The sequence below is a fragment of the Lactuca sativa genome, chromosome 4, assembly GCF_002870075.4.
Source record: "Lactuca sativa cultivar Salinas chromosome 4, Lsat_Salinas_v11, whole genome shotgun sequence".
NCBI classification, from domain to species: Eukaryota; Viridiplantae; Streptophyta; class Magnoliopsida; order Asterales; family Asteraceae; genus Lactuca; species Lactuca sativa.
Genome location: NC_056626.2, coordinates 400,870,032 through 400,942,120, shown reverse-complemented (window position 1 = coordinate 400,942,120; position 72,089 = coordinate 400,870,032). Strand labels below are relative to the sequence as shown.

At 38.1% G+C, this 72,089-nt stretch overlaps 2 protein-coding genes, 1 long non-coding RNA gene and 1 pseudogene across 3 annotated transcripts; all 4 read left to right on the top strand.

Annotated features, from left to right (window-relative positions):
• The first annotated feature begins 23,459 nt into the window (after window positions 1–23,459).
• Window positions 23,460–25,707, top strand: LOC111891808 (senescence-associated carboxylesterase 101). The gene is made up of 3 exons (XM_023887863.3): window positions 23,460–23,691; window positions 23,817–24,132; window positions 24,307–25,707. Coding segments are annotated over exons 1-3 (1,626 nt in total). The 5' UTR covers window positions 23,460–23,689; the 3' UTR covers window positions 25,615–25,707.
• Window positions 25,708–40,576: 14,869 nt separating this feature from the next.
• LOC111891911 (uncharacterized) lies at window positions 40,577–41,794 on the top strand (annotated as a pseudogene).
• Window positions 41,795–47,461: 5,667 nt separating this feature from the next.
• Window positions 47,462–49,283, top strand: LOC111891801 (uncharacterized). Its single transcript, XR_002850326.3, has 3 exons — window positions 47,462–47,849; window positions 48,484–48,577; window positions 48,710–49,283. It is a non-coding gene; the product is annotated as an uncharacterized LOC111891801 (long non-coding RNA).
• A 963-nt stretch (window positions 49,284–50,246) lies between these two features.
• Window positions 50,247–52,245, top strand: LOC111891793 (senescence-associated carboxylesterase 101). Its single transcript, XM_023887852.3, has 3 exons — window positions 50,247–50,391; window positions 50,474–50,786; window positions 50,867–52,245. The coding sequence occupies exons 1-3, from the start codon at window positions 50,378–50,380 to the stop codon at window positions 52,139–52,141; spliced, it is 1,602 nt and encodes a 533-aa protein (XP_023743620.1). The 5' UTR covers window positions 50,247–50,377; the 3' UTR covers window positions 52,142–52,245.
• The last annotated feature ends 19,844 nt before the right edge of the window (window positions 52,246–72,089 follow it).

Sequence of the window (72,089 nt, the reverse complement as noted above, 5' to 3'; positions counted from 1 at the left end):
TAGTGCTCACTAGTCAGCGATAGGTTGTTGTAATACTGCGGGGAGCCATAGTACTCACTAGTCAGCGAGAGGGTGTTGTGATACTGCGGGGAGCCGTAGTACTCACTAGTCAACGAGAGGGTGTTGTGATGCTGCGGGGAGCTGTAGTACTCACTAGTCAGCGAGAGGGTGTTATGATACTGCGGGGAGCCGTAGTACTCACTAGTCAGCGAGTGGGTGTTATGATACTGCGGGGAGCCGTAGTACTCACTAGTCAGCGAGAGGATGTTGTGATACTACGAGGGGGGCTGTAGTACTCACTAGTTAGTAGGAGGGTGTCATGGAGCGGCAGGGAGCCGCATTATTTGTTGATCAGAGCATGACGAAATAGAGTTCTTAGGCTTGAGTAGCCTTATTGGGTTGCGTAATCGGGAGCCTGGGGGCCAGATCAGGGAGGAGACGGAGGTCTCTATAATTGTCGGGAATCGCTATACTCTAATTTGAGTTGTGGGTGTCGCAATCCGATAGAATGGGATAACTGAGGTACACATGGGTTGCGGGAAATGAGTTCCAGGTTGAGTGCTTCTTCGGGACGAGTGGCTCCAACTCTAGGTTGGACCAAACTCTCGAGTTTGAGTTTGGATCTGGGGGTGCATTGAATATACGAGATGAGATCTTGGATTCAGAGGTGGGTTCCATGTTGAGGAGTATTGTTTGTCATCTGATGTCTTAGACCTGTATGGGTCAGTACTCGGGTACGGGAAGTACTGTAAGATGCATGAAACAATGAGTAAGAGAGAACCGAGGTCGTGGATTAGTTGATCTCCAGTTGGTAAGGTAGCATTCTCTTAGGGTTAAGCGAACTTCGTTACTTGTGTGTCACATTGGGCCAATGTGGTTATAGTAAAACGGAAACCATGAAGACGGTTGGGATAATGCAACTGATGAACCTGGAGAAGCAACTGTTGGGTCGAGGTCAGACCTGGTACTCAGTGTTTAAAAGGGATACGAGGAATGCAGCTGAGGCTTATGATTTTAGATGTCTGAGGACTTCTGAGCGAGCATGATTTTCTTGTGTCAGAGAACAGGATGTTGAAAGATTATTGTTCGGATGGATGCTTTATAGTAGTTCAGTGGATGAGCCCTGGTGGGAAGTAAATGCTTCCGTTCCCTGGGACGTGATTGAGATTATTTTGGTACAAGTGATCGGTAGCCGATTTTCGAATTTTGTCTTGTGAGAATCAGAGGAGCAGTGAATTATCAAGGTTGATGTTCGAGGGGCGAATATCATAGTGATAGCGTGAGTGGGCGGTCTGGTGGCAGGCCAGGCCACTAGAGTTTCCCGATTCTGGGAAGGTCAGAAAGGGGGGGGGATTTAGAGTCAGAGGGCTAGTTTTGTTCCAATTTGGAGATCTTGGTCGAATCCAGGTATTCATGGAGAAAGATATTGCTTTGGTGTGAGGACCTCTCAGTGGTTCCTTTCAAGTGTTCGGTTTTTTTATCTATGTGGTTTGCGGAGTGATTTCGAGGGCGAAATCTATTTCAAGTGGGGGAGAATTGTAACATCCCGAAATTCAGTTGTATCTCTTGAACCCTTCTCCTCTTTCCAAGTTGTCAAGTTTAGCCCTTAAAAGAAGATTATGACAAATGAGTACGTTGGACGTACTGAGGAGTACGCTGCGTGTACTCATGCGCTTAAGTTAGACGCGAACCTAGTTGGGTACGCTGGGCGTACCAAGGTTACGTTAGGCGTAACCGGCCCAGATGCAAAACCCTAATTGTGGCTTGAGACCTTTATAAGGAATGTGTTGGCGTTATCCTCAGCCACCATTTGAGAGAGTGAAACCCTAAGAGAGAGATACCATTCATTCTTAACCTGTGTATGTGCTTTTGATCTTGGAATTTCCTTTGTGTGCTTGTGAAGAAGAAGAAAGAATCATTGTGGAAGCTAGTCTTGGTGTGCAAACTTTGGGTCTGAGCTTTGCAAGGGTGGGAGCATCACTTGGAGGTAAAAAGCTCAGAACTTTCCTCCTCATTTTGGTTTTGTGTTTCATGGTCCAATTTCTTAGGGTTTTGTCCCAAGATGGAGACTTTTTGAGTAAATGGTCTCTATAAGCCTTGATCTGCCCCATTTCCACTTTGGATGTGTTGTAGATGAATGAAAATCCAAACTTGGTCGTCATTAAGGAGTCATGCATGAATTATGGTCTTAATGAGAAAAGGGGATAAGAGGTTGGAAGAAGTTATTACCTTTTTAGCCATGCAAAGACCTAAAGATTCTGACTTTATGGGTTAGGAGGCAGTAGAGTGCCTAGATCTGTGATATGAGCTGTTGTCATAATCGTTTCAGACAAAAACTTTTGAGAATGGGAAACTGGGACTTACGCTGTGCCTAATCCCAATACGCGCCGCGTAAGGGGTCGAGTCCCCCGATTCTGGTTAGCGTATCGCTTGGAGCTACCTGCGGAGTTGGACCAGATTCATGATACATTCCACGTGTCGCAATTGAGGAAGTGTATAGCCGATAAGTCGGCAGGGGTACCACTGGAGAATATCCAGGTGGATGCGAGTCTGAATTATGTCAAGAGGGTGTTGTGATACTGCGGGGAGCCATAGTACTCACTAGTCAGCGAGAGGGTGTTGTGATAATGCGAGGAGCCGTAGTGCTCACTAGTCAGCGATAGGTTGTTGTAATACTGCGGGGAGCCATAGTACTCACTAGTCAGCGAGAGGGTGTTGTGATACTGCGGGGAGCCGTAGTACTCACTAGTCAACGAGAGGGTGTTGTGATGCTGCGGGGAGCTGTAGTACTCACTAGTCAGCGAGAGGGTGTTATGATACTGCGGGGAGCCGTAGTACTCACTAGTCAGCGAGTGGGTGTTATGATACTGCGGGGAGCCGTAGTACTCACTAGTCAGCGAGAGGATGTTGTGATACTACGAGGGGTGGCTGTAGTACTCACTAGTTAGTAGGAGGGTGTCATGGAGCGGCAGGGAGCCGCATTATTTGTTGATCAGAGCATGACGAAATAGAGTTCTTAGGCTTGAGTAGCCTTATTGGGTTGCGTAATCGGGAGCCTGGGGGCCAGATCAGGGAGGAGACGGAGGTCTCTATAATTGTCGGGAATCGCTATACTCTAATTTGAGTTGTGGGTGTCGCAATCCGATAGAATGGGATAACTGAGGTACACATGGGTTGCGGGAAATGAGTTCCAGGTTGAGTGCTTCTTCGGGACGAGTGGCTCCAACTCTAGGTTGGACCAAACTCTCGAGTTTGAGTTTGGATCTGGGGGTGCATTGAATATACGAGATGAGATCTTGGATTCAAAGGTGGGTTCCATGTTGAGGAGTATTGTTTGTCATCTGATGTCTTAGACCTGTATGGGTCAGTACTCGGGTACGGGAAGTACTGTAAGATGCATGAAACAATGAGTAAGAGAGAACCGAGGTCGTGGATTAGTCGATCTCCAGTTGGTAAGGTAGCATTCTCTTAGGGTTAAGCGAACTTCGTTACTTGTGTGTCACATTGGGCCAATGTGGTTATAGTAAAACGGAAACCATGAAGACGGTTGGGATAATGCAACTGATGAACCTGGAGAAGCAACTGTTGGGTCGAGGTCAGACCTGGTACTCAGTGTTTAAAAGGGATACGAGGAATGCAGCTGAGGCTTATGATTTTAGATGTCTGAGGACTTCTGAGCGAGCATGATTTTCTTGTGTCAGAGAACAGGATGTTGAAAGATTATTGTTCGGATGGATGCTTTATAGTAGTTCAGTGGATGAGCCCTGGTGGGAAGTGAATGCTTCCGTTCCCTGGGACGTGATTGAGATTATTTTGGTACAAGTGATCGGTAGCCGATTTTCGAATTTTGTCTTGTGAGAATCAGAGGAGCAGTGAATTATCAAGGTTGATGTTCGAGGGGCGAATATCATAGTGATAGCGTGAGTGGGCGGTCTGGTGGCAGGCCAGGCCACTAGAGTTTCCCGATTCTGGGAAGGTCAGAAAGGGGGGGGGGGGGGATTTAGAGTCAGAGGGCTAGTTTTGTTCCAATTTGGAGATCTTGGTCGAATCCAGGTATTCATGGAGAAAGATATTGCTTTGGTGTGAGGACCTCTCAGTGGTTCCTTTCAAGTGTTCGGTTTTTTTATCTATGTGGTTTGCGGAGTGATTTCGAGGGCGAAATCTATTTCAAGTGGGGGAGAATTGTAACATCCCGAAATTCAGGTGTATCTCTTGAACCCTTCTCCTCTTTCCAAGTTGTCAAGTTTAGCCCTTAAAAGAAGATTATGACAAATGAGTACGTTGGACGTACTGAGGAGTACGCTGCGTGTACTCATGCGCTTAAGTTAGACGCGGACCTAGTTGGGTACGCTGGGCGTACCAAGGTTACGTTAGGCGTAACCGGCCCAGATGCAAAACCCTAATTGTGGCTTGAGACCTTTATAAGGAATGTGTTGGCCTTATCCTCAGCCACCATTTGAGAGAGTGAAACCCTAAGAGAGAGATACCATTCATTCTTAACCTGTGTATGTGCTTTTGATCTTGGAATTTCCTTTGTGTGCTTGTGAAGAAGAAGAAAGAATCATTGTGGAAGCTAGTCTTGGTGTGCAAACTTTGGGTCTGAGCTTTGCAAGGGTGGGAGCATCACTTGGAGGTAAAAAGCTCAGAACTTTCCTCCTCATTTTGGTTTTGTGTTTCATGGTCCAATTTCTTAGGGTTTTGTCCCAAGATGGAGACTTTTTGAGTAAATGGTCTCCATAAGCCTTGATCTGCCCCATTTCAGCTTTGGATGTGTTGTAGATGAATAAAAATCCAAACTTGGTCGTCATTAAGGAGTCATGCATGAATTATGGTCTTAATGAGAAAAGGAGTTAAGAGGTTGGAAGAAGTTATTACCTTTTTAGCCATGCAAAGACCTAAAGATTCTGACTTTATGGGTTAGGAGGCAGTAGAGTGCCTAGATCTGTGATATGAGCTGTTGTCTTAATCGTTTCAGACAAAAACTTTTAAGAATGGGAAACTGGGACTTACGTTGTGCGTAATCCCAATACGCGCCGCGTAAGGGGTCGAGTCCCCCGATTCTGGTTAGCGTATCGCTTGGAGCTACCTGCGGATTTGGACCAGATTCATGATACATTCCACGTGTCGCAATTGAGGAAGTGTATAGCCGATAAGTCGGCAGTGGTACCACTGGAGGATATCCAGGTGGATGCGAGTCTGAATTATGTCAAGAGGGTGTTGTGATACTGCGGGGAGCCGTAGTACTCACTAGTCAGCGAGAGGGTGTTTAGATAATGCGAGGAGCCGTAGTACTCACTAATCAGCGATAGGGTGTTGTGATACTGCGGGGAGCCATAGTACTCACTAGTCAGCGAGAGGGTGTTGTGATACTGCGGGGAGCCGTAGTACTCACTAGTCAGCGAGAGGGTGTTGTGATGCTGCGGGGAGCCGTAGTACTCACTAGTCAGCGAGAGGGTGTTATGATACTGCGGGGAGCCGTAGTACTCACTAGTCAGCGAGAGGGTGATGTGATACTACGAGGGGGGGGGCTGTAGTACTCACTAGTTAATAGGAGGGTGTCATGGAGCGGCAGGGAGCCGCATTCTTTGTTGATCAGAGCATGACGAAATAGAGTTCTTAGGCTTGAGTAGCCTTATTGGGTTACGTAATCGGGAGCCTGGGGGCCAGATCAGGGAGGAGACGGAGGTCTCTATAATTGTCGGGAATCGCTATACTCTAATTTGAGTTGTGGGTGTCGCAATCCGAAAGAATGGGATAACTGAGGTACACATGGGTTGCGGGAAATGAGTTCTAGGTTGAGTGCTTCTACGGGACGAGTGGCTCCAACTCTTGGTTGGACCAAACTCTCGAGTTTGAGTTTGGATCTGGGGGTGCATTGTATATACGAGATGAGATCTTGGATTTAGAGGTGGGTTCCATGTTGAGGAGTATTGTTTGTCATCTGATGTCTTAGACCTGTATGGGTCAGTACTCGGGTACGGGAAGTACTGTAAGATGCATGAAACAATGAGTAAGATAGAACAGAGGTCGTGTATTAGTCGATCTCCAGTTGGTAAGGTAGCATTCTCTTAGGGTTAAGCGAACTTCGTTACTTGTGTGTCACATTGGGCCAATGTGGTTATAGTAAAACGGAAACCATGAAGACGGTTGGGATAATGCAACTGATGAACCTGGAGAAGCAACTGTTGGGTCGAGGTCAGACCTGGTACTCAGTGTTTAAAAGGGATACGAGGAATGCAGCTGAGGCTTATGATTTTAGATGTCTGAGGACTTCTGAGCGAGCATGATTTTCTTGTGTCAGAGAACAGGATGTTGAAAGATTATTGTTCGGATGGATGCTTTATAGTAGTTCAGTGGATGAGCCCTGGTGGGAAGTGAATGCTTCCGTTCCCTGGGACGTGATTGAGATTATTTTGGTACAAGTGATCGGTAGCCGATTTTCGAATTTTGTCTTGTGAGAATCAGAGGAGCAGTGAATTATCAAGGTTGATGTTCGAGGGGCGAATATCATAGTGAGAGCGTGAGTGGGCGGTCTGGTGGCAGGCCAGGCCACTAGAGTTTCCCGATTCTGGGAAGGTCAGAAAGGGGGGGGGGGGGGATTTAGAGTCAGAGGGCTAGTTTTGTTCCAATTTGGAGATCTTGGTCGAATCCAGGTATTCATGGAGAAAGATATTGCTTTGGTGTGAGGACCTCTCAGTGGTTCCTTTCAAGTGTTCGGTTTTTTTATCTATGTGGTTTGCGGAGTGATTTCGAGGGCGAAATCTATTTCAAGTGGGGGAGAATTGTAACATCCCGAAATTCAGGTGTATCTCTTGAACCCTTCTCCTCTTTCCAAGTTGTCAAGTTTAGCCCTTAAAAGAAGATTATGACAAATGAGTACGTTGGACGTACTGAGGAGTACGCTGCGTGTACTCATGCGCTTAAGTTAGACGCGGACCTAGTTGGGTATGCTGGGCGTACCAAGGTTACGTTAGGCGTAACCGGCCCAGATGCAAAACCCTAATTGTGGCTTGAGACCTTTATAAGGAATGTGTTGGCCTTATCCTCAGCCACCATTTGAGAGAGTGAAACCCTAAGAGAGAGATACCATTCATTCTTAACCTGTGTATGTGCTTTTGATCTTGGAATTTCCTTTGTGTGCTTGTGAAGAAGAAGAAAGAATCATTGTGGAAGCTAGTCTTGGTGTGCAAACTTTGGGTCTGAGCTTTGCAAGGGTGGGAGCATCACTTGGAGGTAAAAAGCTCAGAACTTTCCTCCTCATTTTGGTTTTGTGTTTCATGGTCCAATTTCTTAGGGTTTTGTCCCAAGATGGAGACTTTTTGAGTAAATGGTCTCCATAAGCCTTGATCTGCCCCATTTCCACTTTGGATGTGTTGTAGATGAATAAAAATCCAAGCTTGGTCGTCATTAAGGAGTCATGCATGAATTATGGTCTTAATGAGAAAAGGGGATAAGAGGTTGGAAGAAGTTATTACCTTTTTAGCCATGCAAAGACCTAAAGATTCTGACTTTATGGGTTAGGAGGCAGTAGAGTGCCTAGATCTGTGATATGAGCTGTTGTCATAATCGTTTCAGACAAAAACTTTTGAGAATGGGAAACTGGGACTTACGCTGTGCCTAATCCCAATACGCGCCGCGTAAGGGGTCGAGTCCCCCGATTCTGGTTAGCGTATCGCTTGGAGCTACCTGCGGAGTTGGACCAGATTCATGATACATTCCACGTGTCGCAATTGAGGAAGTGTATAGCCAATAAGTCGGCAGTGGTACCACTGGAGAATATCTAGGAGGATGCGAGTCTGAATTATGTCAAGAGGGTGTTGTGATACTGCGGGGAGCCATAGTACTCACTAGTCAGCGAGAGGGTGTTGTGATAATGCGAGGAGCCGTAGTGCTCACTAGTCAGCGATAGGTTGTTGTAATACTGCAGGGAGCCATAGTAATCACTAGTCAGCGAGAGGGTGTTGTGATACTGCAGGGAGCCGTAGTACTCACTAGTCAACGAGAGGGTGTTGTGATGCTGCGGGGAGCTGTAGTACTCACTAGTCAGCGAGAGGGTGTTATGATACTGCGGGGAGCCGTAGTACTCACTAGTCAGCGAGTGGGTGTTATGATACTGCGGGGAGCCGTAGTACTCACTAGTCAGCGAGAGGATGTTGTGATACTACGAGGGGGGGCTGTAGTACTCACTAGTTAGTAGGAGGGTGTCATGGAGCGGCAGGGAGCCGCATTATTTGTTGATCAGAGCATGACGAAATAGAGTTCTTAGGCTTGAGTAGCCTTATTGGGTTGCGTAATCGGGAGCCTGGGGGCCAGATCAGGGAGGAGACGGAGGTCTCTATAATTGTCGGGAATCGCTATACTCTAATTTGAGTTGTGGGTGTCGCAGTCCGATAGAATGGGATAACTGAGGTACACATGGGTTGCGGGAAATGAGTTCCAGGTTGAGTTCTTCTTCGGGACGAGTGGCTCCAACTCTAGGTTGGACCAAACTCTCGAGTTTGAGTTTGGATCTGGGGTGCATTGAATATACGAGATGAGATCTTGGATTCAGAGGTGGGTTCCATGTTGAGGAGTATTGTGTGTCATCTGATGTCTTAGACCTGTATGGGTCAGTACTCGGGTACGGGAAGTACTGTAAGATGCATGAAACAATGAGTAAGAGAGAACCGAGGTCGTGGATTAGTTGATCTCCAGTTGGTAAGGTAGCATTCTCTTAGGGTTAAGCGAACTTCGTTACTTGTGTGTCACATTAGGCCAATGTGGTTATAGTAAAACGGAAACCATGAAGACGGTTGGGATAATGCAACAGATGAACCTGGAGAAGCAACTGTTGGGTCGAGGTCAGACCTGGTACTCAGTGTTTAAAAGGGATACGAGGAATGCAGCTGAGGCTTATGATTTTAGATGTCTGAGGACTTCTGAGCGAGCATGATTTTCTTGTGTCAGAGAACAGGATGTTGAAAGTTTATTGTTCGGATGGATGCTTTATAGTAGTTCAGTGGATGAGCCCTGGTGGGAAGTGAATGCTTCCGTTCCCTGGGACGTGATTGAGATTGTTATGGTACAAGTGATCGGTAGCCGATTTTCGAATTTTGTCTTGTGAGAATCAGAGGAGCAGTGAATTATCAAGGTTGATGTTCGAGGAGCGAATATCATAGTGATAGCGTGAGTGGGCGGTCTGGCGGCAAGCCAGGCCACTAGAGTTTCCCGATTCTGGGAAGGTCAGAAAGGGGGGGGGGGATTTAGAGTCAGAGGGCCAGTTTTGTTCCAATTTGGAGATCTTGGTTGAATCCAGGTATTCATGGAGAAAGATATCGCTTTGGTGTGAGGACCTCTCAGTGGTGCCTTTCAAGTGTTCGGTTTTTTTTTATCTATGTGGTTTGAGGAGTGATTTCGAGGGCGAAATCTATTTCAAGTGGGGGAGAATTGTAACATCCCGAAATTCAGGTGTATCTCGTAAACCCTTCTCCTCTTTCCATGTTGTCAAGTTTAGCCCTTAAAAGAAGATTATGAAAAATGAGTACGTTGGACGTACTGAGGAGTACGCTGCGGGTACTCATGCGCTTAAGTTAGACGCGGACCTAGTTGGGTACGCTGGGCGTACCAAGGTTACGTTGGGCGTAACCGGCCCAGATGCAAAACCCTAATTGTGGCTTGAGCCCTTTATAAGGAATGTGTTGGCCTTATCCTCAGCCACCATTTGAGAGAGTGAAACCCTAAGAGAGAGATACCATTCATTCTTAACCTGTGTATGTGCTTTTGAGCTTGGAATTTCCTTTGTGTGCTTGTGAAGAAGAAGAAAGAATCATTGTGGAAGCTAGTCCTGGTGTGCAAACTTTGGGTCTGATATTTGCAAGGGTGGGAGCATCGCTTGGAGGTAAAATGCTCAGAACTTTCCTCCTCATTTTGGTTTTGTGTTTCATGGTCCAATTTCTTAGGGTTTTGTCCCAAGATGGAGACTTTTTGAGTAAATGGTCTCCATAAGCCTTGATCTGCCCCATTTCAACTTTGGATGTGTTGTAGATGAATAAAAATCCAAACTTGGTCGTCATTAAGGAGTCATGCATGAATTATGGTCTTAATGAGAAAAGGGGATAAGAGGTTGGAAGAAGTTATTACCTTTTTAGCCATGCAAAGACCTAAAAATTCTGACTTTATGGGTTAGGAGGCAGTAGAGTGCCTAGATCTGTGATATGAGCTGTTGTCTTAATCGTTTCAGACAAAAACTTTTGAGAATGGGAAACTGGGACTTACGTTGGGCGTAATCAGTACGCGTCGCGTAAGGGGTCGAGTCCCTCGATTCTGGTTAGCCGGAGTACGCCCCGCGTACACGAGTTAGTACGCCCCGCGTACTGCTTGCTGTAGACTTCCGTTGACTTTTAGGGTTTTGGTCAACCTTTGGACTTTTGGGTCAGGGAAGGGTAAAATGGTCTTTTACCCTTCTGTGGAATTGTGGGAATGGGTTTAATGTAGCGTTTGAGAGCCATTATTTATTTGAGGGTGCTGTTTATGTGTTTAGGTGGGGGCTAGACCAGTGGGTTTGAGTGCGGGATTATTTGAGATACCCAAGGTGAGTCTTCTCACTATAAATTACCTAGAGTGGTATTATGTGTTGACCAGAGGGTCTTATGTGCTATGTGATATATATGTATGTTGTATGATTTTATAAGACCGGACCGGAAGGTCTAACGATACAGACCGGACCGGAGGGTCCAACGATTCAGACCAGGCCAGAGGGCCCAACGAGCTATGACCGGACTAGAGGGTCCAACGAGCTACGGGACTGGAGGGTCCCGCTGAGACACATCGACCGGAGGGTCGTGCTATAGCCTCGAGTGGCGTATGTGTTGTATGCGGTATTTTGGAGAACTTACTAAACATTTACGCTTATAGTTATTGTGTTATGTGTGTCCAGGTACCAGTGAGGATCACGGGAAGGCACCGACTTGATCAGTACACACACATGAGGAGATTTTATACATTATGATCTTGGGCTATAGTTATGAATTAATATGAGAACAACGAGATTTTATAATATTAATGAATGGAGATATGTTTTAAAAAAAATGTGAAAAATTGTTCTGAAATTACGTCGTTACAAGTAGTTGGCATTTGAGACTCTTCGACAGAGGTTATGTGAGGCCCTGGTATCGACCCTCCCAGAGGGATTCGAGGATTTGTGGTATTCTGTGATGCAACCGTCACCAGTTTAGGGGCGGTCCTTATGCCAAGAGGACGGGTGATTGCTCATGCTTTTCAGCAGCTAAAGCTGAATGAGTCACGATATCCCACACATGATATGCAGTTGGGGGTGGTGGTGTTCTCCCTCAAGATTTAGAGACACTGTTTATATGGGTTCTATTATGTGGTCTACACAGATCAGAAAAGTTTGAGATATATGATGCATGAGCCGAACCTGAACATGAGGTAGCACAGGTGGCTAGACGTGGTCAAGGATTATGACTATGAGATCCTTTACCATCTGGGTAAAGCGAATGTAGTGGCGGATTCTTTGAGCCACAAGTCTGTTGGATCTTCGGTTGGGGAGACGTGGATGAGGATATCGATTGATTCTTCGCTTTTGGGTTTAATCAGGGAGGCTCAGGTTGATGGTGTTTTGGAAAGAGAATTGGAAAAAAGAGTGGATCATAAGTAATATTGACAGATTTGTTATGGATAGTCGAGGGTTATTGACGCGGTGGTCGATTCTAGGTTCCATATTCTAGTGGGGTCAGACAGAATTTGTTAGAGGAGGCTCATAAGTCTCGATTTTTCTGTACACCCAGGAGCCATCAAGGTGTATCAGTATTTGAGATTGAGCTACAGGTGGTTTTGTATGAAGAATGAGATAGCCTGGTATGTCGAGAGATGCTTGACCTGCAGGATAGTCAAGGCTGAGCATCAGAGGCCGCATGGCAAGCTGCAGCCTCTATAGGTTCCCAGGTGGAAATGGGAAAATATCATGATAGATTTTATCACCAAGTTGCCGAAGACAGCAAAGGTTTTGATGCTATATGGGTCATCGTGGATCAATTGACCAAGAGTGCCCACTTTTTGGCTATCCGACAGAGTTCTTCGGTCGAAAATTTGGCTGATGTTTATGTCTGGGAGATTGTTTCTCGCCATGGGGTTCTAGTCTCCATTGTTTCTAATCGAGATGGTTGGTTCACTTCCCGTTTCTGGCAGAAGTTCCATGAGGAACTAGACACGAGGTTGCATTTTAGCACTGCTTATCATCCACAGACCAACGACCACAATGAGCAGATGATGCAGACCGTTGAGGATATGTTGCGGGGTTGTGTTATTGATTTTGGTGGGAGTTAGGATTCCTACCTACCTCTTGCGGAGTTCTCTTACATCAACATTTATCAATCCAACATTGGTGCTCCACCTTTTGAGATCTTGTATGGTCGGAGATGACATACCCTGGTTTGTTGGGGGGAGGTTGGTCACAGGGTTATGGGAAGGACAGAAGTAGTCCTTCAGACCATAAAGCTTATTCAGTAGATCAGGCAGATACTGCAGACCACTCAAAGTCGACAGAAGAGCTATGTCGACTGACGTTGATCCGAGTTGGAGTTTCAGGTCAGTGATATGGTATTACTGAAGGTATCACCTTGGAAAGGTGTGATACACTTCAGGAAGAGGGGGAATTTGGGCCCTCGGTATATTGGACATTTTCAAGGGGTTGGCAAGGTTACTTCTAGGTTGGATCTACCTGAGGAGCTCATTCAGATTCATAGCACTTTCCATGTTTCGCAGCTACGAAAGTGCGTATTAGATGAGGATGTAGTGTTTTCCTTGGATGATATTCAGGTCGATGAGCGCATGAACTATGTTGAGAGGACGGTTGCTATTTGGGAAAGAAAGATGAAGGTCTTGTGCAACAAGGAGATACCTTTGGTGAAGGTGCGATGGTAGCATCAGAAAGGGTCCGAGTGGACCTGGGAGCTGGAGGCTGAGATACGGGAGCATTATCCTAAGTTATTCTCCGCAATAGAATTCGAGGACGAAGTCTAGATCAAGTGGGGGAGAACTGTAACATCCCGATGATAAGTTACTTCAAATTAAAACCCTTTTAATTCATTTATATTTCATTTGGTCCCTAAGTCCATAAAAAATTACTATGCAGAAAGGGCCTTAATGGCATTTTGGTAATTTAAAGCTTCGGAGTACACCATGCGTACATGGTGTACGATGAGCGTACTAGGGCGCGCCCTAGTATACTAGGCGTACATCATCATATGTTGGGCGTACTTCGTATATGGGGAGACCCTAATTTTTAGTGTTTGGCTAGTATTTAAGCATCCTTATAACCTCATTTCCCTTCACCTTATCAGCCTCCACCCTCTCATTCGTATTTGAAGCCCTAGTTCTCTTTAAGAATCCATTTCTAGCCTAAAAGTGAGTGTTTGTGTGCATAGAAGAAGAAGGAAGGAAGCTAAGATCATCTTTGGAGAGTGGATCACTTTGGATCTGGGATTTACTCTTCATTTGCTACCCTTCAAAGGTGTAAAGCTTGCATCTTGACCTTTCAATCATGTAGATCCAAAAATGTGTGTTTTAGTGATGCTTTTTGGGTCCCAAATGCCTCATCTAGAGCATGGAATGTTCTTGGCAATTGAGTTGTCCTTTCAGACCCTAGGAAGGGCCGTAAGTCATAAAAATGAAGTCCCAATGGTTTGTTTTGCTCCATGCATCTTGTAGAAGGTCTTAATGGATTAAGACCTTGAGTTAAGCACTTAATGGGCATGTAAAGTCATAAAGTAGGAAACTTTATGACTCTAGAGTGTATTTGATCCTTGGATCTGAAATATGGACATAAGTGCTTAAGCCAATAAGCATTTATTGAGTTTTGAAGGATGCGAGAGTACGCCCTACGTACGACGTCAACCACCCCGTTGGTGGTCAACTGCGAGGGTTGGAGTATGCTCAGCGTAACTCCAAAGTACGCCTCTCATACTCGTAAGTTTGACCTTGAGGGTATTTTGGGATTTTGATGTAAATTGGTCATTGGCGGGTTTAGGTGTCGATTAGAGAGCTGAGATTTGGAGTCGGGACCTCATCAGCTTCTATTCAGTGTCTGAGGTGAGTTTTGCTCATGGTACTTTTGGGTCGAAGGCACTAAGGCCGGCACATTGGATTGTTATCCTGGTTTATCGTATACTGGTATACTGTAGTGATAGATCTGTATCTTGGTAGAGAGGATGAGGCTATGCTTAGTGATTTTTAAGATCCGTCTGATTGTCTGTGGATTGGTTATATGTATGCTTATTTGTTATGTATATGTCGACATGGTTTATATGTGTTGGGTTGAGGTGGACTAGTGTAGACTGAAGGCCAAGAGACCCAGGGCGTCCTAGATAGACTTCAGACCAATGAGGCGTACTAGTTAGGCCGAAAGGCCCGGAGAACATTCTAGATAAGTTGAAGGCTCGGTGAGGCGTACCATTCATGCTGAAGGTTCTGTGAGCGTACCAGATAGACTGTAGGCCAGTGGGGCGTTCCAGTCAAGCTAAAGGTTCTATAAGCATGTTGTCCGTATCTATGCTTATGTTATCTGTTAGTACTTTGAGGGATCTCAATAAGCATTGGGTTACAATTTTGGGTTATGTTTCTGGTACTTCGGATGATTGTGGGAAGGCGAAGACGTGACCATACACATCCTCATGTTTTGACTTATGATTTTGGGAGACTGATGTTAAACATGTTTTGAAAACTATGTTTGCAAACAATTTGTGAAATTAGTTGGTTTTAAAAAGTTTAAATTTATCATGATTTCTATGAGTGTTACAGCGTTGCCACGTAGTGGCAAGTTGTTGGCCACGACATGGTCTCAAATAAAACTTGAACTTTAAACTGCAATAAATCTTCGTCATGACGCGTAGTGAAAATTGGGGCCTCGCAGTCTTCATGTTGAGAAAATCAGTCGCGATGTAAAAGTAAATCCCGTCGCGAGTTAGCTAGGCTCGCATTGCATCTTCGTGAATGCTCTAGCTTCTTCATTGCTAAATGAATTGACCAGTCTAGATGTAGTTAATTTCTCGACTGGTCCCTCATATCAATTTCTTCCCATATTTAGCATTGGTAGCTCAGTAGACTCCTCATTTTTTTTTGCTCCATGTCGAATGTATACCACACACTTATTTGTGTGTCACGCCTTTCGCTTTCTTCTCGTAATAATCCACCAAATTCTTGAATTTTGCCCATCATCAATTTCTTATTTAACATTTCTTGCAACAAAAATAAGAATCATCAAAAACACTTTTATTCAAAATAATACTCTAAATAAAAATAATTAATAAAAACTAAAACGAAAAGAAAATGCGAACTAATTTAAAAAGTCGGGTTGACTTCCGATAAGCACTTCTTTTTGTGATAGTCTTAAGTTGGACTTCCAAGTTAATAAACTTCTAATAAAGTCGATGAAAATCCATTTGTTGCATTTCATACTCTTTTTAGACCAAATTGTAAAATTTGACTCTTCATTTCTAAAATTGGCTAATCGAGTGTTAATCTATAAAACCCTTAAATTTTGACAAAAGTTGGAATCAGTTGGACACTCATAAAAAATGGATCACACATCAGAATATTCTCCAAAGTCACAATCGTCACCCCATGCTTTGAAACATAAACCGAAAAATAGGGGATCGCATCGTCGTAATGATCAAACCATGATGTGGGTCCTGCAATTCAGCTTGTTGTTGTTCTTCGTTCGAGTCTTCTACTAGCAATCTTTTCAACTCCTCCAAATCTTTTTCTGGATCGAATGGATCCTTAAGTGTCTGCAACTCACCCTCAAGAATAACATCAAGAGTATCCATTTAAAAATAAAACTAAAAAATAAAATTTAATCAACAAATAAAAAAATTTGAACTAAACGTAACCGCTCCCAGACAACGGCGCCGAAAATTTTATGTGTTTTTTTATGCACTGGTTTTTTATTTATAAAATACTATAAAATCTTAACTAGTCTTAAACACAAATGAACAGTGTACCTAGTCATAAAGTAATATAACTTAAGGTAAGAAAGAGTGTTGAACATAAGAATAAGAATGGTATAGATCAAATAATTTAAATGTTAATTAATTTAATAATAGTAAGTAAAAAAGGGACTTTTGTTTAAAATAACTAAACTAGTTTTAAATACTCAAATTAAACAAACAAAACTAAAGAACTAAATGAAAACAATAGATAACAAGTATTTCCACTACAATATGAATCCTCCAAATCCTTGCTCCACTCGAATCTATAGTTTCAAAATCGACCCCAAAGGGTTTTAGGACGTCAAAAACGATGTAAAAATTGTAGTTATAGGTTACCAATGGTTGCACTACGGTTAGGGTTGAGAATCTCATGTTTTTATAGATTCATGACTCTACAGCGTGGTAGAGATCTCACCACAGCGTGGAAATCGATTTCCTTATTGCACATACACACACACATATATGGAGACGGACGTTTTTTTCCAGGATTTTTGATCCTCCGCAGCTTGGAAATTCCCTATCCCATGGTGTGGGAATGGAATCAGAATTTGTTGCGAACACAAAAGTTGTCCAAAATTGTCTAGCTTTCGGAATATTTTGAATCTTTTTAATCGGAGTTACAAGTCATTACATATGTCAAAATGCTAACGAGAGGTCAATCTATCCAATGACATTTTTTTCAGCTCTGTTCTCGTCCTTTTGCATCTCAGCTCCTATTTTAAGTGTAACTAAACATTTCAAAGCATACTAGTATCATATATTTTAAAATATAACATTTATTCAAATATATTAGGACAATGAACTAAAATACATAGTTAAATAAAGTAGAATTATATTTAACTTGTTTAGTTTGTGATATGTCATTTGCTTATATATGCATCCTCCTTAATAAATGAAGGTTTTTTTTTTGCCACATGTCAATCTCTCATGAGTTTTGACACTTGTCATTTTTTGATATTTTTGAAATAAATATTATGCACTTGTCAATTTTTGGTTTGTTTCAATTTTTAAAATTAAAGTCATATACTTATATATATATATATATATATATATATATATATATATATATATATATATATATATATATAATATCATATATATGATATTAAATTGCAATAAATACGTTTCTTCCCTTCTTATTTTAAAGTTGTACGTTAAAAATATTTTATGTTTATATTTTAATATTTAATTTTTTTTAAATTAACTTATATAATACACCGGTCTCACACCTAGTAGATTAATATAGATAAGGTAAATCTTTGTGCCTAATGGTAGGATTAGATTTTTGTATAGGGCTAGAGTGAGGTATTGGATATGTAAAATTATTAGATCTGGTTCTTCATTTTAAGGTAACTAATCGATTTTATATTTACAGTTTATCATATTACATGAATAAAGACAATGATGATGACTTGGTACGGACATACTTTTGTGGCATCACAAAAATCCAGCACTTTGAAGGACATCGACCAATCACCACAAACTTTCCCAGCCAATTAAAAATCAATATAGAAAAGATACATTTTAAATAGTTTCATAATTTCTTATTTTTCTATTGAAATATTTTTCTATAAATTGTTTTAATCATTTATGAATATAATGTTATTGTTTATTGCGTTATAGATATTACTGAAGTGTTCTAATCTTTAACGACTGGAAGTTTTTGTTTCCAAATTATTCATTTATAATTACAATTTTATTAATACTCGAATATAGCTTATTCGTTTATAAACATAACTATATATTATTAAAAATTAAAAACAACGTATTTTTTATGATTACAAAAATTCCAATAATTTAATAAATAAGAAAAAAAAGTGATGACATCGATCCTTCACAACCCAGTCAATTTTTTTTTTCATTTTAAATTTTAAAACTTTTAGAAATTTAAAATAAAATAAATAAAACTATAATTGAAAAATCATTTCATTAAAAGAAAAGCAGTACACTATGTTATTGCCTCTTGCAGAATGAGAGCCACTACTAGCCCGAAACCCATCTAAAGCAACTTCGTGCATCTTATAAATGTTTTTCATGTGTAATTTCATATATTTATTTTAATACTGAAAAGTTTCATTTCCAAAGAAATTGCCAATGAGTTTCTTACCTATTAAAGGTAGACAAAGACTAAATAATGAATAAAATTCATCTATTTAGCCAAATAAATGTGATCCAATGTCATAAACTTCTAACATGTAGATGTAACACTTCTAAGTAAATTCCCAAGCATTCATAAAAGTCCATATGTTTCTATTGTAGTTCTGAGATAGTTTCATGTGTTAACCCTAAAGGGTCCATATGTTTCTATTGCAAATTGAAGGGACATTAGTTGCGAAGCTGAATTGACTACCATAAAGATCTTAGAGATGGTAAAGTCAAGTCGTGTGACTCTACTTTAGAACCATTGTGTTACTCTGAGAGATAGTGAATTTTTTTATTAGTTAGTTTAACTTATTAGCTTAATTAAAGTAGCTAGATTCGTTCTCTTCCTGAACCATTGTCTTAAGAACCATTATGTTACTCTGACATCCTACCTAATCAACATCGTTGCCAATAGTAAGATTGAAATAATTCATGTCAACATATAAATCATCTAACATATTTTCTTTCTCAACAAGAAATTCATTGTCATCATAAGCACTTGGTTCAATATTTCTCTCATTAGAATGACCAACTTTGTCCATATTATTATCCCAATTATCCTCCCCAAATTTGTCCCCATCATTATCCCTAATAATTCCTTATTATTCTCCTCATTATTGTCCCCTTTATTTGTCCCCATTAACATCACCATTTTCTCCATTTTCGTCTTCTTTATCTAATTCGATAGGTATGTCATGCTTTCTAGTTTATCATCCAAGTAAGCATGGGGTGTAACACATTGTTCTTACACTTGCACATTTGAAGAACTACCAACCCATATGTTGCTATCTTTCCAACCTGAAAACAACATTCATGAACACAATAGAGGTTCAACAATTTCCTTTATTCAAGATTTAGGTTGAGTTAAGGACATTACATATGTATGCAATTAGATTTTACCGTATTCAAAATAAACTTAAGTTAGTTTATGTTTAGAAACATATGTTCCCAAATGCTCAACATCTTGATCATTAACTAAAGCGAATAACCTAAAATCTAAATTAGAAGAACGTATTTTGGAGTGATCATATAGAGGAATACATTCATAAACATAGACAAGATGACCCATCATGTCATCTACGTCGTCTAATAAGTCCATAATATTTTGTTTCTCTTTGATGTACTTTATTCATGGAAACTTTATAAACTCTCTACCATGGTTTAATATAACAGAGAAAATCGTTGCATGTCTGGATGTGAAAAAGAAAAACTTTGAAATTAGTTTTGATCAATCACATAGTGTATTCAAGATCATTAATAAAACTTATAATTTCCTACCATATTGACGTCCAAAGTTTATTTCATCCATGGGTGTACGAAATTGCCATGTAACAACGCCTAACAGTTGCAATTGAGGGTGTTGGCTTTAGGGTTTCCTCCGATTCTATGTTTTTTTATGTGTGGGGTTCTTGTTTAAAAGAATGATCGTACATTGCCTTTGTAAACCCTTGGGTCCTAAATAATGGCGACGAGACCCACTCAAAATAAAGAAAAAAATATCTATAGAGTTTTTTGTAACACCTCGTTTCGAAGACAAACCCTAAGATCCAAGAATATATTTTAGGTATTATTTTGTTCTGATATATATATATATATATATATATATATATATATATATATATATATATATATATTAAATAAAAGAGTTTAAAAAAAAAAAGAAGAAGGGTGTAATTAGCATAAAGATTTGTCGTGGAAGGCTAAAGGGTACTTTCGGGGTTTGTAGTGTTAAGAATATATGAGCATGGAACTTAGAATAAAACATTTAGACTTATTTTGTAGTTGTCGGACTTAAATTGAAAGGATTTGGAGGCTTAGGGGGCTGAATGGTAAATATTGAAGTTATGTTGAAAAGTTTTGGTGAATTAGGGGCCAAACTTGTAAAAATGTGTTGAAGTTTGTAAAGAACACAGGTTTAGACCTGGAGCTCCTTTCCTTTCCCGCTTCAGGATGCGACTTCGGGAACCCTAACCCTAAAAGTGACATTCTCCAGCCACCACTATCTTGGGAACACTCTCGTCCGCCGCTGCTTGCCGATGATCGCCACCACCACTATTCTGCTACCGGTGACGTTGTGAGCAACCGGGACGACCGCCGGGGGACGACGAATGGACCATGTTTGTTTCTACGTGGTCGTAAGCGACCGGGAATCCTCGGGTAAGGCCATCTACCATCTCTCTCTCTATCTTTCTCTTCTAGGTGGGTTGACGTCACGTACGTCGGTTGTTGACGCCAATGACCCTATGGTCGTTGTTTTTACTTGTTCCAACCTCCTTAACTGCCTAGTCAGTGGTTAGGAGTTGTAGTCTTGTGCCTTGGATAGATGAGTGTTGTTGTTGGAACCGTGAAGTGTTTGTGGGTGCTTGATTGGCCAGAAAACCCGAGGAGAAACCACCATGGCTACCAACCATGGTGGTTGCCGCCATATCATCTTCTTCTGGCGCCACCAGCCACCGTGACGAGGTGGCTTCATGCGTGAATTAGTGTGTGTAGGAATGTAGCTCATGAGCCTAATGTTGTATGGTTTTCTCTTGGCCAGGAAAATGAAGGAAACTCATCACCACCACCATAAGGTGGTCGCCGCCCACCTTCTGTCGCCGTTCCGCCACTACTAGCCACCATCTCCGATGGTTGTGGGCTTTCGGGTGCGTTTTGATTGATGTTTGGATAGCTTTTGGTGTTGTTTGGGCCTAATATCATAATCACCACCACCGTGAGGTGGTGGCTACCGCCGTTAACCACCGCCAACTACCATTGTCGAGGTGGTGGTGGGTGGTACACGACTTGTTAGACTTTAATCAATGTAAAAACTTAACTATTGGATTAATTGGCTTGTAATTTGGTTGGAAACCCTAATTAGGGTTTAGATAACCCTAATTTTGGAAATGTGTATTTTGGATTTGTCAGGACCCGCGTTTGGACCATTGGATTTGGAATTTTGAATTACGCTCGACCAGATTGTATGTATTGGTCTAGTAAAGTGATGGACTTAATGGATTACGTCCTTAATGGATTAAGTCCTTAATTGGTCAAGTAGGAACACTTAACCCTAATCATCATTTTATGTGAAGCCTAACTGGGTTTGGGTTTTTGTTGGGCCATTGCTTGGACTGGGTTACGGTGGGGCTTCGTGGGCCAAATGGGAACAAGTTTGTGGACTAAGGAAATTATTGGGCTTTAGGATAAGGCCCATTGGAAAGGATTGGGCCTAATTTGGAAAATTGGGTCATAATTAGGCCTTGATGATTATGAGATATTGGGCCATTAGAATGCCAAGTGTTTGGACTAGAATAAATGGTTGGGCCTTAAGGTAAGACCATGTAGAGGTTTGGGCCCAATTTGGAAAATTGGGCCATATGTTGGGCCTTGGTTGATTATTTGGCTTTTGGTCCTTCAGAGTGTGTGTTTGGGCCTTGTGTTGGGATCAAGCTAGGTTGGGGGTAAAGCAGTCTTTTATCCCAAGAACGGACTTATGGTTATGTATTGGAACCCAATTATTAATTGGGTATTGTTTTGATGTCGACACTTCGGGAATCTATCATCCAGCAGGTAGAGTTTTACCCGCGGGACTTCGGCAGTGTGAGGTGAGTCTCCTCACCATACCAATGGGTCGAAGGCACCAAGGCCGGCCAATTATGTATTAGGTGATATGCTAGTTGATTTTGTGCTATGTGGTATGTGATATGTTATTTGTCTTTGTGATACTTACATGGAAGACATCGGGGGGTTCCCAGGGCACTTCGGTGTAAGAGCTTGGAGGGTTTCCATGGCATCCAAGGTTAACACCTTGGGGGGTTCCCGAGGCACTTAGGTGTAAGACCTTGGAGGGTTTCCACAACATCCTAGGTAAGGACCTCGACGGCGGGGGGGGGGGGGGGGGGGGGGGGGGGGAGGGGGGTCCCAAGGCATTAGGGTATAAGACCCTGGAGGGTTTCCAGGGCATCCTTAGTCAAGACCTCGAGGGGTTTCCGAGGCATTGGGCTAAGACCATGTGGGGGTTCCCATGGCACCCGAAGTAAGACCCCGGAGGGTTTCCAAGATATCCCTATATGTTTATATGCATGACTTGTGTAGTTGATACGGTTTATGTGATTATATGTGTAAGACCTTGAAGGGTTTCCACAACATCCTTATAGGTTATTATGCATGGTTTTTGTGATTGACATGACTTATGTGATTGATATGGTTTACGCGGTTATGTGGATTATGTGGGGTATGCTCTGGGGAACTTAGTAAGCTTCGTGCTTACAGTTTTGTTTATGGTTTTAGGTATCATCGGTTTGGAAAGGAAGGGTCCGACTTGATCGCAACGTACACACCCGTGTTTCCTTAATATATGATTTTGGGACAAACTCTAATAAATGTTTTTAATTAATCATGTTTTTGGAATGTTTGCAATTAGAAGATATCTATGTTTTGACTATAATAAAAATAAAATTTTTAACTTTGATTTTTGGGTCGTTACATTTTTTTAGCGAATACATTTAATAACTATAGGAGGTAGGGACTAAGCGTGCAATAAGTATACAAACCGATGATGGTCCAAGTTAAAAATAGAGTCAGTGATTAGACGTCTAGGCCGCTAATTATCCCAAACCACAAGGTCCATTCTTATACTTTTCTCTTTTACTAATGATCTAAATAATAAATAATAGCAGACATTTATAAAAAAAATCGAATGAAAGGCAAACTTTAAATTTTTATTTGAAACGGGATCAAAACGTTATAGAAATTCTTAATAAAAAACCATGGTTGCAGTAATTAGAATTAATCGACGATTAATCGTGGATTAATCGCTTGACGTTCTCCAACCGTCAATGATTAGGGTATTAATCACAAATTTAGGATTAATCGGTATTGGTGAGATTAATCATTCAATAAAAATCAAAAAAATACAAAAATTTAAAAAAAGGTCAAAAAAAAATTCAAACAATCAACTTTTTTTTTTTTACTCAAAAATTTCCAAATTTTCAAAATTTCAAATATTATATCAAAATGTTCATATTTTTATATTTTCAAATTTTCAAATTACAAATTTTATTATTTTCTAATTTTGAAGTACTTGTTTTTTTCTTAAGATATATTAATATTTGATTAATTTTAATATTTTATTAATAATATATGGTCCTCGATTAATCACCGTCATGATTGATTATTCTCTTAAAATCAATCGACCGTCGAATTGTCGCCGAACAATTTTTACAACGTTGATAAAAACCAAAATTTTAAAGGAAATCATTTTTTAAGTTGAAAATATCAATAATGAGAAACAAAAATATAAATTACTTTGAAATAAATATAGATCGACGACTTTGCAGAGCGAAAACATTGTCTTTACAAAAAGCTAATAATTAGAAGATGTCGACCAATCACGGCGAACTTGCATAGCAAATGCAAAATTGATATTAAAAGAGCTCCTGTGCATTATAAATGATTCCAACTCAACATTAACATATTCCAAAACGATGCTTTGAAAGAATATATCCATCTTCTTCAACGTCTACAAGAAAAGCATCCAAAAGGGTTCTCAAAAAGAATCAAGAAAGAAAACAAATCAAAAGATGTATGCTTTCATTTACATCAATCTTAACCTCGTTCATCATAAAAATATCGAATCTTGAAGACGGGTTTCGGATTGATTTTTTTTACTGTAATTACTGAAGCTTTACAATTTGTAAAAACTTGCAGGTTCAACAGTGATGTCGAATTGGGCAAGTTTGTTGGCAGCACTGACCTCATTCCAGACGCTTATCGAGCAATTACGGAAACTTCTTCCACTTGTCAGCTTCACACAACTCGTTCTGGGATCAAAGTTTTGGCTTTCAGCTCTTTTCCTGATTACACATTTCGATTCCATAACAGAGAGTTCGATCTGGTATCATCCGAACACCATGAAATGTTCGACTTCATTTCCACAAAAGTCAACCCCAAATTCTCCATTAACGGAGCTGGTGTTGAGTTGTTTGAACAACATTTTGCGAAGCTTTTGGAGCTCCTGAATCAGGTACCATATTTTCTTTTGTAGCAGATTTGGAAATCAAGAGAAGCCCACTTTCTATTATTGTTAGATAGTTGATATGAGAACTCAAGATTCTTAAATTCACACATATATGTAAGTTCTCATTCAAAACTGAGCCTTTTTTTTCCGGTTCTTATCCATTTAATATTTGTTTTTCAGCTAATAGACAGTCCTTTGGTAATCACTGGGCAGGGTATCGGAGGATACCTTGCAATTCTTTTTGCCCTACGACATCAACATGAGGTAGATGTGCAAGAATCTAACGGTTCAAAATCAGCCAAACGTCCGATTTGCATAACTTTCGGTTGCCCCATGCTTGGAAACGAACATCTCCAAGGCGCCATCGCTGAACGCCCACAATGGAAATCATCTTTCTTGAATGTGGTAGCGAAAACGGATCCTCTTGCTAGTTTTTTCTCATCAAATAGCCCATACAAGCCTTTCGGCACTTTCCTTTTCTGCACAGAATCAGGAGGGCACGCAGCTTTTGAAGATCAAGACGCGATCCTCGCAGCTCTAGACGCCATGGTGTCATCAAATGCTGGAAACTCCCAAATGCATGATTATAGTAAGGAATTGGGTTCGATCAGAAAGAAGGTATTGTATCGCGGGCCTTCTGAATTCAGCGAATCCAACGTGACTCCATTAAGAGCCGGAATAGTATTCCAGTTTCAAGAAATCGGTGTGTTGAATGATATTTCAAATGATTTGATAACGGAAATGGAAAAGAAACAAGTGAAGATAATCAAAAGCAAGAAAAGGTACGAGCCTACGAAGAAGCTAAACGACATGAAGATAAACTTGACATACATGGAATGGTACATGAAGACCCGAAGACTAAAAGGGGGTTACTATGATATCTACAAGAATGTCAGTGACACAGACAAAGTCGAGAACAAAGATGTAATCATCAAACCGCAACGTTTCCTGGACCAGTATTGGAAGAAGACAGTTGATGAAAGTGATCTAATGCCACAAAAACAAGGTGCGAAGTTGCGTAAGCGTTGGCTCTACAACGGAACTAACTACAGAAGGATCATGGAGCCACTAGATATAGCCGATTACTACAAAAGTGGCAGAAAGAACTACATAGCAAATCGCCCCAAACACTACGAGTTGTTAGAGAAATGGTCGGAGGATGAAAAGAAAGAGAGGAAGCCAAGTGAGGTAAGAATGAAGGCTGCAAGTCTTACTGAGGATTCTTGTTTCTGGGCGCATGTAGAGGAGGCCTTTATTTCACTAAGAGGCTTAAAGAATGGAGACCTAAGCTGCAACACAACCGACATCGGGAAGTTTGAGGCATATCTTTTGGGTGCAATCAACGAAAAATCGTTGTCACCGGATGTTTTCGTGGAAGGAAGCAGTTTAATGAAATGGTGGAGCGAGTATTACGCATACAAAGGAAGTTCGTGCAATCCTGAGCTAGCACGATTTATGAACAATGGTAGCTACAAATCATATGAGTAACGCGTTAAGGTCAAGTTGGAATATCATATCTATATGTTGATGACTTGTCAAATTAAGCAAATACACGAATTAAAATTTTCATAATTACTTTTACCTCTTTTGGTTTGGTTTTGCATGTATATAAAATTTCATGTTTGTTAGGTTGCTATATGCTAATTAATGTAAGTACGTGTGTTTTCCTATGGGAGACCTTATACGTGTTGGGAACCCTATTCAAGACGACTAATATTCATACGACTAACGGTAATAGAGACAATCCCAATATATCCAACTGTGGAAAGTAATCTAAGGACACATTAAATACTTGGTTGATAAACACATGTAAATTAAATAGTGAATAACATATGATGTGGAAATACGATAATTATGAACTAGAGCAATAAATATATCATATATATCGATATATTATAACATTTGACAAAGTTACAAACTATAAATCTATAATAGCACGTTAACTACTTAAAATACTACATGATAATGACAGATTTAAAACGCTGACGGGAATAACAACGACGAAAATGTGATAACCTCAAAACAACGACGAAATACCGACCACCTTAAAACACTGACGAGATAATGACAGACTTTCGGTGGTACATACTTTGACCTTGTTTGACTAACTTACTGACGGACTTCCGATGTAAATTTTTACCAACATGTTGCTAAGGGATAGCTTTTCACTTTGTTTGACCATTTACTTATATGAGATTGTAATATCATGTTTCGAGAAGTTTCTTATTTCGAGATTGTGGACAATAAATGGATCTAGTAAATGCATTGAGCTTCAAGAGAATAAGGTTTAGACCTTATTGGATGATGATAATATTGGTTATGTGAGTCAAGCTCTTGGTTTGTGTTTTAGAGTCAAAGGGTAAAACAGGAAAAGTGATGTTTCAGACTTATTTCTTGGAATAAGGATTTTATTGTGGTATGTTTTAAGTTAAAAGTAATTAGATAGGATTGTGTGGATCTTCAATACCTTTCCAACATATAAAGAACGCTGAAAACAGAGTTGAAACGAAGGGGGGGGGGGTTAGGGTGTTACGTTGGGCGTAACTTGAGGTACGCTGGGCGTACCACCACAATGTTAAAACCCTAATTTCATAGTTTTGAGCCCAATTTAAGCTCTCTAACCCCTTGGGGTCCTTCCTATCATGAGCCTCTAACTCGAAGGAGGATTTTAGCCATGGATCTAAATTATGGATGTAAGAGCTTAAGCCATTAAGCTCTTAATGGAGTTTGGGACTTACGAGGGTACGCCCTGCGTACGAGGTCAACCACTTTGATGATGGTCAACATGTGAAGTTGCGTACACCTAGCGTACCTCTGGAGTACGCTCTGCGTACGTGCCTTGAGTGGACTCGGTCGAGTTGACTCAAGTAGGTTGAATAGCCTGGGTTGACTCACTTGACTTAGTTGGTTTGACCAGTGGACTTTGACCAAGTTTGACCTCAAGGGTATTTTAGGTATTTTGGGATTTTGGTTATGATTGGTCACTTGGATGGATAGGTGTTGGTTGGAGCTGAGATTCGGAGTCGGGACCTCATCATCTATGGATCAGATCGAGAGGTGAGTTTTCCTCACTATACTTTCGGGTCGAAGGCACCAAGGCCAGCCCATTGGATTGTTATCTTGTTTTATCATATATTGGTAAGCACTGTAGTGTTCCTTTAGATCTGTATCCTAGTATATATGATGATGCTATGCTTAGTGATCTATAAGATCTGTCTGATTATCTATTGACTGGTTATATCTTGGTTAATGGTTGAGGTTTTAAAGCTATGTGCGTGAACGAATAGACCAGGGGCATTCCAACCCGATGGTTGATTGGGCCCGAGGGTATTCCATCCTGAGAATGAATGGACCCATTGTATATTGGCATTCCAACCCGATGGTTGATTGGGTCTGGGTATTCCAACCCGATGGTTGATTTGTGACATCCCTAAATTCACGTTCATTTTAAAAAATTTATTTGTGCTTATTTGAAAATCAGAGTATACTTTTTAAAGATTAATATTATAGAATTTGTTCCCAGTAAAACATGATAAAAATATTATCAAAACATTTCCGAACAAATGTATTTTTGTTTATATTAAAACTTTGGGATGTCATTGTCAATATAGAAATATAAGCATAAACCGAGCTTACATTCATTTACACTAGTGATCTATATTTTCTTTAATCTCTCAGTGTAAAGTAGCTTTATATCGATACCTGTGATACAAGTAAACTGAGTAGGTCAGGTTGGGAAACCTGGTTAGTACATAGGGTTTTCAACCCACAATAATATAATTATTATGGTTATTCATCAAACAATCAAACCAATTACTCATCCCCATTATCTTCTTTATTCTTAAGGATCTACCCTAAGAATCAACCATCCTTCATTCATTCATTCCTAAGGATTATCCTAAGGAAAAGACACGAAGTCCACCGCTACTAGGGTTTATCTAACATGCACTAAGTCAACCGTTGCCAAAGTTATCTATTAGGCACAGTGGCCAACATTATTCTTTAGGCGCAGCTGCCAGGATCTGGTGAACACGTAGTTCAGAAACATCTATAGCTTGTGGCGCAGCTGCCAATGTTCATCTATAGGGCACTAAATCCATAACAGCCAGGGTTTTTTTCTTTTATCGATAGTATTATTTTATGGAGTACATCCGCAATACATGTCAATGGGTTTTTATAGTACATTTGGTGAACACATCGGTCAAAACACCTACAGGTTGCGACCATGCTATTGTTCCACTAGACTGTCTAGAATAGTCTGTTATTGTCATCTATACTCTACTAGATGACTGGGCCATCGCTTGGTCAATCTCTTGGGTCATCGTTTCTCATCATCTTTCACCTCTCATCATCTATATCATCTTTCATCTACCATCTTTCATCTTTCATCTCATCTATAATCTATCCATCTTTACTCATCATAATTATAGATATAAAATATGTATACAGTTCAAATCGAATAAAACATGTATAATTTGTTCATCCAGCATAGATATCAAGAACATAGATAATATGCACACATAGTACGTAATTTATATTAAATACTTCATATCTATGTGTAAGATGAAAGTAACTATGCACTCATATGTTAAAGTGATGATTCCAAACTTGGGCAGCGCTTCGCTTCTAATGATTCTATTTTCCTTCGACGAAACATAACATTATTATCGCTAAGTTTTAGTCGAATCTTTATTGCGACTAATTATTAGTCTAGATTCAACATTAAATCAAAGTCTACTTTCATGATCTATCAAGTAAGGAACAACCAGGTAGGATCATATCGGAGGCAGGGTCTGTTTGGGATACAAAGTATACTGTTTGTAAATCCCACTTTAAACACCTCACTAAATCACATCCTAGACATTATCCCCATAAGTAGATCAATCAGTATAATGAATTGGAATCAATGATAAATCTTGTTTATAGGTTCATAATAATGTTAAAAAACTTAAACATAAGTTATACTTAAAGTACGTTAAGCATAACTCAACTTACAGGGGGTTTATCGAGGAACCGGGCTCTATGGGGGCAAAACTTAGGAGCCGAAAGCTCTTCTTCTCGGAGCCTTCTAGCACTTCAGGGCTTTCCTCTAGCAATTAGGAGTTACTAGGGCTTTGAGAGAGGTTTAGAGAGAAGTTAGAGAGAGAGAGAGAAGGGTTATGGTGTGAAGAAAAAGGGTGAGCTTCGCATGGTATTTATAGGCTGAAAAATGGCCAAACTCATCGAGTTTGAGCCTCCAACTCGTCATGTTGGTGACACATGTCACCATCTGGTGGCAAGGCGTGGGGAGAAAGCAATGGTCCAGATTAAGCCACGTCACCCCTTTCGCAGCAGCACCCTTCCGACTTCTAAATTTCGTAACTGTCGCATACGAGCTCTGTTTTTGACGTCCTTTATATCCACACGTAGGTATTGAAAAGTTCTACAACTCTCCTTTTGACTCCATCGGCTAATTCTCGACTGACTTTAAATTTAACAGTATAAGAAGATTACATTGTTAACGACCGTGTAAAATTCATAACTTCTACATACATACTCTGTTTTCGACTGTCTTTTTATTGTTGAGCTCCTATTAATGAGATCTTCAATTCTCATTTAGGTTGTGTCGGCTAAAAATCGATCGATCTAAAATTCGAATTCCGGGTTGTGCACTGATATGCTAAATCTTAGAAAAATCATAATTTCCTCATACGAAGTCAGATTTGGACGTTCTTTTTATGCACGTTATCAGTTTAACGTATACTATGACTTTCCTTTAGATCGTTAAAGCTAAAAAATAATTTATTAAAAATTCACTTTTTACGTTACGCAGTGTCATGCCGGTTTTGTCGTAAAACTTTGACGAGTAATTACTTCTTCGTTATAACTCGGATTTCGACGTTCTTTATATGTACAAAACCCGTGTGACATATACTATAAATTGGTTAAGATTATTTACTCTAAATAATCTTCCATCAAAAAGTCATTTTTGATGCATATTGTCTTTTATTATAACTAGCCCGAATCTGCGGGCGTTACAATTATCTCCCCCTTAGGATGATTACGTCCAGGAATCATCAAGGAGATAGGGCGTGTATAATGACTCCATACGTTATCTCTTCATCCTAGGTAATAATCATGACTTCTATGTTCCTTTGAAGGAGTATCTAACTCTTGGACTTCTTACTATAAACGGTGCTTAATCTTACACTCGCTCTTTATTCTATGTTGGACTTCCAACCGTAACCTTCAAGTTATAAAATCAATCTTTATTGGAGACTCCTTCTTCTTATTAACAAAATTAACTTAAGAGAAGTTCTTTACTTCGATTATCATGACAGGCTGATGGGTCATGTTCTAATGACCTCTCATCGTATGATGCAATGCTTAGACTCAGGTCTCTTAGAGTCAAATTCCAGAATGGAATATACATTCCTTCATGTTCTAATGCGATATAATCACATTCTAGCATGTAGTACTTCCAGCTACAAGCTTCTTTACTTTAACAGTGATCACTGATAGCTTATTTTATTTCCTTATTTTTATTAGTTTATTTTAGATTTTTAGATCTTTTTATCAATATTGCATTGTATTTTATTTATTTTCTTTATCATGGATCGTACCGGGGACTTTTTATTTTGCATGAAGTATTTTGTAGGGTTTTGGAGCTTGTTGCGGTTGTGGATTAACTTGGAATGGGCTTTGTGGGCTTCTGATGCATTATTGGGCTTTGTGGATCCATTAAAGGAGATTTGGGCTTAAAAAGCTAAAGAGTTGAATGAAGTGGGCTTGTGAAGATGGGTCATGGATTATTGTTTTGGGCTTAGAGCATCCATATTTGAAGCTAAAAGATGATTGGTTAATTTGAATCATGTGGGATATGGAGGGGACCAAGGGAATCTTGGGTAGTGGAATGGTGTAGTGGAGGAAAAATAAGCCAATGGCATTCCAGCAATATTTGAGCGGGTGGAATCTCACGTGCACGGGTACCCGTGCAACTGCCCAGTTTTGGGCATTTTGGTCGTTTGGCTTACCATTTACCTTAAGCGTTGGATCTTTCAGCTATGACTTCGATTTTCCACCATTAGAGACCAGAGGAGGCAATTTTTGGAGCTTGGATACACATTCTTCTTATCTTCCAAAGTAATTGTTAGTTTCTTGATGCAATTAGACTTTTGTGATTGTTATTCTATTGCCATGAGTGGCTAATTTTTCTATTTTGGTAAACCTTGGTTAAAACCTTTGAATGTTTGTGGATTTTTGAAGGATTTATGCTTATTTATCATTTATCTTATGTCTATGATTCTAGTTCATATTTCCGATGTTTGTTTAATGCTTTGATCTTGAGCTTGGTAGTTTAATAAGCAATTGTTGGTTTATTTCTTTGGTTTAGCATTGAATCATTGAATTTAATTAGAAAAAGGGCTTTATTATGGTAGAAATCATCTCTATCTTATGAATCATAACTCCTTTATGGATATGTTAGCATTGACATCCTCTAGGAATTGGGTATTCCTTCATTCTTAAGGCTAATCAACGTCTTGGGTTCAATTACTTCAATTAGATCCTTGATTTTGATTAAGGTGTGTTGTGGGCTTCCCCAACCTCCATACAACTTATGAGGAATCTTGGCATATCATGCTTCATGATTGCTATAACCAATTTGGGATGAATGATAAGCTTGATATTAAATCCTAATGATAAATACACAAATGTTCATTGTGTTGAAATGCCTTGGTTAACCAATTCTCTCTAATATTTGAGCATCTCATCACTTTGCTTAATTGCAAGTTTTCTAGTTATTCAAGTCTTTTAGTTTTCAAGCAATCATAACACCCCCCCTTTTTTTAGTTTAAGTGTAGTTAGTTAGTTTATTTACACTAGTTCTATTGGATTGCATTGGTGATTGAATACAACCATTTCCCCGAGGATCGATAACCCTTTTTACCATTATATTACATTTTATTTGCAAACAAAGGGTGTAATTTGCTTGGTGGACTTGACATCCCACCAATCGCAATACTTCTATTAATCGTTTTGATTATCTTTCACTTCAATCTTCTGGCTTAAGTCAGATGCTATATCGATCTTGGTTCTCTGAACCATGTAACATACTTATCTTAGTCGAAATCAATTTGATATGACCATTAGGGTCGAAATAACAATCAAATTTTTAATCATTACCGAAACAATGGTAACAACAAATATAAACAAAACAAAATCAATTACTAGTGCCTTGGTAACCTTGTGACTTTCCCTGATCTAAGTGCGAGTCATGTGCTTCCGGTAGCATACGCCTCTACTACCTTTCACACCTACTCATACTCGTCCCAAGTATTGTCTCGCGGTTCTCCAAGTCATCATACAAGAATTTCACATAGTCATTTAGCACATCGGATAACATAACCAAGGTCTATATTATTTCTTGAAATAATTACATGGATGTTGAAGTTCACCCTATACTATGCCTCTAATAGGCTACACCACATGATACTATCTGCAAGGCTACTTTATATCCCGATCTTCAGATATATAGATCTTCACTCTTGATCCCTTGCATTGTCACCTGCTCCGTCGAGGATCATCTGGAATGCTCTTGCCTTTTGGCTTTGGCGGTGCATTTGGATTTGCTGCTTCATTTTTCTTCGGGCAATCCCTAGAAATATGACCTTCTTCGTTACATCTGAAACACACCTTCTTGTTGAATATGCACTCCTTGGCATAATGCCCAGACTTTCCACACTTGAAACATGTCACCTCCTCGCCATATTTTCCAAAGTGTTTCTTCTTGCACTTATCGCACCATCTTGCTTCACCTCCTCCTCATCCAGAATTCGATAACTTTCTATTCTTTCTGGACCTTAAAGATTTGTCAAACTTGATTTTCTCGCCAACCTCAGCTCTCTCCAAGCCCTTTTCTCTTATCTAGGTCTCAACATTCTTAGCTGCCCAAATGGCGGCTTTCAAAGTGGTTGCTTGCTTGACAATCGGAACAAAGTCCGCTTGCAATCCATTAACAAAGTTGTTGACCTTGGAGAGTTCAGTCGGAACTAGGTAAGGAACAAGCTTCATCTTCTCCGTAGAACTTGCAGCACACTCGGTGAAACTCATTCTTCCCTTCTTTAGGCTCTCAAATTCGTTGTTGATCTCCAGAAGATCCTACTTAGAGCAGTACTACATTTTCAGTTGCACCAAAAAGTCTTCCCAAGACATTTTGCTAACTTCTCCCTTAGGCATGGTATCAGCTAGTAGCTTCCACCAACTCAGCGAGATCGGTCTTCTGTTTGTTGTTGTAGTCGCAACTTTCAAACATCATCTCTATCTTGGAGATCCAATCCATGACTTCCAGTGACGTTGGGCTTCCAGAAAGGCTCAGTGGTTTAGATGTCATGAAATCCTTGTACTTGCATCCACGTCCATCATTTCCTCCGTCGGGGTGGTTTATCCTACCCACTCGTGGTTCAGCTTGGCTGACAGTCTGACTATAGCTCCCTTCATTGGATTGCTCAATGTTCAGCTCGGGTTGTTCAATAGGCATAGTAGGCTCGTCCCTATTTTGTTGAAGTAAACGCCTAGTTTCCTCCATCTGCGAGTCTGCTAGTGTTCTACTGGACTATCTAGAATAATCTGTGGTTGTCATCTCTACTCTGCGAGATGACTAGGCCATCGCTTGAGTCATCTCTTCTCATCATCTTACACCTCTCATCATCTATATCATCTTTCATCTCCCATCATTCATCTCATCTCATCTCTAATCTAGCCATCTTTACCCATCATAATTATAGGTATAAAATACGTATACAATTTAAATCAAATAAAACATGTATAATTTGTTCATCCAACATAGATATCAAGAACACAAAAATATGAACATATAGAAAGTAATTTATATTAAACACATCATATCTATGTCTAATATGAAAGTAACTATACGCTCACATGTTAAAGTGATGATTCCAAACTCAGGCAGCGCTTCGCTTCTAACGATTCTATTTTCCTTCAATGAAAGCTTGCATTATTATCGCTAAGTTTTAGTCGAATCTTTATTGCAGCTAATTATTAGTCTAGATTCATCATTATCTCAAAGTCTACTTTCATGAACTATCAAGTTAGGAACAACCAGGTAGGATCATATCAGAGGTATGGTCCGTTTGGTATACGAAGTATACTGTTTAGAAATCTCATTTTAAACACCTCACTAAATCACAACCTAGACATCATCCATGTAAGTAGATCAATCACTATAACGACTTGGAATCACTGATAAATCTTGTTTATAGATTCATAATAACGATAATGAACTTAAACATAAGTTATACTTAAAGTACAGTAATCGTAACTCAACTTAAAGGGGGGGGGGGGGGGGGGTTGTGAGGAACCAGGCTTTGCGGGGGGCATCACTTTCAAGCCGAAATCTCTTTTTTTCGGATCCTTTTAGCTCTCCAGGTCTTTCCTCTAGCAATTAGGATTTACTAGGGCTTTGGGAGAGGTTTAGAGAAAAGTTAGAGAGAGATAGAGAAGGGTTATGGTGTGAGGAAAAAGGGTGAGCTTCGCATGGTATTTATAGGCTAAAAAATGGCCAAACTCGTTGAGTTTGAGCCTCCAACTCTTCGAGTTGGTGCCACATGTCACCATTTGGTGGCAAGGCGTGGGGAGAAAGCAATGATCCAGATTAAGCCAGGTCACCCCTTTCACAATAGCACCCTTCCGACTTTTAAAATCCGTAACTTTTGCATACGAGCTATGTTTTCGAAGTTCTCTATATCCACACATAGGTATTGACAAGATCTAAAACTCTCCTTTTGACTCCATCAGCTAATTCTCGACCAATTTTAAATTTAACAGTATGTGAATATTACACTGTTAACGACCGTGTAAAATTCATAACTTCTACATACGGACCCTGTTTTCGACTGTCTTTTTATCGTTGAACTGTTATTAATGAGATCTTCAATTCTCATTTAGGTTGTGTCGGCTAAAAATTGATTGATCTAAAATTCGAATTCCGGCTGTGCACTATTATGCTAAATCTTAGAAAATTCATAACTTCCTCATACGAAGTTAGATTTTGGACGTTTTTTTTATTCATGTTCTCGGTTTAACGTATACTAAGACTTTCATTTAGATTACTAAGGCTAAAAAGTAATTTATCAAAAATTCACTTTTTACGTTACACGGTACCGTGTCGGTTTTGCAGTAAAACTTCGACGAGTCATAACTTCTTCGTTATAACTCGGATTTCGGCGTTCTTTATATGTACGGAACCCTTGTGACATATATTATAAATTGGTTAAGATTATTTACTCCAAATAATCTTCCATAAAAAATTCATTTTTGACGCTTATTGTCTCTAAATTGACTAACTCGAATCTGCGGGCGTTACATGATTGGACCCGATATGATTATACGATATATGGTGAGACTATAGTGCTTTGTGCATCAATCAATATGATTGGGGTATTCCAACCCGATGGTTGATTGGACCCAACATGTTTGGTATTCCAACCCGATGGTTAATTGGACCAACACGCTTATAATACGAGGGTATTCCATCCCAAGGATGACTGGAGCCATTGTAGACATGCATGGTATTCCAACCCAATGTTGATTGGGCCAGACATGAGTATTTGAGCATGCTTGTTTGTATATGTTATTTGTTTGTATGGTGATATTTTTGAGGAACTTACTAAGCTTCGTACTTTCAGTTTTGGTTTATGGTTTCAGATACTTCAGTGGACCGTGGCAAGGCGAATGCATGACCGTACACATCATTGGTTTTCGACTGATTTGATCTTGGAAGACTCTGATTTTAAATAATGTTTTGAAGACAATAATTTTGTAACACTACGATTAGAAAAACAGTTGTTTTGAAAAATTTTAAATTTGTTAGAATTTTTGAAATGTTATATATTAAGCCATAATAAGAATGCATTTTAGTTGATGTGACTATTTGGGCCGATAAGCTACAATAATCAATAGGGTACTATGTCTAATTTTTCTTGTCTTAACATAATAATGAATTTTCTTTTCTTTTTGAGCTTTCTAATGAAAAAAAAAAACATCTACTAAAAAATAAAAAGCTCTTTTCATTATGGACTACCCTAGCATAAAAATGACATCTACATTTTATTTTATCTAATCTCATTCTCATTAGATTTATATATTATTTTTTATTTATTAGATCAATAACAAATTGATAATTTATATATGAAAAGAATACATGAAAATGATGGTGCTCTTATTTTGTTAGACCGAATGGGTGTACTTATTACTCACTATTCACTTTGTAAATGGTATGAACTTTCAACCCACTCACCTTTCCCTCATTAAAAGCCAAGAAATCGTCAATTTTTATTTTTTTTATTTTTTATTTTTTATACTTTTATATTAAAAAAATATTTTATATAAATATTATACTTTATTTTTAGGGAATTAAAAACCCTAATATATTTTTTATGTTTTTCTCTCTCTCTCTCTCTCTCTCTCTCTCTCTCTCTCTCTATATATATATATATATATATATATATATATATATATATATATATATATATATATATATATATATATATATATATATAAAGAAAAGAAAAAAAAAGAAGCAGCCAATGTAACAAAGAGAAAGAGGAAGCAGAGAAAATACCACTCACCTCTAAACCGCACCTTGTGTATGGTGGTATTCGTAGACGCTGTTCCCTATCTTTCACCTTTTTCCAGCTCCACTCTTTCCGGATTTACTGTGAAAGTCTCACGTCAATTTCAACCAATCAACTCTCTAAGTGTGGGGCCTAACTATGAGAGAGAACACACATCCTAGTCAGAGTTTAAAGGGATGTCCAATTGTCCATACAACCGAAACGACAAAAAGAGGGCCTAAACTCTCACCAATTAAAGAAAAAAAACTGGTAGATGTTAATCTGAAGGTTTTATTGTCACATATTTGCCCCCTGAGTCGGATTTTGTTAGGAAAGGGCATTAAGTTTGTATAAAATGACAAATTTGCCTTAACGTTTATATGTATTATTAAATTTTGGTATATTGACTTTACTATGAGCCCACCTACATATCTTCAGATCCTTCAATGAAACCCTTCGTTTTCAATTTTAGTTTATTGTTTTCAAATGACTTAGATGTTTTTGGTCAAAACATGAGATCCCTTTCAAGTCTGTGGTTTATGGTGATTGTTTCATCTCCAAGTTACGGATGCTTCATGAATGTCAATAAACAACATGTTTTAATTAGTGCATAATAGGGTTGAAAAGCATCGGCACAAAAATAAACTATATGATGAAGATATGTGAGTGGCTCCATACAAAAATGAATTTTAACCAAAATTAACAACAAATTTAAAAGAAAAGGGCATATTTGTAATTTTGACCCAAGGACTGAAAGTGAAAATAAGTCCTTAGGAGGATGAAAACATTAGAAATGAAAACTGCAGGGTGTCCATAAAAATTATGAGACCCATAGGGATTAAAAATGTAAACTACACCAATTTAAATAAATGAAAATTTCATCAACGACTTTTGGAAAAGAACTTGCAACTTGAAGACCTCCACATTTAAATAAAATGCAATGCAGTTATCATGAACTTTCGTATGAATTAGACATCCGAATACCAACGAATTCTTGTGCATTGTAAATCACTCTTTCTCGACATCTACGTTATTGACACAACGGATCATTGAAAGTTTCATTTCATTGTGTAACACCGTAAATTTTCAAAACAAATTTTCACTTTTAAAATTTATAATTTCATTCATAAATTTTCTCAAATCCAAATGTATCACATATCAATTCCATAAAAACACATCCCAAGATCAAAATGTATAAAAACTCCAATAGTGTGTACTGATTAGGGATGAGATTTAGAACCGGAAAACCGGACCGGAACCGGAATCGGATCGGAACCGGAACCGTTAGAACCGAAATATATAGGACGGTTTCGGTTCCGGGTTTAAAAATTAACTTTATCCGGGTTTGGGTCCATCGGGTCCGGGTAAACCCGGTCTAAAAACCGGAATCGATGTTTGGAACCGGAACCACTTCTAGGGCCGGAACCGGTTTTTGTAAAACGTTTAAAAGGTGCATATCTCATCCGTTTCAACTCCGATTGACATGAGGTTTTTTCCAACATGTAGTTTAGAGTTTGTACATGATTCTAAATTATAAATTTGCCATTCTTAGTATTATATTCATTAACTTACAGTCCTCCAAAGTCGAGATATCAAAGCTGGAAGTTTTTAGTTTTTCAGTTTTTTTGTATTCGGTGAAAGTTTTAAAACATGCATATCTAATTCGTTTGAAGTCAGATGGACATGGGGTTTTTTCTAACTTGTAGTTTACAATTTGTACATGAGTTTAGACTATAATGTTGTTATTTTTGGTTTAACATTCAATGATTTACAGCCCTCCGAAGTCGGGATATCAAAACGGAAAATTTTCAACTTTTCAGCTATTTGTTTTTGTACTTTATATTATGTGAAAATGTTAACACATGAAAATCTCATTCGTTTAAAGTTGGATTGACATGCGGTTATTTCCAGAGTGTATTTTAGAGTTTCTACATGATTTTAGACTATAATTTTGTTAATTTTGGTTTTATATTCAATGAGTTACAGTCACCCAAAGTCAGGATATAAATATGAAAATTTTCATAGTTCAAACCACTAAGTAGTAAGTAATTACCAAAAAATTCTGCTTTTTCCGGGTCTAAACCCACTTTATCCGGTTCCAACCTACCCACTTTGATATTTCCGGGTTTTCCAGTTCTAGACCCACTTTACTCGGAACCAAACCGGAACTGGTTCCTACATACCGGTCCGGTTTCCGGTTCTATAAAATCTCGTTAACCGGTTCCGGGTTTTCCGGGTCTGGGTCCATCCGGTCCGGGTTTGGATCCACTTTCATCCCTAGTACTGATCATGTTGGCGCCTTCCCGCGATCCTCACTGGTACCTGAAACACATAACACAAAACACTGTAAGCATAAATGCTTAATGAGTTCCCTAAAATACCGCATATAACACATAATAGCCACTCGAGGCTATAACTCTGTGAGCCCTCTGGCTCTAACTCTATGGACCCTCTGGTCCTAACTCTGTAGACCTTCCGGTCCTAACTCTGTAAACTCTGATATACACACAACATAAATCACATAGCAATAATGTTGTGCAACACATCACATAAATATCATACAAGATACTCTATCACATAACTCTTATTACAACTCAAGGTAAAGTATAGTGAGAAGACTCACCTCAGATAACTCGGTAAACCTCGAACTCTGAAATACTGCACTAGCCTCCGCCTAATCACATACTAATTACTCTAATTAATACAACTTCTAAAGGCTAGGCTAACTCCTCTCTATAAGTTCTCTAAGAAGAGTAAAAGGCCATTCTACCCCTCTAATGGCTCATAAGTCCAAACATTGACTAAACCCTAAAAGTCAACGAAGTTAGCTCCAGCCAACAGTCAAACTTTGACCAGACTCGTCGAGTGCACTCGAGCGACTCGGCGAGTCCACACTGGTCCTCAAAATTCTTCTAAGCCTCGCTTGGCACGACAACTTCCCTCTCCACTCGTCGGGTTACTCAGCAACGAATCGCGGGGCAACCTCGACTCGACTCGTTGAGTCCACTTACGAACTCGGCGAGTTGCTCCCTTGACAACACCCAAATGACCTTCTGAGGTCAAATCTGCTTCTCTAACCTATATATCTGACTTCCTCATGACCAATAACCACGTAAAGGTCGAATCTTGGTATACATGCAACGCACTCTAGGCTTATTTTGGTGAAATCCCTTCTAACATGGCAACCTATGTCCCTTTCCTCCATAGAACCACAAAAAGCAAGGTGGTTCAAGCTCCTTGGACCTCAAAAGGTTCGGATCCCGAGTTTATTACTCAATGGGACACTAAATCTCAACCACATAAGCCATAAAAGATATAGAAAACCCTAAATTCAATGCTCTTAAGAAAAAACAGAAGAATAAGATTGAATAGCTACCTCAAAATGAAGATCCAAGTTGAAAACCTCCTGAAATGATGTCCTCTTGCCCCTTTCTTGCTGGAAACCCTTCCTCCTTGGCTAAATCACACCAAAAACAAATAAAGAAGCTCAAACTCTCTCACAACTCGCTCAAAATCGCTAGGTACCTCTCTCTGGACTGGTAGCCGCAAATGGAGGCTATAAAGTCCTTTAAATAGGGCTCAGGACCGGGGATTTAGGGTTTCAATCATCAGCACAGACTCGTTGAGTCCACCCTTACCGACTCGTCGAGTCCCTTCATTTATCATACAACAAATCGCGATCCTACTCGACGAGTCTAGGCGTCAACTCATCGAGTCCCTCTCTTAACTCCAAAAATAAATGATACAATATAATACCTGGAAATCCGGATGTTACACATTGTTTTCAACATCTAAAAGAAAAACACCAAAAAGTTGCCCAAAAAGAAACAAGAAAAAAGATGAGCCAAAAGATGTAAGCTACATCTGCATCGATCTTAACCTCTTTCATCATAGAAATATCAAATCTTGAAAATAGGTTTCATTGTTTAGATGTTCTAGATAATTTACTGTCGTTAGTGGAGTTTTCGTAACAACTTGCAGGTTCAACAGTGAAGTCGAGGTAGGCATGTTTCTTGGCAGCATAGCTTTCGTTCAAGATGCTTATGGACCAATTTCTCAAACTTCTTCCACTTACTAACTTCACACGAGTCCTTCTGGGATCAAAGTTTTGGCTTTCAACTGTTTTTCTGATTATACAGTTCGTTTTCGTAATGGAGAAGATCTGGTTTCATCAGATAAGCATAAAGTCGTTGACTTCATTTCGACAAAAGTCAACCCCAAATTATCCATTAACAAAGTTGTTGTAGAGTTGTTTGAGCTTCATTTTAAAGAGCTTTCCGAGCTCTCAAATCAGGTATATCTTTACTTTAGCAGATTCATAACTCAAGATCAAATGTAGCATCTGTTCTTAATGGTTTAAATCTGTCTTTCTTTTTCAGCTTATAAATAATGTGTTGGTTGTCACTGGATGTGGTCTAGGTGGACCTTGCCTTTCTTTACACCCTACTACATCAACATGACGCAGATTTGGAAGAATCTAACGGTTCAAAAACTGACAAACGTCCGATTTGCATAATGTTTGGTTCGCCCCTTATCGGTAACCAACATCTCTACAAGGCGCCATCTTTGAACTCCTACAATGAAAATCGTCTTTCCTAAATGTGGTCGCGAAACCAGATCTTCTTGCTAGTTTTTTCTCATCGACTAGTCAATACAAGCCTTTCGGCACTTTCCTTTTCTGCACAGAATCAGGTGGGCACACAACTTTTAAAGATCAAGATATGATCTTGGCAGTTCTAGACGCTATGGTGTCATCAAATGCTGGAAACTACCAAACGCACGATTATACTAAAGAACTGGTTTCGATTAGAAAGAAAATATTGTATCGCGGGCCTTCCGATTTCAGCGAATCTCACTTGAGTCCATTAAGGGCCGGGATTCTTTTCCAGTTTCAAGAAATTTGTATGTTGAATAATATTTCGAACGATTTTATCGAGAAAATAAAAAATAAACAAGTGAAGATGATCAAAATCAAGAATGTAGATGAGCCCGCAAGAAAGCTAAATGACAAGATAAACTTAATGTCCTGTAAGTATTTAGGGAAGCTTTGTTTCTAGTGCCCCTTTTCATGACAATAAAAACACTCTGCTTCCTTTGGATTGGATGAGGGAGCAGCAAAACCACCTTTGGACCCACTAGAAGAGGATCCATCGTGAGACTTTCCCTTATGATTCTTTGAAGGAGCTTTCCTTTTCTTCCCTTTCCCATGTGCGATTGCCAGGAATGGGGCAGCAGTAGGCGTGGATACAACAAAATTTCTTTTTAAACTACTTTCACCAGTTATCAGTAGGCCTTGAAGCTTGCTTAGAGTGACTTCCTCCTTGTTCATATGATAAGTCATCACGAACTAATCATAACAAGGAGGCAAGGAGTGTAGGATAATGTCAATAGCCAACTCTTCGTTGAAATTGAAATTCAACTTTAGCAAGCGGTCCACATATCATTGTATCTTTTTCAAGTGGGCCGTGATGGACTCTCCATCCTTCATTTTTGTTGTTATCATGGAGGCAATGATTTCATACCTTTCTTGTCGAGCACTCTGATGGTACCTTTCCATCAAGTCTTGGTGCATCTCGAAAGGCCAGAAGTCCTCGTAGGACTTCTGAAGCTCAGAAGTCATAGTGGTTAGCATGATGCACGACACCTTTGTCGCGTCCTTCTTATGAGCCCTATACTCAGCCAGTTGCTCAGGATTAGCAGCTTCTTCATCAATCACCTTTAGCTCTTTGTCGAGGATATATTCCTTTTCCTGGTATCGAATGGCCATGCGAATGTTTCGAATCCAGTCATTGAAATTCGACCAATCGAAAATGACCCTCCCACATAAGTTCATGAGGGAGAAAGAGCCAAAAGCATTTAAGTTTGAAGCGTTGTTTGAGGTAGACATCTGAAAAAGAAGAACAAGTTTTATTAGATAGAAAATCCTTAATATAACACTCAAATAAAATATTAAGGCTAGGGCCCAAACACAATATTTCACAATTTGGAAGAGGGATGCCATAATCTAATTGTAAAATATTTGAAGGTAAGTAAATGATGATTTACCAATTTCACCACCCAAAACTAATTTTTTAAAGAATTAAGTTTTATGAAATTCCTAGTTCTTTGAGATTCATTGAAATTTTTCAATGGCATGTTTAAATCTCAATTATTCCCTTCAAGTTTGTGACTGGGATACCGAGAATTACAAACAATGTGTGAATAACCATGCAAATTATCTTGGTACACTTGAGTTATTTACCACCTAATCAATGTGTCGGTTAACCACACACGCTCTATTGATCTATGATCATTCACAAGCTACCCTTCGCCACCCTTGTTAGTCCAAGTTAGTGTGTCGTTTAACCACACGCGCTCCACTAACGACTTGGCAAGGTGCAAAGTGCAAAGTGCAATTTCATGGAATAGCACCATTTTCATATTTTTCCTAAAGTAACGAAGATTGGGAATTATACTTTTTAATGAGAATTAATGTCCTATCCTACCCGTTCAGCTAACAACCCTTCACTAGTCAAGGAAGCAGTGGGTAAGAGTGGACACCCATTCAATCGCCATTTTATAGGCAATTTATTTATACCCCCCCTTATTGACCAGCTTCGTGAATGAGGTGTACTAATGATAAGACAAAATGTCTTTATATATATATATATATATATATATATATATATATATATATACACACACATATATAAGTATTAAGCTTTTAATATTATAATAGTATAAGAGTTGAATTTTACACTTTTAAAACTCTAGGGTTTAGAATTTTAATATTTCAAAATTAAAACTTTTTAATCAATTTTTAAATTCCATAACTTGAGGGCAAGTTTTGAAACTTTTCTCTTGGATCAAATTTGATAACAATTAAATAATCATATAATTAACTATATCACAAAATTGACCTAATCCAATTTCATATAGCAAGATGATTCAAATCAAATTTTACAAATAATTAGTTTTCATAAAATCAAGTAATTATCTTAAAGTTTGAAAATCATCATTCAATTGGATGAGGATACTCATTACGTTATCAGAAAAATCGAATTTTATCAATCAAAATAGTTTGTGGTAATGATCCTAATCCAAATCTGGCCAAAAAATCGAAAAAATTGCAAACAAATGATCCAACTCGTCGAGCCAAGTAATGGACTTGTCGAGTTGGCCCTACTCGTCGAGTTCCTTCATAGGACTCGTCGAGTCCAACAGTTAGAAGCCAAAAATGAAATTTTTCCAGCTTTGAAAACAATACAATTGTATCAATATAATAGAACACTCTATGCTCTGGTACCATTGATAGGTTTTGAGCACTATAACAATCATAAGGTGCACATACAACTCTAATGTTGTGGATCTAAGTTTTCTCAAGTTATACATGCAATTTTCATTTTTCTAAAGCATGAACCCTAACTAGCATACAATATAGAGATTTACAACATAAAACAAGTTAGATAAATACCTCTTTGTTGCAGCTTGTAGAACTTGGTCTTTCAAGAGCTTAGTACCTCAAGTGTGATACCTCAAATGTCTCACAAACACCAAAACAAGAGGAGGCTTATGAGAGAGAGGTTAGGAAGCACACAATCGGCTAGGGTTTCACCTTGGAATTCTTATGGCCGATTTTAGGTATGTTAGGGTTTACTTTTATAGTGTGGATTTTCTAGGGTTTCATACATAAAACCCTAATTTACCTAAACCTTTAGATATTCCAATGATCCATATGATAGGCCCTTTGGACTAACTATTCATGGACTCTCACATACATTTAACCCATCCCTAATCAACATGGATCATTAGCCAAAACTACAAGTATTACTGATTTACCTAATCAGTCCCTATAAATTTAATCAGTCTCTTTTGATCACTAAATTAATTCTTGATCAATACTAATTAAATAATATGATTTCTCAATTAATATATTTTTCATATAATATATTAATAAATCAGAAATAACCTCTTTCTCAAATATCCATCCTATCAAATTGCTCCGGTGAAGGCAACCCAAAAGGACCATGCTACTATCGGGTCAAATACATATCAATTATAGTTATGAGCTTAGACACCTAATCTAACAAAAAAGAAGTAGACAAAAGTTAGTCTAGTTACCAAGAAAAGTATGGACACAACATTACCAAGCAAACATAACATATTTCAGACTTTACCATTATCAAACTTGCTAACCTAATTCTAGACATATAAATTACCAAGCAAATTGAAGACATTGCTTTGACACAATCATTACCAAACAATATCACAGTGGATAGAAAACATGTTATTTATTTGAGTAAACCCACATATCATTGTCCAATTCTTGGTGGGGACTTAACATTTGCAATGGGAACATAATTTTTCCCTTGGACACTAAAAATACAATAAGAATATTGTCCATTGTTTCTTCAAAATCCTGCCCACCCACCATCCATCCATATGGTTTGCATCTACGCTATCTTCCATAAAAAAGTCACTCACAAGAATTTTAGGAGAAATCAACGTAATTTTCTTAACTAAGACAATCTCCCTTACGGACCATTACCATCATCATTTAGCATGGTTCGATGCTAAACGATGACCTCTCGAGCAGTTAAATCGACGATGGCATTATTAAAGTTGTGAGATTCTTCGAAGTCTTTTTCGGTGTTGGATACTTGAGTTGTATCGTCTCTTTCAAACGACATGATTCGACTTTCTCAAAACCAATTCGATTTCAATTCCAACAAGGGTATGATTGGTTAAAATAAAACAAAGGAAATGATGGTGGTGTGTTAGCGATAAGAAGACAAACCGAAGGGATATTAAATCTGATACTCTAGGGCTTCTCTAACAAGGGTAAATTGGTATTTTCAAAGGGATCTAACAGATCTAACTAGATGGAGCTATGGTCGGGGACCTCCGGTTCAAGAAATGCAAACCATAAACACTAGCCTTATTAAAAGTCCAATACTAGCTAGGACCAAAAATGTTAATTTGAGCAAACAACAAGGATCAAATGTGTAATTTACTATAATTTTTATACGAATATGGCTGTGCGAAAGAATACATGAAATGATGAACCGAAATTTTGTTAAAGTGGAAAGTTCACACATCGATGTAGATCAATTTGAACCAATCAACTCTACGTGTGGGCCTAGATATGAGAGAGAACACACATCCAATTAGTGTTTGAAGGGATGACCAAACAACAGAAACGATCAAAAGGTCTCATCATAACATATTATTGTCGGTACGCATCATTTTAAAAACAAATAGTTTACAGAATAATTTTGAAGATATTTATTGATAAACTGTCACAAAATAAAGAAAAATAATTCTCGTACATCCTAATCCGAAGACTCTAAGGCTATATGGAGTGGTCACTACAAACTCACCGGAAAAGTGGTGCCACCTCTGTGCCACGTCACCTTCACCACCAACCCACTCCACTATGGAAATGGTCACCACTAACATCATTCACTTTTTTATTTTTTCATTTTCTTAACATTATGTTAGATAATATATATATATATATATATATATATATATATATATATATATATATATATATATATACACTATGTTATAATTCAAATAATAATTATCCATTCTTTAATTTCAGTATAATATACTTAAAATTTTCATTTAACACCTCCATTGTCTAATTATTAGTACAATACACTTAATTTGTTATTTAAAATATGGTGATATATATGTGTGGGGCTGAGGGTTTAATTTAATTTAAATAGAAGTATAAGGGTATAATAAGAGATAAAAAAATATTTCCAGGGACCATAGATGTAACTTCAATCAAAAAGTAAAGGGAGGAAAGCGACGTTGCTGCGGCTACTTATCTCCTATTGTTCGTCTTGGTTCGTCTTTGCACTCACGGATACTCACGCCACGCCCAAGTCACCAGCTCTTGGGGTGGTGTTCACGGGTCTTTTGGATGCCACGTAGGCGTTCCACGCGTGAGTTTCTATCCACTCCGATAGCCTAATAATTCAAAGGTAAATTACACTTTTTCGTCCATGTGGTGCAATAACTTTTCATTCTAACATCTCCGTCGGACCCTGTAAAAGTTTTATTCTCACATATTTGCCACCCCAGTCTAATTTTGTTAAGAAAGGACGTTAAGTTTGTATAAAATAACAGATTTGCGTTTACTTTTACATACAATTATTAAATTTTGTCTTATTGACTTTTCTATGAGCCCACCCATCTATCTTCATCTTCCTTCAATGACACCTTTCTCTTCAAGTTTAGTTCCTGTTTCAAACGACTTAGATGTTTTTAGTCAAAACATGAGATCCCCTTCAAGACAGTGTTTTATGGTGACTGTTTCATCTCCAAGTTTGGATTATCTTCACACAAGGGATGCTTGATGAATGTTAATAAATTATTAATTATATGTTTTAATTAGTGCATAATAGTGTTGAAAAGCATCGGGACGAAAATGAAGTATTTGATGAAGATATGTGAGTGGTTGGGCTCCATACAAAAAAGATTTTTAACCAAAATTAACAACAAATTTAAAAAGAAAAGGACATATTTGTCATTTTACACAGGCTTAACGCCTTGACCCAATGACTGACAGTGAAGATAAGTCCTTTGGAGCATGAAAACATTAAACATACAATAAAAATGTAATTTACACAAATTTAAATAAATAAAGATTTCATCGACGACTTTTGGAAAAGAACTTGCAACTTAAAACCCTCCACATTTAAGTAAAAAAAATTGTAATCATCACGAACTTTCGTATGGATTAGACACACCCCGATACCAACGAATTCTTGTGCATCCCCTATCTTAATAAAAGAAACCTTTTAATCCTATGTGGCATCTTCTCAGCCCAGTATTTTACAAAGTTGATTACCTATTTTGCCCTTCTCCTTTTAGTTATCCCATAATCGCTTTTAATGACACATTGAAATTGAACTACAAATCATCTATCAGTCAACGATAATCTCTCCCCCAATTTCGCCTTCTATTTTTTGGAAACCAAATCACCCTCTATCTTTCCAGCTCTCTGTAAGAAACCCTACATCAACACGGTTTATATAAGTCTATCACCACCATTGCATTGATGGTTCTTCCTCTATATCGATCGATGGCTCTTCTTAGATGATGAAGAATCCTACATGTGTAAGGCCTAATTTCTAGGGTTTTCTTTGATTTTGTTAAGGTTTGCTTTTTTGTATTTATACTTTGACTCCCATTGCTAAACCAATTAATTTATTAGGTATTTTTTTTGTTGTTCGACTTCTTTCATGGATTTTCTTCAGGTCGGAATTTGATTGTGTGTTCTTGTGAATTATGAAGCTGTTAAAAGTAGTGTTCTATGTCGATTAACAAGGGTAAAGTTTTGATTTTGGTTTTATCTGGTGTTATAGTGGTTAAAGGAGATACAACCATTGTTGCCTTTTTCTTTTAGTAGAAAAGGCCAAAGTTAAAATGATTTTATGGATGTATGTTATTGTTTTGACCATAAAACATGGCAGGAAAGTATGGCTGTGGCAGGGGAGGGGAGGGGTATATTGGTCATTGCAAAGTAGAGAGTGAATTATGTGCATATGATTATATATTTGTGTGTGGCAATGGCAAAAATGTTTTGAACAATTTGATTTGTCAATCCGATTGGGATGTTAATATAAAAATAGGTGGAATTCGGGAGTACTGTGAATGTGGTATTTTGTTTCTAAGGTTTTATAATTATACATGCATAAACATTTTTCATTTTGCTTTTAAGTATTGAATATTTCTTCTTTTCATGGAGCAGGGATACTTTTACATTAAGTTCTATCAAGCAGCAAGCCTCTAGATGTGAAGCTAAAGTTATAAACATGAACCTCACTTCGAAGAGAAATTAGAAGGTACCCTTATCAATTTGTTGTTAGGGTATTCATGCCATAAAATTGTTCTACATGATTACAATAAAAAGTTAACCTCCATATATAATAAGGATTATACATTTTCTTCTTTCGATTAACCACATTTGTCTGAAGGGTCTTTGCATGCCGGTACCAAAACTGATGCCTTACCACTTGGCTATACTCCATGCGGCCTGTTTTGGACGGTAGAACGGGGAGAGGGGGAAGGGGGAAGCAGGGATCGAAGAACGAGTCGAGCCGTGCAAGGACGTGTTGGTTGATCATATATTTCATTAGAGTTCTATTATTCAGAGTATCCTTTCGTATTTGATCCCTTTGAATTCCATATTCTCTTTATAAAAGAGAGAGAGCCTTGTCTTGAGAGTGAAAAGAAAAGGCAAGCGATAGAAAGGATAGTCCCTTGCGCGTTCGTGAGAACTACCCGAATATGGTGAGATCATTAGTGAAAGAAGGACCAACGACGATCCTATCCTAAATGAGAAGCATTTAAGATACATGTATAATGAATGCCTCTTATAAAACATAATTTCTAAAATTTAAATTTTACAGCATGCAAAATCATGGTGTGTACATGTTGAATGGATCAAATGTAAAAGTTGAGATGTATTTGTTTGTAAAGATTAACCTGTATCGGTTCTAAAGTATGGATATGTTTAAAAACACAATGAAGGTGCAATCATTATGAGAAGGTTTATGATCATTTCCAACTTTAAATCCAATAGTTCTTATTCCCCAACTTCCCCCCGTTTACAGATTTTTCTATTATACTTTTAGGAAATTTGGTCTTAGTTTAAGGTATCATTAATAAAGAATTTGGTCTTAGTTTAAGGTATCATTAATAAAGGTTGTTTATAGAAATTAGGAGATTTTTTTGTGATGGTGGTTGTTCTTATTTGTTTTCTGTATTACCTACACTACATATTTATGTGTGTATTCTATCACGAATTGAGGTCAAGAATGTTATTAGGTTTCAAGAATGTTATTAGGTTGTAAAAGAAAAAATCATATTAGTGATGATTATTTTATTAGCGTGTTTGTTTTGTGATCATATGTGTTTCAATTTCAAAAAAAGAAAGACTAAAATAAAATTATTATTTAATGTTATCAAAGAAAAACTATGAACTTTATTTTTTAAATTATATATAAAGAAAAAATAATTTGAAGTTTAAAAAAACTGCACAAAGTTGAACAACAACATCAAAAACAACAATTATGAAAAAAAAATTAGAAGTAAATCAAACAAACTTAAGTTGGTTGTTTGTTATAGCATTATTCAAGGAACAGACATATGATTGTTAATAATTGTAAAACAAATAATTTTTTTAAAAAAGTTATTTTTTAACGATGTATAATATACTCTATTTTTATATATTTTATTGAAATAATTGCATTATAAACAACCTTCTATATATAATATTATAATAATTATTAAATATAATTATTGTTTTAATATTATTTTAAACTATTGTTATGGATAAATCAACTTAAGAATGACTTATTTTACTATCTTTTAATTTCAGACAAAACTTATATCTTTGTAAATTAATAATTTTCTTTTGCAAATCTTTGATTGGTGATTACGATTTAAAATTATCAATAGTGTTTAATTATCAATATTATTTTTTTTATCCGTGGTTACCACGGGTTGTAACCTAGTTATAAATAAATCATTCTTGACATCTACATTATTGCCACAACGAATCTTTGAAAGCTTCGTTCCATCGTCTTCAACATCTGAAAGAAACACACCAGAAAGTTTCTTAAAAAGAAACAAGACAGAAGATGAGCCAAAAGATGTAAGCTAGATTTGCATCGATCTTTATCTCTTTCATCATAAAAATATTGAATCTTGAAAATAAGTTTCATAACAACTTGCAGGTTCAGTAGTGAAGTCGAAGGGGGCAAGTTTCTTGTCAGCATAGATGTTATTCAAGATGCTTTTGGAGCAACTGCCAAAACTTCTTCCACTTATCAACTTCACACGAATCCTTCTGGGATCAAAGTTTTGGCTTTCAACTGTTTGTCTGATTATAAAATTCGTTTTCGTAATGGAGAAGATCTGGTTTCATCAGATAAGCATAAAGTCGTTGACTTCATTTCGACAAAACTCAACCCCAAATTATCCATTAACAAAGCTGCTGTTGAGTTGTTTGAGCTTCATTTTAAAGAGCTTTCCGAGCTCTCAAATCAGGTATCTTTTCTTTAGCAGATTCAGAACTCAAGATCAAATGTAGTATCTGTTCTTAATGGTTTAAATCTTTCTTTTTTCAGCTTATAAATGAACCGCTGGTTGTCACCGGATGTGGTCTGGGTGGATACCTTTCCATTCTTTACACGCTATTGCATCAACATTATGCAGATGTGGAAGAATCCAAAGGTTCAAAAACTACCAAACGCCCGATTTGCATAACTTTTGGTTCTCCCCTTCTTGGTAACCAACATCTCCAAGGCGCCATCTCTGAACGCCCACAATGGAAATCGTCTTTCCTGAATGTGGTCGCGAAGACAGATTTTCTTGCTAGTTTTTTCTCATCGAATAGTCAATACAAGCCTTTCGGCACTTTCCTTTTCTGCACAGAATCAGGTGGGCACACAGCTTTTGAAGATCAAGATGCGATCTTGGCAGTTCTTGACGCTATGGTGTCACCAAATGCTGGAAACGACCAAACGCACGATTATAGTAAAGAACTGGTTTCGATTAGAAAGAAAATATTGTATCGCGGGCCTTCGGATTTCAGCGAATCTCACTTGAGTCCATTAAGGGCCGGGATTCTTTTCCAGTTTCAAGAAATCGGTATGTTGCATAATATTTCGAACGATTTTATCGATAAAATTGAAAAGAAACAAGTGAAGATGATCAAAATGAAGAATGTATACGAGCCCGCAAGAAAGCTAAACGACACGAAGATAAACTTGACATTGATGGAATGGTACATGAAGACCCGAAGATCGAAAGGGGGTTATTATGATGCATACAAAAATGCCGATATCACAGACAAATTCGAGAGCAAAGATGTAATCATCAAACTGCAACGTTTCCAGGAGCAGTATTGGAAGGAAACCGTTAAAAATAGTGATCTAATGTCGCGTATGCGCTGGCTCTACAATGGAACGAACTACAGAAGGATCATGGAGCCACTAGACATAGCCGATTACTATAAAAGTGGCAGAAAGAACTACATAGCGAATCGACCGGAACACTTCGAGTTGTTACAGAAGTTGTCGGAGGATGAAAAGAAGGTAAGAACGAAGGCTGCTAGTCTTACTGTGGATTCTTGTTTCTGGGCGCATGTAGAGGAGGCCTTGATTTCACTAACAGACTTAAAGAATGGAGATCTAAGCAGCACCACAACTGACACCGATCAGTTTGACTTTGAGGTATATCTTTTGGGTGCAATCAACGAAAAATCATTGTCACCGGATGTTTTCTTGGAAGGAAGCAGCTTAATGAAATGGTGGAGTGAGTATGACGCATACAAAGGAAGTTCGGGCAATGCTGAGCTTGCACGATACATGAAGAATGAGAGATACAAATCATATCAGTAACCTGTTAACTCCGAGTTTGAATATCATATTTATATGTTGCAATGGTTATAAACTTGTTAGAATTAAGTAAATACACGAAGTAGAATCTTTCATAATTACTTTTACCTCCTTTGGTTTGGTTTTGTAGCATAAAATTTCATGTTTTTTTAGGTTGATATTTGCTAAGAACATTTTCAACCCATGTCCAACCCTAATCCATGTCAAATACACTTTTCTACTAATTAAACTCTATATTTATGATTAATTAATATAAATTAGTATACAACATGATATTATAAATATTAAATATTGCATTTAAATTATAATTAGTAGATAAAATAAATTAGAAATGTATAAAATAAAAATAAGAGAGACTAAAATTGACAACCAAATTTCACCTCCATTTTAGATATATGAATAGTATTCCCCCATATATGGGAAAATACTATTCATATCTCCAAAAATAGAGGTGAAAATAGGGTAGGATTGGAGAAGAATGGAAGAAGAAATGGAATATGGAGGTCGGTTGGAGATGCCCTAACGTAAGTATGTGAGTTTTTCTATGGGAGACCTCATATGCGGTGGAAACCCTATTCAAGATGACTAATATTCATATGACTAACATTAAGGCTACCGAGAATCTTAACATTCTAACACCTTGCCATTTAAGATTTTTTAGGGTCATTTTATTTTTTATTAGCATCTAATCTTAATATTTTGTAGGAAGTGATAATATTCCTAACATTTCATTTTTTTAATTTTCTTTTTCTAATTTAATTAAATTAATTATTTCATTTTAATATACAAACATCTTTTATACACGAATATTAAACATATATTATTTTTTAAACCACAAACATTTTGCAATCCAAATCCTCTCCCATTAAATACCTCCTTTTTCTTTATCAATGGAGCACCAACAACCCTACATGACCTCCTTCATTACCCTCCTCTTTCTCTACATTTTTAATTAACTGATTGACGTTATGCAATTTTTTCCGCCATTGCCTCCACCTTTTCATCTAAGGTTAGTTTATAGATTCTCTATCCAAATGATTGATATCCTTTCTTCGTCTGGAACTAAGAAAACACACAAATATATTTTTCTCCTTTTCCTCTTTTCGCTTCGTGAAACCCTTTGAATAACGACATCTCCCTTCCCTTCGACTTTGTAACCCTTCATCATTCATCCTGCAATTAGAACCTTGCTGCCGCTTTCTCTGACTTCGCAACCCTAAAACATTTTTTTTGTCAATACAAGTTGAAGTCTCCTTCATTACCCACCTCCTTCATTGGATTTTGTTCAAGTTGAAGTCTCTTTCATTACCCAACTCCTTCATTGGATTTTGTTCTTGGTGTTTGGAACATCTTTGCTTTTCGTCTTCTCATTCGAAATTCCTAGTAATTTCTTCAACATTTGTCTTTTTGCAATTTGGTCCAACCAATCACAATGTGTTGTTGTTTCTCTCTCTTCACGCCAACACTTTGACGAGTACCTAGTAGCCACCCCCATATCGAGTGCTAGGGGGGGATGTTTCAAGTTGGCTAGCGAGCGTAGTGAGGCCGGTTGTGACCTCCACTCTGCTTATTAAAATAGAGTCAACCCCAATACATCCAACCGTGGAAAGTAATCTGAAGACATACTTGGTACAATAAACACATGTAAACTAAACAACGATAATTATCGATATATTATAACATTTCACAGAGTTACAAATTATTAAAGCACATTAACTACTTTACTTTTTTTGTTGAGTTCTTGTAGTTTTTAAATAGATAGAAATGGTTTGTGTATGAAAAAATTCACAAAATTATCCTTGTTTTTTCTTTGGAAATTGGAATGACAAACCCACCGAAATTTAGATTTTTCATATTCGCCCCCTTTAATAAAAAATTTGATCCAAATTTTCAATTTACTTTTATATGTTCTCTAAAAGATGTTATAACTAAAACCTTGATTACTTGATGCGCCTCTATCACGAAACAAATGTCTGTGTGGATCAATCACACATACATCTATATATCATCATGGAGGGTGCATAATAGGGATAAGAATATACATTTTTTTCTAAAATTTGGTTTGTTTAGATAAATAGTTTTTTCAAACTTTTGGTATATTTTCTTTTACAACTGTGTTTTTAAGAAGTAGGTTTACACAAAATTGATTTTTTTTAGAATGATAATTTTTTACATATTCGTTTTGATGTATATTCTTATTTCACTACTATAAAAGGGGGCATTTATGACAACCAAATACATTTTTATTTCTTCGGAGGTGCTCGTCAGTGACGGATTTGAATTTGAGGTTGTCGCATTTTAGCTGGTTGGTAACTGACGGATTGCCAACGGAATACTAACGACCTTAAAACATTGATGGAATAGCGACACACTTTTGGCGGTACATACTTCGACCTGGTTTGACTAACTTACTAATGGAAATTCTTACCAACAGGTGTAACATTCCAATTTCCACCATATAAAATTTTTATTTTTAAATAAAAATAAATATCAAAGTTCATAAAGTTGTAACTAAAATGAAACCGTTTGTTCATAAACCGAAATCCAAAATCAGAGTTATAAATAGAGCACCGTGGAATCTTAAATCTTAAACTGTTAATGTGAGTGTATAAAGTTGTGCTTTCGCATTCCCACGATCTGAAAAATACATGCACACAACTAATCCATAACTATCACCACAATGCTCAGTGAGTTTCCCAAAATAACACACACAACAATATACAAAGAATGCACACACGGATTGCATGACACCACAAAGCTCAATGTTCACAAATAATAGCCTTTAGCAAAAAGCTGGTCCTTCACGGCCCTTAACACAAAGTTGATCGGCCCCTTTGGTCTTAAGCACAAAGTCGGTCCATCCTGGCCTTCAACATAAAGATGGAACGTCCCTTTGCCTTTCAACACAAAGTTGGTCTGCCCCAACCTTCAGTATAAAACTGGTCCTCCCCTTTATGCTTTTGCACAAGGCTGGTCATTCATGGTCTTTAGCATAAAATTTGTCTGCCACAAGTATATTGGCCTATAGCACATAGCTGGATCGCCCTCAAGTCATCATAAAATATGTCAATATATATATATATATATATATATATATATATATATATATATATATATATATATATATATATATATATATATATATATATATTGTAACATCCATAAAATTTCATAAAATTTAAACTCTTCAAAATAACCATTTTTCTATAGAAGAGTTTGCAAAAAACGCTGTTTCCAAAAACATTATTTAAAAATCGGAATTTCTTTCAACATTCAAATTATCAAAGTTTCCTAGAAATCATAAGTCCAAAACGTGAGAATGTGTACACTCACGCCTTTACCTAAACAAGATCCGCTGAAGTACCTGAAACCATAAACCAAAACTATAAGCACGAAGCTTAGTGAGTTCCCCCAAAATACCAACACCCAACAGATAACATATACCAATAAAAACATGCATACAGAGACTCCAGTCTAACTGGAACGCCCCACTGGCCTACAGTCCATCTGGTACGCTCATAGAACCTAAAACATGATTAGTACACCACCTCGGGACTTCAGCCTATCTGGAACATTCCCCGGGCCTTCGACTTGACTGGTACGACCCACTGGTCTTCAGTCTATCTGGGACGCCCTAGGTCTGTTGGCCTCTAGAACAAAGCAGGCCTGCCTTAACCCAACCGTACATAACATGTCAACATATACATAACAATTAAAAATATAAGCAATCAATAGACAAACAGATAGATCTAACATATCACTAAGCATAACATCATCCTATTACATGGATACAGATCTAATAGATCGCAACAGCACCATAGCAACATCGTACCTACCAGCATACCGATCTAACAGATCAAGACAACACAATACCAACATCCTACCTACCACGATATCGATCTAATAGATCATACCCGCACAATAGCAACATCCTACCTATCATGATACAGATCTAACAGATCATAACAACACAATAGCAACATCCTATCTACCAGGATACTGATCTAAAATATCATAGCAGAACAATAGCAACATTCTATCTTCCAGGATACCGATCCAACATATCATAAAAACACAACAACAACAACCTATCTACCAGGATTCCGGTCTAATAGATCATAAAATCAGAATATCAATATCATATCTACCAGGATACCGATCTAACAGACTATAACTACCAATCAAAACCTTGAAGTAACCTAAACAACTACCTTATAATGCCAACTAAGCACCACAAGACAACTACCAATCAAAACCTTATGAAATCAAAGTCACATACGATCCATGGATAGAATAACGATTGCAATCTTGATCCAAATTGGAAGCTGAAACCCAAGGGAACCATGCACATAATTTGGACCAAGAGCCCAAATGCCCTCTTGCTCAGCTCACAAGGAGCACTCCCATACACGTACTTCAGAAACCTGTAGTCTCATCTGAAAAGAAAAGAAACACCAGAGATAATCGAAAATGCCACCTTACTTAAAACAAGAAATATCCTCATGATTAGTCAAACAAGACCCCATACTTGTGAGACTAAACAAAGTCCATCACTACACCACTAGCCCGAGAAAACCTCTAAGACGATCATGTAGGTTACCAAAACCTAAGTCTACTATGAACCAAGCTCCCACACTACCATTGAGGGTAACCATACCTGAAGACTGAAGGAACATAGAATATACTGAACAGGAGGGTAGCTGACACATTCCTTGACCTTTAACTATCACCACTTAAATCCTTCGGAGAATTCCCACAGAATAATGAACTCAACGACCAATGGTCTAGGACACCTTAACACCTAAACCAGAGAATCCAGAACCCACTTAGAGCTGAACACACCCGCTTCTGAAAAGGGTTCCAACCAACATCTTCCAAACAAATCTAAAAGTAGCAGTCCAAACAATGAACTGACAGAACCCTCAATAACTGACGCTCAACCTGAGAATCATAATTCTCCCCCACTTAGAATTCGGACCATTGCCCACTGGTGGTGATACCAAAGCATAACCTAAGCAGCCTATCCAGGTATGGCTATACTTGACCATGAAATGAATATCATTCATAGAATGGTGCTCCAGATACGGGTCACACGAACCCCAAAAGAGACCTGAACTTCAGTTGAAAGCCTCTGAATTTCCAATAATAACCACTTACAAAGCATAGGAAACTACCAATTTACAATCCAAACATACACCCTAACATGAAACCCATATGACAATCTGGCACTAGCTTTCCTATCTCCCAAGAATACGCCCCTTACTCGCATCGCTAAGGTACTTGTGCCACATTAAACCACTTGTATACATCAATGCTAACATGCTATCGCCAACCACTACGACCAGCAGACCTCAAGCTGAGAATCCAACCTAACCTGGGAGGTCACAAGCCTGCCCACTCCTTCGAAGTTGGAAATCTGAAGGAAAAGATCCTTGCCACCAATAACGACAATCTAATTCGATAATCTGCCACTTAAATTCCCGATGAAATTTCCAAGCTGATCATATCAACTACTTCCTCCCCGTGTCTCAAGGCTCGAGGCATGACCTCTAACAAAACCCTCGAGACTTCCAATCAACATACTCATCTGGGTTTGTTTGAACCACTCAACCCACATCAATTTCACCACAGGGCCTAAACAAACATCAAAACCCATCCTCGCTTGAGCAACCCAAGCCAAAAGATCAAAAGATACATAACCATTTCCTCAAACCATGGTATCCAACCATGATATCTTCCCTGACGAGCTCTTAGATTCCCCAAAATATTCCTTGAATCGAGTATGGAGCCTATAGTTTCAATAGTATGGGCCCAATACTATATTCCACACCTATCCTTACTTTCCTCAATAATTATCTCGGGTCCTCTCTGACCTACTCATAAAATACTCTCGAGACTTGCTCAATAGCGAAATTAACACTCTAAAGGACTCCCTAGGCTAACCTAGGGTTCCACAAAGCACAAAGCAAGCAACATTCATGCAGAGGATCCAACTGAAACTAAAATGAATAAGATCTAACTTGTCCTCCTATGAAATCATCTATCTCAGATTCCCAGCATCGCACGTGCAACTTTAGTTGAAAGCCTATGAAATCATCGATCTCCTTTAAACCATGTAGCATGTGACTTAGTGTATCCACTCACTAGCCAGTTCACACATGAAAGATATTGGATTAGTGTGTAAGTCCATAACTATATTTGGTATTTATTTGACCCAGTTGTGCATGGTCCTTTTGGGTTACCTTCACCAAAACAACTGGACATGATGATTTATGGAGAGAGAGAGAGAGAGGTTATTATGGTTTATTAATATATTATATGCATAATATATTAAAAGATAAATTATATTATTTAACTAATATTGGTCAAGAATTAATTAAGAAATAATTTTGTGGCTAAAAGAGATTAATTAAATAAGGGGGACTGGAACTGTCAATTATAAGATAATTGAATTTAGGTTGTGGATCCCGATGGAAATGAGGGAGACGAAAGTAGAGTAGAAGCCCACTCAGATTTCGTCCAAGGGCCTTATTCCAGAAGGTTCTCGAAGCTGTTTAGGGCCTATGCTATCAAATTAGGGTTTTGACTGAAACCCTAGAAGCTTAACTATTTAAGGACCCCTAGGGCTACAAATTTCGGCCACCTAAGAAACCCTAGAGTTACTATTGCCAAAATTGTGCCTCCTCCTCCTATCTCTTGCTTCATCCAATTGCTTTGGTGTTTGTAATCCATTAGAGGCACAACATTTGGGGTGTTAAGGTTCTCAAAGCTTCAAGATCTACAATCAACAATCAAGGTATATATTCATCTAACTTGATTATTTTCTATTCAATTAGTTTTTTTGTATGCTAGATTAGGGTTTAAAAGCTTTGGATAAATTTGCATGTACAATAGAGAAACCTATATCGAAAGCTTTAGGGTTTTACATGTGCACATAGGATGTTCTTTTACTCAAAACCCATCAGTAGTATCAGAACCTTGTTTGGTTTCTATTGTATTTGATCCATGGTGTGTTTATTCATTGCTTAAAATTTATTTTTATGCCATCTGCTTGAAAGAATCTCTGAGTCCTATGACGTACTCGACGAGTAGGATGAACTCGACGATTCGGGCTTTCAGACATATGGATTTTCGGGATTTTGGCTTATTTTGACTTGGGATAATTACCAAAGTTGTTTTTGATTAATAAAATCAGAAGTTTATTGATTCTTTGTGATTATCTTAGTCAAAATAAAAGATATTTATTATTTAATTAGATAATTATTGCCTTATATGATAAATCTTAATTATTTGAATTATTTGATCAATTATCTTGTATAAAATTGGATCATGTAAAAATTAGATTACCACCAATTAATCGTTTAATTGTTTTATTTGAATTTTGATCTAGATAGTTTTGAAATGATTCAAAACTTGCCCTCAACTTTTGGAATTTAAATTTTTGATTAAAAGTTTAATTTTGAAATAATTAAATTCCAAACCCTAGAATTCTACAAGTTAAAAATTCAACCCTATACTATTATTATATTATAAGAATAATTATTATATATGTATAAGATAAATGCTAGTCTTATCGTTAGTAGGCCTCATTCACGAAGTCGATCTATAAGGGGGTATAAGGTTGTTGCATATAAAATGGCAGTTTAATGGGTGTCCACTCTTACCCACCGCTTCCTTGATTGGTGGATGGTCGTTAGCCGAACGGGTAGGATAAGGCAGCTAATTCCTCATTAAATGTATAATGATTAATAAAGTAACTAAATGTTTTTATAAAATTTCCAATCTAATTTACTTTAGGAAAAATGTGAATTTGATGCTATTCCATAAAATTACACTTTATACCCTTTCTAAGACGTTAGTGGAGCGTGTTTAGATAACTGACACACTAATTTGGGTCGAAGCAAAGGTGGCAAAGGGTGACTCGATGTTTTTCATAGATCTATAGAGCGTGTGTGGTTAACTGGCATATTGATTATGTGACTGTAACATTGAGGGCACCATGTACATTTGCAAGGTTATTCACACCTTGTTTATGATCCTCGGTATCCCAGTCACAAACTTGAAGCGCATATCGAGATTTAAACATGTCATTAAAAAGTTCAATGAATCTCAAAGGATCTAGGAGTTTCAAAACATTTAAAACTTAATTGATTTTGTTTTTCGTGGTGGAAATTAGTGAATCGTCATTCACTTACCTTCAAATTATTTTGTTGTTTAGATTACAACATCCCTCTTCTATATTGCAAATAATGTTGTTGGGTCCTAGCCCTAATTTCTCATTTGGGTGTTTAATTGGGGATTCTTATCTAATCAAATTTTGTCTCTTCTCTTTTTTCAGATGTCTAACCCGAACAACAACGCTTTCGGCTCAAACTCTTCAGGCTCATTCTCACTCATGAACTTGTATGGGAGGGTGATCTTCAATGGAAACAATTTTAATGATTGAATCTGCAACATAAGGATGGTTACCCGCTACGAGGACAAGGAGTATATCCTCGACAATGAGTTAAAGGAGGTAGATGTCAACACTGCTACTCCCGAGGATATCGCTGCCTTTGAGGCCCATGAGTGTGATGCCACGAAAGTCCAGTGCATCATGCTAGCAACCATGACTGCTAAACTCCAAAAGTCCTACGAGGAATTTTATCCCTATCAAATGCATTAGGATTTACTTAACAGGTACCACCAGAGTGCCAGGCAAGAGAGATACGAGATCATCACTTCGATGATCACGACCAAGATGAGGGACGGGGAGTCTGTTACTGCTCATCTGCAAAAGATGCAAAGATATGTCGACCGCCTGCAGAAGTTAAATATTAACTTCGATGAGGAGTTGGTGATTGATATTATTCTTCACTCATTTCCTCCTTGATACAACCAGTTCTGCATGACCTACCACATGAATAAAGAGGAGGTCACGTTCAGGAAGCTTCAAGGCCTATTGAGGGCTGATGAGAGCAACCTCAAAGACAAATTTGTTGCACCAATTGTTACTCCTACCGCTTCCCCGCTCCTGGCTATTGGGAAAGGGAAGGGTAAGAAGAGGAAGGCTCCTTCTAAGAGCCACCATAAACGAAAGTCCAAAGATGGCACCTCTTCTAGTGGAACCATGTTTGGTCCCGTTGCACCCACCTCAACCGGAAGAATGTAGAGTGATAATACTGCCATGACAAAGGGCAATAGAAGTGAAGCTGCCCGAAATATCTGCAAGATATCAAGGACGGAAAGATCAAGCCGTCCTACGGAGGTATTTATACTATTCAATCCAATGATTACTCGCATGCTAGTTCTTGGGTTCTCGATATAGGGTGTGGTTTTCACATTTGTTCTGATTTGCATGGACTAAGAAGAAATAAGGATGTGGAGCATGTGAAGATAAACTTGATCATGGGGAACAGAATAGGGTCGCCTGTCACCAAGATTGGAGTTTACTCTTTAGTTCTTAGTAATGGATTAGGACTAGATTTGAATAACTGTTGCTATTCGCCGGAAATGGAAAGAAACATCATTTCATTTCATGGTTTGTATAAACAAGGATTTAGATATTCATTTGATAATGAAAAGGGTTCTATTAATTCTTATCTTAATGGTGTTTTCTATTTTGAAGCATTGCCTTGTAATGGAATATATGAAACTGTGATGGTTGTAGACAACTTAGGAATGCATATCAATTCTTCCAATAGTTTGGATAAAGCATGCTTGTGGCATTGTCGTCTTGGACATGTCAACAAGAAACGCATAGCCCAACTCCAAAAGGATGGAGTGTTGGAGTCATTCGACCTTAGGGATGATGACGTGTGCAAGTCTTGTTTGCTTGGAAAAATGACCAACTCACCTTTCATTGGTTCTTGTGAAAGGGGTGAGAGTTTATTGGATCTCTTACACATCGATGTGTGTGGGCCATTTAGATCCACCACAAGGGATGCAAGCTGCTACTATGTGACTTTCACTGATGATTATAGCAGATATAGGTATATCTACTTAATCAAACACAAGTCATAAACCTTTGAAAAGTTTAAAGAGTTTAAGTAGGAAATGGAGAATCTGCTGGGCAGGAAAATCAAGATTCTTCAATCCGATCGAGGTGGAGAGTACCTTAGTCTTGAATTCCATGACTACCTCAAGGAATTCGGAATCGTTTTGCAATTGACGCCACCTAGAACATTGCAGTTGAATGGTGTGGCTGAGAGGCGTAATCGAACCTTGATAGACATGGTTTGTTGCATGATGAGTCGTGCTTCACTACCTATCTCATTCTGGGGGCATGCCTTAGAGACTGCCCCCCATATCCTTAACTTACTCCCTACGAAGAAGGTTGCCAAAACACCTCACGAGATGTGGAGAGGGAAAACTCCCTCTTTTGGCACATATCAAGATTTGGGGTTGGAAGGCTTTCATAAGATGAGAGTCTCACGACAAGATCAAACCTCATAGTGAGTGCTGTATTTTCATTAGCTACCCACAGAAGTCCTTTGGGTATCTATTCCATAGATCGAGTGACAATATTGTCTTTGTTACGAGGAGAGGGGTTTTCCGAGAGCGAGAACTCATAAGCCAGGAGGCAGTGGGAGGCAAATAGATCTTGAAGAGCTTCAAGAATCCAACGATGAAGTAACCTCTAACATTAGGGCTCAACCCGAGGAGGAAACTTCGGTTGAACCGATTGACAAGTCCTTACCTCTTAGACGTTCTAGTAGAGTTAGTGTTCCACCTGTGGGTTTTCATATAACAAGTGAAGGTGACACGTTTATTAATGATAGTACACTGATAAGTTTGGATGAACCTAACAGCTACAAGGAATCCATGGCAGGACCGGAGTCTGCAAAATAGAAAGAGGCTATGGACAGTGAGATCCAGTCCATGTACGACAACCAAGTTTGGAATTTGGTTGAAAATGTGCCAGGTCGTAAGACAGTCGGGTGTAAGTGGATCTTTAAGAAGAAGACCGACATGGATGGGAAAGTGCACACTTATAAGGCACGATTGGTTGCTAAGGGCTTTACTCAAACTCCCAAAGTTGACTATGATGAGACGTTCTCACTAGTTGTGAAGATAAACTCTATTAGCGCGATGCTAGCCATAGTTGCGTTTCATGATTATGAAATATGGCAGATGGATGTTAAAACCGCTTTCCTTAATGGAAAGTTGGCTGAAGATGTTTAGATGAGTTAGCCAGAGGGTTTTGTCGATGCGAAGCATCCTAATAGACTGTGTAAGCTTGAGAAATCCATTTATGGATTAAAACAAGCATCTCGCAGATGAAATCTTTGTTTTGACGAGAAAGTCAAAGAGTTTGGCTTCCTACAAAACGAGGATGAGTCATGTGTATATGTCAAAGCCAATGGGAGTATATTTAGCTTCCTCGTATTATATGTCGATGACATACTACTCATAAGGAACGACATCCTGACCCTACAGGAAGTTAAGTCCTGGCTTGGGAAGTGTTTCACTATGAAGGACCTCGGAGAGGCTGCCTATATTCTGGGAATAAGGATAGTGAGAAACAGGAGTAAGAGACTAATAGGACTTAGTCAGAATACTTACTTGGAAAAGGTACTAAAACGTTTTAGTATGGAGAATTCCAAAAAAAGGGAGTTACCAATCCAAAGCAATGTCAACTTGAGTAAGACTCAAAGCCCAAGCACCAAAGTCGAGATAACAGAGATGAGCCGGGTACCTTACGCTTCCGCAGTTAGCTTGATCATGTATGATATGACTTGTACTCACCCTGATGTGGCCTTCGCTTTGAGCATGGTCATCAGATATCAAGGGAACCCTGGTAGAGTGCATTGGAACACAGTCAAGAATATTCTTAAGTACCTTCGGAGGACCAAGGAATGGTTTCTAGTCCTCGGTGGGAGTGATGAATTAAGGGTGAGAGGTTATAGTGATGCTAGTTTTCAGACCGATCGAGGAAACTACCACTCTCATTCAGGCTAGGTCTTTACCCTAAATAGAGGAGCAGTGACTTGGAAGAGTTCCAAGCAAGAGACCGTAGCTGAGTCAACGTGCGAATCAGAGTATATAGCATCGATAAATGCATCAAAGGAGGCGATATGGTTGAAGAACTTCATCAGAGACCTTGGAGTTATTCCAGCCATAAAGGAGCCTATGGAGATTTTTTGCGATAATGAAGGAGCGGTTGCGTGGACCAAGGAACCGAGGGATCATGGCAGATCCCAACATTTTGACAGGAAATATCACTTTATTAGACATCGGGTAGAAGAGGGACTCCTCGTAGTGAAGAGGGTATCGTCAGAGGATAACCGAGCAGATCCCTTTACGAATGGACTGAGTAGGGTTAAGCACTTGCAGCATGATAGGAGCATTGGGCTGAAGGATGATATTAGTTTAGATTAGATAGTTTCAAAACATGTAATAGATAAAATGTAATTAAAATTTGATGATTGAATGAAGGAGTATTATTTATAAGTAAAGTTAATGTCTTGTGTTAATTATTTACCTATTGTTTCACTTTGCATGTTTTGACTTCTTGAATAATAAGATTATTTGAATATTCCATAGTCACTCATACTTTGGAAGTAGGTATGAAAGAAGATTGTCATAAATTGGCATGTAGATTGTCTAAAAGCGTATTAGACATAGCAAAAGTTTGTTGCAACATTCATGAGTGCTTAAGAATTAAGATTTGAGCATTGGATTAGACCCACGCTTGCTGGCATCACTTCATGGAATTTATCACGAGTGATCGCAAGACGATAATATCATATGGTCTTAAACCTAGGTATATGCTTTATTGTTTGCAAGTTGGTTGTGCATTGATAATGCATAATCGCATCAGTAACTTGATGTTATAAAACGCATTATTGTGCAAAATTTGATGAGTGATGGAATATGCATGTAAGTCGAAGTTTATCTGTTCTGTTTATCCTATGAGGGTAAAATAGATATATGGTCCCCTCGATGATTTGGTTTGACTTATGTGCCAGGATCGGTCAGGGCTGGATTGATGTGGTTAATTATGTTCTATGTCAAACGAATCAGAGATCGAGAAACAAACTGCTGGACAATAAGCATGACTATGTTCCATGTAATTGTCCGCACTATATCTTGAGAATGAAGGACTATACGATCCCTTATCTAAAGGACATGTTATTGATAAGATTAAGAGTTTTGAGAACTGCGATTGGTAATCGAATCCTAAAGTCATACTAGCATTTATAGTTATTAGACTTATCCAAGTGGTAGACTGTTGGATTAGTGTCTAAGTTCATAACTATATTTGGTATGTACTTGACCCAGTTGTGCATGGTCCTTTTGGGTTGCCTTCACCAAAGCAACTGGACAGGATGATTTATGGAGAGAGAGAGGTTATTATGGTTTATTAATATATTATATGAATAATATATTAAAAGAGAAATCATATTGTTTAATTAATATTCGTCAAGAATTAATTTTGTGGCTAAAAAAGATTAATTAAATAAGGGGGATTGGAACTGTTAATTATAAGATAATTGAATTTGGGTTGTAAATCCCTATGGAAATGAGGGGGGTGAAATTAGAGTGGAAGCCCACTCAGATTTCGTCCAAGGGCCTTATTCCAGAAGGTTCTTGGAGCTGCTTAGGGCCTAAGGTATCAAATTAGGATTTTTACTGAAACCTTAGCAACTCAGCTATTTAAGGTTCCCTAGGGCTACAGATTTCGTCCACCTGAGAAACCTTAGAGTTAATATAGCCGAAATTGTGCCTCCTCCTCCTCCTCCTCCTCTGTATTGCTTCATCCAATTACTTTGGTGTTTGTAATCCATTAGAGGCACAACACTTGGGGTGCTAAGGTTCTCAAAGCTTCAAGATCTACAATCAACAATCAAGGTATCCATCTAACTTGTTTATTTGATATTCAATTAGTTTTGTTGTATGCTAGATTAGGGTTTACAAGCTTTGGGTAAATTTGCATGTACAATAGAGAAACCCAGATCCAAAGCTTTAGGGGGTTGCATGTGCACATAGGGTGTTCTTTTGCTCAAAACCCATCAAAAGCGTCACACAAAAACCAAACAAGGGAACTTTATACGAGCTAAAGCTTCACAAAATCAGGCAGTTCTATCATGCAATTCCTGAAGATCTCTAGCCTATCACTAGCATTTTTTTAATGTATCACAATATAAAAAAAAATATGGCATTTTGGAGTCTACTTACTGGATCTGACTGATCGTATACATCACATCCTCCTTAAGTATAATGAAAACCATTAAAAAATAATTTTGAAAATCTTTTTCTTTAGTTCGATACTGGATTCACACGAGTGTTCCTCCAATTCACACAAACCAAGGCTCTGATACCAACTTGTAACATCCATAAAATTTCATAAAATTTTAACTACTCAAAACAACCCTTTTCTATAGAAGTGTTTACAAAAACCAATGTTTCCAAAAACATTATTTAAAAAATTGAATTTCTTCCAACATAGTTTTTAACATTCAAATTATCAGTGTTTCCCAAAAATCATAAGTCCAAAATGTGAGGATGTGTACGGTCACGCCTTCACCCAAACAAGATCCGCTGAAGTACCTGAAACCATAAACCAAAACTGTAAGCACAAAGCTTAGTGAATTCGCCCAAAATACCAACACCTAACATATAAAATATACCAATAACAACATGCATACAGAGCATTCAGTCTGATCGGAACGCCCCACCAGCCTACAGTCCATTTGGTGCACTCACAGAACCTACAACATGACCATTACGCCACTTTGGGCCTTCAGCCTATCTGGAACGTTCGTCGGGCCTTCGGCTTGACTGGTATGCCCTACTAGTCTTCAGTCTATCCGGGACGCCCTGGGTCTATTGTCCTACAACACAAATCAGGTCCGCCTCAACCCAACCACACATAACATGTCAACATATAACAATTAAACATATAACCAATCAACAGAAAAACGAGCATATCTTACAGATCACTAAGAATAGCATCATCCGATTACCAGGATATAGATTTAACAGATCACAACACCACCATAGCAACATCCTACCTACCAAGATACCGATCCAACAGATCATAAGAGCACAATAGAAACATCCTACCTACCAGGATACCGATCTAACATATCATAACAACACAATATCAACATCCTATCTACCAAGATACCAAACTAACAGATCATAACAATACAATAGCAACATCCTATCTACCAGGATACCGATCTAATAGATCATAACAATATAATGGCAATATCCTATCTCCTAGGATACCGATCTAACAGATCATAATAATACAATATCAACATCCTATCTACCAGGATACCGATGTAATAGATCATAACAATACAATATCATGCACAACATGATATCAATCCAATGGGTCGGTATTAGTCCCTTCGACCCACAAGTAGAGTGAGGATAACTCACCTCAAATTCGGAAGCTCCTCGAGAGAAATCCCTAGCTGCTACCCTAACAGCCTCCCGATCTATCAAAACCAATAACACACCCAATTAGAAATTGGGTTCCAAGCTATAATCTATAATCCATACTTTGGTTAAAATGAACATTTTAGCCAGTGACCCAACATGAACAAAAACTGAGGTCCAAAACCAAAATATCCACAAAGACCCACTAATGGCTCAATTCTCCAAATTGAGCCCAACCCCATATGGGCCTTATCCTAAGCCCATAATTTTTTCTTATTACAATTCAGATTACTTCAAGAACCCATTGGAACAAACTTGGTCAAAAAAATAAATCGAAAGTCAAAGTCAAAGTCAACGACCCAAATTGACCTAACTTATCGAGTTTTTCTTCAACTCGTCGAGTTTCTCCATCAACTATACAAATCAGGAAAACCACGTCAACTCGCCGAGTTAACCCACCAACTCGTCAAGTTCCTCTATCAATCTTAAAATGTTGAGGAAAACGGAGCCAACTTGCCGAGTTCCTCATAAACTCACCTCTTAACACATTAAGTACTTAATCCATGAGGACATAACTCCAAAACATAGAACCGACTTCCTTGAGATGGAAAACCATGTGAAGTTGTCAACCTTAGGTTCATGCATGTCTAAATGAAGCTCTTAAGCTTGGAATGGACTTAATAGATGACTTAATGCATGCATGACACCAATATCCTCATAAAGATTGAACCTTTAAGCTGAAGGGTACCAAAACCAATTCAGATCTGAAGGAACAACTCCTAAAATGACTCTACTCCATCACCATCCCTAAAAAGAGGCCAAAACACAAAAAAATCAAAAATAAGGATAAGAAAATATTAAGCAAGGTTAGAACTTTATACCCAAAATGTGATGGAAATGAAGCAGAGAGTCAAAATTTGAAAGCTATTACTTGAACCACCACCTTACACCAAGCTTTTCTTCCCTTCAATGAGCTTCCAACACACCAAAACACAACCATAATGAGCTGACAATACTCAAGGAGGCTGTAGGGTTTCTAGATTAGGTTAGGGGTTATGGAGGCTTGGAATGAGGCCACCACTTGGAAGTTAAGGTGTAACAAATAGGTTGCAAAACCCAAAAATTAGGGTTTTTCAAACAGTGTTCAACTCGTCGATTTTCCTTCACCAACTCTACAAGTTGGTCCTTCAAAACACGCTCCTCAAAATATTCCAACACGTCGAGTTTATGTCATAAACTCGATGAGTTGGCTCCTAAAAAGGGAATTTATTTCCATAATAACCTTCTAGATTCCGAATGTTATATATATATATATATATATATATATATATATATATATATATATATATATATATATATATATATATATATATATATATATAAAGGATACAAAAAATGCTCGATGTTGGCACGGTGTTGGACTGGGGTCGAGATTAATCGGCTATGTGAGGATTAATCGGGATCCATTAATTGTTAATAAATTATTAAATATAACATTAATCCTAATAATAAAATTAAGCAATTTAACAAATATATAAGTTCATTGATGATTTGGATTAAAGAACCATATTAGCCAAGAATTACAAATGTTGTTCATTTGTTCTTGAATGTTCTTCATCAGTTCTTCAAAATCATGTTTTCACAGAGTTCATTCAAGCCACCAAATTGAGAGTTGCAACAACCTGAAACCACCACCTCTTTGCTACCACTGATAAGAATAGCCAAATATCACTACATACTATATTCTATTTTTTCTCCAACCACCAAACACCAACATTGACCACCTTCCTGTTTCCATATGTTCTTCACCATTACACCCTCAACTACTCCACCACTGTCATACCATAAACATCTGAGAACCAGACTACCAAACCACCTACGTCTTCAAACCATGGTTCTTGATAACTTCACAGATCATCAAGGGACCAGAATTTATTCCATCAATTTTATTCCATGAGTATTAATCAGTAATAATCAATCAAAGTTATTGAATATTTAATACCATCGATCAATTATTGTGAACCAAATCTGATACCAACTTCAATCGATTATCAGAAAATCAATCAAGATTTAGATTTTTTTAGAACAACGAAATCTTTAAATGATAGTAGGTAAGTGGTTGATAGAAAGAATCATGATAATCAAATTAGTTAATTAAAGAAAACTCGATGAGAAAGAACGAGAATTGATGGTGACAGCGAGAACACCGATGAACAAGATTACCCTTCTTTTATTCTGATCATCAATTGGAGCACTTCTCTTGTCACATCCCGATATTAGGTATGTATTGATGACCCTTAATTTTATTGAGTTGTCAAATCTAGCCCTTAATTGAGAAAAAGGTGGCAAATAAGTACGTGGGGCGTACGTATGTGTATGCTCATCATACTCATGTGTGTATTATGGACGCGGAGGCCACCTAGTACAATGGGGGTAGCAAAGGATACGTTGGGCTTACTAGGATCAGAGTGTAAACCCTAATTGTGTTGTGCGATCGTATTTAAGGAACTTGATGGTCTTATTTCTAGTCACCATTTCCAACCTTCAACCCCCCTCAAAACCTAAATCCCATTTCCATAACTTGTGTGAGTATTTTAGGCTTATTAAGTGATGTTGTGGGTTTCTTTTTTGAAAAAGGTGCTTTGAAGGAAGAAGAGTTGGTGTTCAATCTTTTGGGTCTGAGTTTCCTTATGGTTAGTGCATAATTAAGAGGTATCAAGCTCAAAGCTTTCTCATTGTTTTGATTAGTTCATGATTTGGTCCTAAGCATGAAGCTTTTTGAGTTTGATGAACTCCAAAGCATAATGCATGTCCATTTAGGTGTTTATAGTTGTTTGGACTCATAAAAATGAGATCTTGGTCGTCAAGATCTCTCCATGCATGAGATATGAGGAATTTTATGAGTAAAGGATGATAGTTTATGAGTTTTAGACTTGTCCAACCATGCTAAGGCTTAAAGTCACCAACTTTGTGAAGTAATAGACTCTAGTTAACCCATATCTGAGATTATAGTTATGTCTTAACGGATTAAGACAATGAGAATGAGAAAAGTGAGTTTGGGACGTACGCCGAGCGTACTCCCAGCTACGAGCAGCATAGCGCTGAACCACCCCTGGTGCATGCATGGTCAGTTCTATGCCCAGCATAGAGGACTGTATGCCCATCGTACGCGCTGGGTGTTGACTTTCGTTGACTTTTAGGGTTTTGGTCAAGTTGTGGACTTTGGATGCTATAGTAGGGTAAAATGGTCTTTTTACCCTTCTGAGATTAGTAAAGGAGCCTAGCCTAACATCTTTTGGGGGTTGTTAATATCAATTATTAATTAAAGAGATATCTAATATATGTTAGGCGGAGTCTAGACCGGTAGTTCAGGTGCGGGATATACTTGCTTTACTTTACGAGGTGAGTCTTCTCACTATACTTACCTGAGTGGTAATTATTGTGTAACCGGAGGGTCTTATTTGTGTTAGTGAATGGAGAGTCTTATTTGCTTATACTGAGATATGTGATATTAGGCATTATGTCATTGTGAATTATGATGTTATATTACTCTTTGTATATATATATATATATATATATATATATATATATATATATATATATATATATATATATATATATATTGATTTATAACCGGAGGGTCCATACCGAGCAGTGAGACCGTAGGGTCTTCACCGAGACACGGGATTGGAGGGTCCATACTGAGTCGTGAAACCAGAGGGTCTTCACTGAGATACATGACCAGAATGTCCTTATCGAGATATAGCCATGAGAGGCTAATCATTTATGTGTGTGGTATTTTAGGGAACTCACTAAGCTTCATGCTTATAGTGTTGTGTGAAATGTGTTTCATGTACATCTCAGGATCGTGGGAAGGTGTCGGCATGATTGTACACACCAACTTGATGATTTGTGTTTTTGAGGATTCTGGGATAATTAATAAATAATTTACTGATTGCATCGATACTAAAAATGCTAGCTTCACTAGAAACCCTTTCTTTAAATGCCAAGAGATGACTGGCCTCCCTCTCAATTCCAACACCTCCTTTGCCCTCTGTTTCGTCCGATGACCCACCCAGAATCAAGTGTTGCCACGATCTTCTTTTATACCGAGAATCTCAAACACCCTCAGACCATACAAAACAGAAAATAGAAAGAGAAGAAAGAATGAATTGTTAATTTTGTTTTCGTGTTGTCCATCAAACCAAATCAAAAGAAAGAAAACAAATAAATTTTCTTTGTATTCCTGTGTTTATTTCGATCCAAAGAAAACAAAATAAAGAAGTTTTTGACTTTAATTGAGTATCCCGCATCATTGGTGGGATAAAAAACCAAAGGGGAAACATTCTATGAAAAAGGTAGAAGGCTTCATTAAAATTCAAATCCAACAATGTTTTGGGCCAACTGTCTCCTTTGAGCCGGTTAGTCGTTTTTTGGTCCATTTTAGGTCTGATTTTGGATCCGATTTAGGTTTCGATTTAGTCTGATTTGGACCGGTTTTGACCGATATTTAACAAAGCCGATTAGTTAACCCTCTAACACTTATTTGTAATCGGTTGAAGTCCGTCTAGCGTCTAGG

Bases quoted from the DNA above. Each gene is read 5' to 3' on its own strand.
- LOC111891808 (XM_023887863.3), top strand. The intron at 24,133-24,306 runs GTACCATATTTT...TTTGTTTTTCAG, and splicing joins TTTTGGAGCTCCTGAATCAG to CTAATAGACAGTCCTTTGGT.
- LOC111891793 (XM_023887852.3), top strand. The intron at 50,787-50,866 runs GTATCTTTTCTT...TTCTTTTTTCAG, and splicing joins TTTCCGAGCTCTCAAATCAG to CTTATAAATGAACCGCTGGT.